This window comes from Tursiops truncatus, chromosome 2, assembly GCF_011762595.2.
Source record: "Tursiops truncatus isolate mTurTru1 chromosome 2, mTurTru1.mat.Y, whole genome shotgun sequence".
In the NCBI taxonomy this organism is placed as follows: Eukaryota; Metazoa; Chordata; class Mammalia; order Artiodactyla; family Delphinidae; genus Tursiops; species Tursiops truncatus.
The window spans coordinates 89,005,027-89,077,115 of NC_047035.1; positions in this window are offsets into that span (position 1 = coordinate 89,005,027).

Consider the following 72,089-nt stretch of genomic DNA (forward strand, 5'->3'; position numbering starts at 1 on the left):
CCACTGGACATATACAATGAGAAAACCATAATTCAAAAAGAGTCATGTACCACAATGTTCATTCCAGCACTATTTAGAATAGCCAGGACATGGAAGCAACCTAAGTGTCCATCAACAGATGAATGGATAAAGAAGATGTGGCACATATATACAATGGGATATTACTCAGCCGTAAAAAGAAACAAAACTGAGTTATTTGTAGTGAGGTGGATGGACCTAGAGTCTGTCATACAGAGTGAAGTAAGTCAGAAAGAGGAAAACAAATACCATATGATAACACATATATATTGAATCTAAAAAAAATAAAACTGGTTCTGTTGAGCCTAGGGGCAGGACAGGTATAAAGAGAGAATGGACTTGAGGACACAGGGAGGGGGAAGGGTAAGCTAGGACTTGTAGAGAATGGACTTGAGGACACAGGGAGGGGGAAGGGTAAGCTAGGACGAAGTGAGAGAGTAGCATTGACATATATACACTACCAAATGTAAAATAGTTAGCTAGTGGGAAGCAGTTGCATAGCACAGGAAGATCAGCTCGGTGCTTTGTGACCACCTAGAGGGATGGGATAGGGAGGGTGGGAGGGAGATGCAAGAGGGAGGGGATATGGGGATATATGTATACATATAGACAATTCACTTTGTTATACAGCAGAAACTCACACAACATTTTAAAGCAATTATACTCCAATAAAAATGTTAAATTAAAAAAAAAAAGATGTGGCACACTTATACAATGGAATATTACTCAGCCATAGAAAAGAACGAAATTGGGTCATTTGTAGACACGTGGATGGACCTAGAGACTGTCATACAGAGTGAAGTAAGTTAGAAAGAGAAAAATGAATATTGTATATTAACACATATATGTGGAATATAGAAAAATGATACGGATGAACCGGTTTGCAAGACAGAAATAAAGACACAGATATAGAGAACAAAACATGTGGACACCAAGGGAGGAAAGTGGGGGCCAGGGGTGGTGTTGTTGGGATGAATTGGGAGATTGTGATTGACATATATACACTAATATGTATAAAACAGCTAACTAATAAGAACCTGCTATATAAAAAAATGAAATTAAAGAAAAAAAAAACACGTATAACCCCAGACTAACCATGAGAAGGACATCAGACAAATACCAGTTGAGACTCACTCTATAAAATATTTGACCAGTGCTCTGCAAACTGTCAAGGCCATCATATATAAGGAATGTGTGACAAACTGCCACAGCCGCTAGAGGCCAAAGAGCCATGACCCCAAAATGTAGTGTGGGGTGCTGGATGGGATTCTGCAACAGGAAATGGACAGTGGGTAAAAACTGAAAAGATGGGAATCAGGTATGAACTTTCAATAATGTATCCATATTGATTCACTAATTGTTATAAACATACCATAGTAATGTAAAGTGTCTGTAACAGGGGAAACTGGGTGTGGGTATATGAGAACTCTCTGTACTATCGTCATATTTTTTTCTGTAAATCTTAAGTTTTTAAAAAATAAAATTAAAAAAAAAATAAAGGTTATTCTACAGCCCCTCACTTTCTAAAACAGAATGTACTGAACAGATTCCCCCCCCACCATCAGTGACACTACCTGAAGAACATCAATGATTTTGCTGTGCTCTATAAACTGATGCCTTTATAGGCTCTTGATGCATATGAGATTTCTTTCCTCTTCACTAAATGGCCTCAAGCAGTTCTGATTCTGCTTTTAAGTTTCTCTGGTTCCTCCCCTGTGGATAGGCTGTTTTCAGTTGAGACTTCTTACCAGAGTGCCTGCTGAAAGTACTGTCTTCCCATCCTTCTTTCTTTTCCTTTCCTTCCCTTCCACCATCTCTTCCAAATTAATGTTTCTAATTTGTTTAAGGCTGGAAGACAAGTATTCATATATACAATAGCAATAAATGTTTTGTAAGATTCCGTCAATTTCCTACTGATGGTCAGTGGCTTTTCTAGTGAGTAAAGTAGCAGGTTTAGGGAGCTGGTTCTGTGATACTCTGTCTCCTGGCATTTTTCTCTCTCTTCTTTCTGTGTTCTAAGCTGTGCTTTACAGGACTGAGGAAACCCACCACGACTTCTGGTTAGGTGTCATAGTTTTGTAGTTTATGAAAAGCAATTAAAAAAATATCTGTATCCCTTTATAAAATTTCAAATATAAAATGAAAAATCAGCACTAACAGAAAATGCACATAAACACATGCTCTTAACCACATGATTTCTGCAATTATAAATTTCCTTGGCATTTGTTTCAGTTCATGTTTCCTATTATTGGCGTCAGATCCATTTCACTTAGGAATGCTAGGTGAGCAAAATTCTATAGTATGAAACTCTTTCTTCCTTGTGTTTTTATTCATGACACACAGTATTTTTTAAGTCTGAGGAATCACTGCAGCAAGTTGTAAATGATGTATGGAGTGGCAAGTCTTTTTCTACTGCATGAAAAGAGAAACTGTGCTGAGTAATGACTGCTGAGATGCACTGTTTCTTGTAATATTTAGTTTATACAAAGCTTTGGAAACCCAGCAGGCTCCAAACCTTCTGCACAGTAAGACAAAACCTTTTTTCTTTCTTTTCAATACATTTCCAGTTGAGCAATCAGTTTCATGCCCCAGGGTGCATTGCATGCCTACAGCCCTAACTATGCAAAGTGCTGGGATTAGGATTGGATCAGGAGGTGGAAATAGGAATTGCAGCCTTTTGGCCTCTCTCTGCAAAACCCTACCATCAGCGAGGGAAATTCACCCACAAGGAAATTCTGTGTGTGTGTTAGGGATGGAGGGAGGGTGTGCATGTCATGCCCATACTCTTATGCTCTTTGCTCTTAAGTGGAAAAAACATGTAGTTGGTCTCAGTCACTAAGTCAACCTCATCCTGGGTGCCCAGTCTTCTGCTGGGCAGAGAGGAAGTGCTTATATTCTGGACCAATGGGCTGTTCACCAAGACAGCACCCCTTCTGGGGCATGCTTGGAAGGGGACAGGGATGATATCAAACACAGAGAAAGGCTTGATAATACACATATCTAGAGGGAGGCTCTCCTGAGAGTGAGTAAATGGAAGTTAACTTTCTTTTTTTTCACTGACTTCAAACTGCCAAGGACATTATTTTAACTTAGAAGTACTCACATATGCATCTGCATTACAGTTCCTTTGTAGGAAAACTTTGGTATGAAATTTCCTGAGATACAGTTGGTGAAAAATGTCTTTTTCCTTTACTTGGAACTGTGAATCCAAGTGACCCCTTCTTGTTATGTGGAACAAATACAGAAACACCAACAACTCACATATGATCTACCACCATCTCAGGTCAGCATCTCACAGCTTGAGTAGCTTGACTTGGAACTAAATGTTCTTTTCCTGCAGTATTTGCTTATTAGCAGTTCACACTATTTTTTGGAGAGAGGATGCGTTTGGAGTTAGTGGAAGAAAGGATAATGTTCATGTGCATGACCGTTGTAGAATATTTGGTCCTGTCCAAAATGTCCACAAGACATTTGGCCCATGCCAAAAGGCCCTTGAAATTTGATCCATGCCAAAATGTGTATGAGCATATTTAGTCCATGCAAAATGGTTTTTGACAGGACCAAATAAATATCAAGGATCTTTTGGTGTGGACCAAGCATCTCCATCAATGTTTTGAATAGGATCAAATATGATCAAATATCAAAAATGTTTTGCACTAAATTTCTTTTGATGATTTGGACTAGGCCAAATATCAAGGACCTTTTGGCATGGGCCAAATGTCTTATGGATGTTTTGGACAAAACAAAATGTCTGCTAACCACACATGACATGTTCCCATTAGATGGATAGAAGCATTAAATGGATAAGCTAGTTTTGGGGTTCTTTGAAATTCACTGTAAGTCTTCTATAGCTCTACCTCATTTTCCTCCCATTCATCCATGACAGACCCATATGCAGCAGCACAATTTAAGAACGAGTGAGCAGCCCTTGATATCTTTTTATCTGTTGCTCAGAGATGTGCTCAGAGATGGGCACTGCATAGATGAAATTGTTCTGAGGAGTACTAATGATCATCAAGGATATATGTGGTCATTAGGGGAAAAGTGGTGGACATTGATTTCATGGCCCAGGCAACTGGAGTTAAGGTATATCTATGTGGGTGTGAATTGTGTGAATTACTGGTCTGGACTAGGACCCAGGACACCTAATCTAGCCTCTAAACACATATGAATCCAGCTTATCTTCAGCCTTTTCAGCCCTTACTTCCAGATATAAGAATTAAAGACATATTTCTATGTTCATTAACTAATTAAAATTATTCCTAAGAATACTTCACTTGCATGATAGTTTTGAATTTGAAAACAAACACCTCAGAGGTATTTGTCCCTGCCATCCACTTAAGCTGCCAGCAGGTAAATGATGATACCAGGGTTATGGTATCAGCTCTATATTGGAATTAATTTTAAAAATTAGATTCATAATTTTCTCTGTATAGTTATACTTTTCAGTAAAAATTAAATACCTACATTTAAGCATCTAAAAATAATAAAGTATATATATATATATAAATGGAGAATTTTAAAAGGATTTTAAAAAGTAAAAATACATGAGGCTTTTAAACTGAAATTTATATCATAATCATATTCATGTCATCTTATAACAATTTCTCCTTTTTTCTCCATTATATTAAGCCCTCTAATGTTTCAAGTTTGAAAGATACTAAAATTCAAGCTAAAATAACTTTTATATTTCTCTCTTTAATAGAATGGCTGTAGGTATTTTCTGATAATTCCATGAAAATTTCAGGTTGACATCCTGGCATTACCAATCAGCCCTCTGAATGATCAGATTTCTGGTAACTTGCCCTTCCACAATTAGATTAAATTAAAATTTAAAGTTTTAGAAAGAGATCAAGATGGAGGAGTAGGAGGATGTAGAGCTCACCTCCCCCCACAAACACATCAAAAATACATCTATACGTGGAACAATTCTCACAGAAAACCAACCGAAAACTATCAGAAAGATCTTTTATACAACCAAAGTTATAAGAAAGATTCCACGTAACCAGGTAGGACAAAAAACCAACAAAGTCATCAGGACATGACCGGTAACCCTGGGAAGTAGCTGTGAAAGAGGGAAGGTCCACATGGGTGGCTCCTTATCCTGCGAAACCCCCTTGCCTTCTGGGAGGTCTACCAGGACAGACAGAGGGACTGGTGCGGTCTGAACTCTGCTCGTGAGGAATGTGCACATGCTGGCTTCCTAGCAATCAGGGCAGAGAGAGACCAGCACTGATGTTTGCCACCTTGCAGTGCTTCCCAGACCAAACATGCCCTGAGAAGGGCTGCCAGTACGTGCAGCAGCTAGTGCTGAAACTTGGGCTTCAGGGGACAGACCCTGGAAGAGGACTCCGTCTAGCTGTGTGAGACATCTCAGAGGCCTTGGAATGTAGTGAGGGCTTAACCTCAGAGCCCACTGTTAGTGCACATAGGGTGGTGTGTGGGCCCCCTGTAGGAGCCCCACTGTCAGCATGCTCACGTGTGGTCATGGCTCCAGCAGCAGTGAGTTGTGTAAGGGTGCACAAGGCATGTGGGGGCAAGGCTGACATCAGAGCCCATTGTCAGTACTCCCACAGCAGTGGCGGGTTTGGGAGCAGCAGACTTTGTTGGCAAGCAAACCATGTGGCAGGCAACATCACAGAATTGCATATCTCCAACACAGAGCCCCTGGAAAGGAGTATGCAGTGGTTCCTTTCCCAGCAGGAGCATTCAAGTTCCATCTCACAATGCAGCTTGGAGTGGGATCTGGGGCAGAGAGGCCCTAGGAGAGCCCTACCATAGAGACAGGCTAAGTCTCAGATGGCAGCACAACCATCTCAATTCCTGTAGCCATAATGCCCTGGTCCCCAGCAACAGCCTAGTACTAAGTCTGGGATGAACACAATGCAGAAAGGGACGTGACTTTTTGCCACTTCTGGGGAGAACCACAGACACCTGTATGGGCACCGCATAGGTTCACTGTGATCACACGGGCCTCACTTGCTTCAGCTGTCACCTCCTTCAGGACAGAGCACACACTTAAGGGCAACAGCCTTATCGAACCTGACCTTCAGGGCTTCTACTCCAACAACTGGGGTGTCACCCCAACAGAGTGACAGCCATGAAGAGAAGAGGAGGCCTCTAAACATCTAGTGCAGGCTCTGGTCACCACAACACCAATCACACCCTTATCAAAGGGATAATGGCCAGCATACCCTGAGGAAAGACATAGCAGGCATCCATACCAAAACCAGCCCTGGCACCAAAAATGTGGGACTCAAACAGTACACAGGGATGATCCCACATAAAAACAGCACTTCAAGACCACAGCAGATAACTGTTTCTCCTAAAGTCATAGAGTCGGAGATATTTAAGTAAGATGAAAAAGCAGAGGAACTACTCCCAATTAAAAGAACAAGAGAAATCCCATAAAAGAACAAACAATGAAACAGACCTCTCCAGTCTACTAGACCCTGAGTTCAAAAAGGAGGTAATAAAAATGCTAAAGGAATTAAGAAAGATTATCAGTAGAAATGCAGATCACTTTAACAAGGAACTAAAAACTATAAAGAGGAACCAATCAAAATTAGACAACTCAATTGCCAAGGTAAAATCCCATTTAAAAGGAAATAAACAGCAGACTAAATAATGCAGAAGAATGAATAAGTCATCTAGAAGATAGAATAATAGAAATTACCCAAGCAGAAGAGTGGGCAGAAAGACAAATAATAATTAAAAAAAAAGGAAAGCAACATACAAGATCTATGGGATAATATAAAGTGTGCCAACTTGTGCATAATAGGGGTTCCAGAAGGAGAAGAAAGAGAGAACGGGATCAAAAACGTATTTGAAAAAATAATGGCTGAAAACTTCCCAAACCTAAAGAAGGAGACAGATATCCAGGAATGGGAAGAATAGAAGATCCCAAACAAGATGAACCCAAACAGACCTACACTAAGACATATCATAATTAAAATGGCAAAAGTTAAAGGCAGCAAGAGAAAAACAAAGAGTCAGTAACAAGGGAACCCCCATAAGGCCATCAACTGATTTCTCTACAGAAACTTTGCAGGCCAGAAAGCAGTGGTATGATATATTCAAAATTATCAGTAGAAATGAAAGAAAGAAAAAACCTGCAACCTAGGATACTCTAACCAGGAAGATTATCATTTAGAATAGAAGAAGAGACAATCTCAGAAAACAAAAACTAAAAGAATATAGCAATACTAAAGCTAACCTAACAGAAATATTGAAAGGTCTTCTCTAAATAGAAAAGAAGCAAGAATCTATAGGAAGGGGAAACACACAATAGGAAAGGCAAATATATAAAAGGAACGAAGATCACTTAAATAAGCCAGTACATAGATTAAAAAATTGTTTTGTGAAAGTAATCATAACTATAATTAACAGCAAAAGGATATACATGAAGACGTAAAATAGGACATCAAAATCACAAAATGTCAGGGAGGGAAGTAAAAAATGTAGATCTTTTAGAAAGTGTTTAAACTTACATGACCATCAGTCTAAAGCAAGTAGATATAGTTATGGTTTAACATACTTGAAAACCAGGGTAACCACAAATCAAAAACACACATTCACAAAAACCAAAAAGAAAGTGATTTAAGGATAATACAAAAGAAAAGCATCACACCACAAAAGTAAAAACAAAAAGAAAAAAGTAAAAAAGAACTATAAAATCAACTGGAAAACAAGGTTTATAATGGCAATAAATATATACTTAATTAATTTTAATGTCAATGGACTAAATGCTTTGATCAAAGGCATAGAGTGGCAGATTGGATTAAAAAACAAGAGCCTATAATATGCTGTCAACAAGAGACTCACTTTAGGGCAAAAGATACACATAAATTGAAAGTGAGGGAATGGAAAAAGGTATTTTCTACAAATGGAAATGACAAGAAAGCAGGGGTAGCAAAACTCATAGAGATAAAATAGACTTTAAAACAAATTCCATAAAGAAAGACAAATAAGGACACTATAATGATAAAGGGATCAATCAAGAGAAGGATATTATACTCATTAACATATATCCACTCAATGTAGGAGCACATAAACATATAAAACAAATAATAAAAAACATAAAGTCATAAATTGACATGAATACAATAATAGTAGAAGACTTTAACACCCACTGATATCAATAGACAGATCTTCCAGACAGAAAATCAATGAGGCAACAGAGATTCTAAATGACACAATGGACCAGTCATACTTAACTGATATCTACAGGATGCTACATCCAAAATACCCAGAATACACATTCTTTTCAAGCACACATGGAACATTCTTTAGGACAGACCAAAAACCAGGTCATAAAACAAGATTCAACATACTTAAGAGGACAAGATTATTTCAAGCATCTTTTCTGACCACAATGATATGAAACTAGAGATCAACCACAGAAAGAAAAACAGGAAAAAGAATTACATAGAGACTTAACAACATGCTACTAAAAAAAAAAAAAAAACCAATGGGTCAGTGATGAAATCAGAGGGAATCTGAAAATACCTCAAGACAAACAACAATGAAAACACAACCTTCCAAAATCTACAGGGTGCAGCAAAAGCAGTTCTAAGAGGGAAGTTCATAGCAATACAGGCCTTCCTCAAGAAACAAGAAAAATCTCAAATAAACAACCTAACCTACCACCTAAAAGAATTAGAAAAAGAAGAACAAAATCCAAAGTCAGAAGGAAGGAAATAATAAAGATTAGAGAGGAGAGAAATAAAATAGAGATTAAAAAATAGAATAAAACCAAAAGCTGTTTTTTTTTTGAAATGGTAAACAAAATTGACAAGCCAGGCTCACCAAGAAGGAGAGAGGACCCAAATAAAACAAGAAATGAAAGAGGACAAAAAACAACCAATTACTGCAGGAAATCAAATAATCATAAAAATATACCATGAGCAGTTATATGCCAACAAATTGGACAACCTAGAAGTAATGTACAAGTTTCTAGAAACATACAGACTGCCAAAATTGAATCAAGAAGAAACAGATAATTTGAACAGACCAATCACTAAAAGTGAAATAGAATCTGTAATAAAAAATAATAAAATAAATTTCAAGAAATAAATAATTAAAAATTTTTTAAAAATTAAAAATAAACAAACAACAAATGAAAAAACCTCCCTGCAAATAAAAGTCCAGGACTGGATGGCTTCACTGGGGAATTCTACCAAACCTACAAAGAAGAACTAATATCACTCCTTTTCAAACTCTTTCAAAAGATTAAAGAGGAGGGAATACTCCCAAAGTCATTCTATGAAGCCACCATCACCCTTATATCAAAACCAGACAAAGACATTAAAAAAAAAAAAAGAAAATTACAGGCCAATATCTTTGATGACTATAGATACAAAAATCCTCAACAAAATATTAGCAAACTGAATACAACAATACATTCCAGTGTTGCAAGGATGATTCAACATATGGAAAATCAATCAGTGGGATATACCACATTAACAAATGGAAAGACAAAAAACGTATGATGATCTCAACAGATGCAGAAAAAGCACCTGATAAAATTCAACATCCATTCATAATAAAAACTCTCACCGAAGTGGGTACAGAGGGAACATTTTTTAACATTATAAAAGCCATTTAGGACAAACCCACAACAAACATAATAATGGTGAAAAGCTGAAAGCCTTCCCACTAAATTCTGGAACAAACAAGGATGTCTATTCTCACCACTTCTATTCAACACAGTATTGGAAGTCCTAGCCATAGCCATCAGACACGATAAAGAAAAAAAAAAGGTATCCAAACTGGAAGGGAAGGGGTAAATTTGTCATTATATGCAGATGACATGATACTCTACATAGATAACCCTAAAGACTCCACACAAAAAATATTAGAACCATAAGTGAATTTAGCAAGGTAACAGGATACAAGATTAACATATAGAACTCTGTTGCATTTCTTTACACAAACAATGAAATATCAGAAATTAAAAAAAAAATCCTTTTTAATATTGCATCATAAAACATACCTAGGAATAAACCTAACCAAGGAAGTTAAAGACCTATAAGCTGAAAACTATAAAACATTGATAAAGGAAACTGAGGTTGATTCAAATAAATGGAAAGATATCCCATGCTCTTGGACTGGAAGAATTAATACTTTGAAAATGGCCAGGCTACCCAAAGCAATCTACAAATGAAATGTGATCCCTATTAAATTACCCATGACATATTTCACAGAACTAGACCAAATAATCCTAAAATTTATATGGAATGACAAAAGACCCAGAATTGCCAAAGTAATCCTGAGGAAAAAGAACAAAACTGGAGTCATAACTAACTCAGACTTTAGACAATACTACAAAGCTACAGTAATCAAGACAGTGTAATATTGGCACAAAAACAGACATATAGATCAATGGAACAAAATAGCAAGAAATAAACTCACACACCTATGGTCAATCAATCTATGACAATGGAGACAAGAATATACAATATACACAGTCTCTTCAGCAAGTGGTGTTGGGAATGTTGGACAGCCTCAGGTAAATCAATGAAATTATAATACTCCCTCACATCATGTAAGAAAATAAATTCAAAATAGCTTGAAGACCCAAATATAAGACATGACACCATAAAACTCCTAAAAGAGAACATAGGCAAAACATTTTCAGATATAAATTGCAAAATAGCAATACTTTCTTAGATTAGTCTCCCAAGGCAAAAGAAATAAAAGTAAAAATAAGCAAATGTGACCTAATCAAACTTAAAAGCTTTTGCACAGCAAAGGAAACCATCAACAAAACAAGAAGACAACCTATGGGATGGGAGAAATATCTGCAAACAATACGACCAACAAAGGCTTATTTTCTGAAATATACAAACAGTTCATACAACTCAATAACTAAAACACAAACAACCCAATCAAAATATGGGCAGAAGACCTAAATAGACATTTCTCCAAAGAAGACATACAGATGGCCAACAGGTACGTGAAAAGATGCTGAGCATCGCTAATTAATAGAGAAATGCAAATGAAGACCACAATGAAGTATCACCTTACACTGGTCAGAATGGCTGTCATCAAAATTTCTCCAAAAAATAAATACCCCAGAGGGTGTGGAGAAAAGGGAATCCTATTACACTCTTTGCTGGTGGGAATGCAAGTTGGTGAAGCCACTATGGAAAACAGTATGAGTCCCTTAAAAAAGTCAAAATAGAGTTAACCTATTATCCAGCAATCCCACTCCTAGGCATATATCCAGAAAAAATGAAAATTCTAATTTGAAAAGATACATGCACCCTGATGTTCACAGCAGCACTATTTACAATAACCAAGATATGGAAATAACCCAAATATCCATCAACACGATTGGTTTGATTTAAGAAGATGGGTAGTATAATATATATATTACTCAGCCATAACAAATAATGAAATATCACCCATTTGCAGCAACATGGATGAGCCTAGAGAATATCATACTAAGTGGGGTAAGTCAGACAAATATTATATGATACCACTTACATGTGGAATCTAAAAAATAATACAAATGAATCTATATAAAGAAACAGACTCACAGACATAGAAAACAAATTTATGGTTACCAAAGGTGAAAGGGAGGGTGGAGGGATAAATTAGGAGTATGGGATTAACAGATGAAAACTACTATACATAAAATAGATAAGCAACAAGGATTTACTGCATAACACAGGGAATAATATTCAATATCTTGTAATAACCTATAATGAAAAATGATCTGAAAAAAATATATATATAACTGAATCACTTCGCTGTACACCTGAAACTAACACAGTATTATAATAAACTATACTTCAACAAAAATCAATCCATCTTCTTGCTCTTCCATGCCTGTTATGACTGCCTTTTTATGATTAAATAACATTTTTTCCTACCTCATTGCCTCTCATTATTTGACTTTTTTGTTCAACTTTGGTGATTTTTCTCCTTTGATCTAGGTTTGACTTTGGTAATCTTATTGCTCCCTTTGCTTTAAATAGTCACCTATTAAACATCTCTAAGTGAAGACGAAGTACTTAGGCCATCTATGAAATTGTTTTTTCTCTGCTTTACAAAAGTCTAGTTGATGCAAATACTGACCCAAATTTTGAAAAAAAAATTTTTTTTATAGGCCCACAGTCCTAATTACAACTTTTGTCACCTGGATCCTGAATCCTCCCAACCCACCTCTGTCTTGAACTGTGATGATGATGGTGATGATGATGATGATGACTTATGATTATATGTATCTAGGACTTACTATGTGCCAGACACTGTTCTAAGTGCTGTATACATCTTAATCCATTTGTCACAAAACCATTTGAAACTAGATAGATTACTATCTCATTCCTCATTTCACAGATGAGGAATCTAAAGCCGAAGAGGCTTAGAAAGCTGGCCAAGACTATGACAATATTAAAGTCTGAAACAATTTCAGACCTCTTGTTTTAGCCACTCATTAATCCAGTTATAGAGTTCCTGAAGAATTTATTCACACTAATTAGGAAAAAATGTAGACTTTTCTGACAATTTTGACATGGAGACAGAGAAGGGCTTACACTATGTACCAATAGTTAAAAAAAAAAAAAAGATCTAAAAACACGAATTGCATATTTTATTCTCTGAAATTCCTTCTTGGCAATGCCATCCCCTATAGGACATTTCTGTGTGTTGGCCCCACTCCCATGCAGCTATCCTCTGGCAACTGTCTGCAGCTTCTGATTTTCCCTGCAAACTTCTGGTTCTCGCTCCTCAATTGCACAGAACATTCAGGTCCTTTCATCCCTTACTCCCCCACTGAGCTACAAAACCATCCAAGTATTCAGCTACAACCTGCCATCCCCAGAATAAACTCCACATCCTCAGAAAGCAATAAGAGTATATAGTGATGAAACATTGTGATTCTATTAGAACTTGTTTCTATTAGCTACACAGCCCTTGTAATTATCATTTTAATGGCTCATTAAATCATCTCCTGGCTGATGTTCCATAATTAATAAACTACTCTTTTATTGTTGAATATTTTGGTGGTTTTTAGTGTTTTGTTGTTTTGTTTTATAAACCACCACAATAAACATTTTTATTCATTTGTACTTAGCACCTGTTATTATTCTTTATTATTCTGAATTATTTCTTTAGGATAAATTACAAGAGAGATTACTGGGTCAAAGGATAGGATTATCTTTATGTTGCATTATTTTCCAAATAGGTTGTATCAGTTAACAGAGCTGTCAGTTGTGTATAAGTTAAAAGTCATAGGAAAACTCTGTCAACATTATTTCTATTTTCCTACTATGCAGAAGGATGAAAATACTTTCCTCATACATTGTTTTCTATTTGTATTTTCTCTAGTGTGATTGCTTTGTCCACATTCTTGGATCATTGCCTACATGGTGAATATTTTTCTTTGTTGCATTTTTTTTTGAATTTTAAAATTTTATTTATTTTTTTATACAGCAGGTTCATATTAGTTATCCATTTTATTCATAGTGTATATATGTCAATCCCGATCTACGAATTTGTTTCCTTTTTAGACTTGAATACCATTTGCACTCAAAGCCCACTAAATTTTTGTCTGCTCTACTGGTAGCAAGTAATTTAACTTTTTATATTTTTCATTTTAGTAAAGTTTTGTATTCCAAGGATATTTTAAATATACTTTGGTCTTTCCCTATGTGATTGCTCTTTTTGCTTCAAAGGCAAGAAATCCATCTCTTCCAGAGATCAGATAACAATTTTATTTTCCCCTTTAAAGCAATAGTTTTTTCTCTCTATCATAGATTTGGAATATATTTTGGAGTCTAATCTGATATTCATTGTTGAAAATAGGATTTTGTTTTTCCAAATTCTCAAAAACACTGTTTTGTCAAGGGCAAATTTTATTTTCATGACAGGAGTTACTTGAAGGATTTGGTGATCGGAAGAGTCTGAATATTGGTTTCTGTGCAGGATGAGGCCAAGAAGAGAGGAGTGGTGAAAGGAAGAGCACAAAAGGGGCTACTGGAAATATGGAAGGCAAAGTATCTATTTTACAGTATAGGCTTTGGCAGTCCCTGTGCTGGAATTTTCAATCAGGCATGAGACCTTGTGTTACTCCCTGTGGTGTAAGAACAAGATTGATGGGTTAAACTGCTTCGAGGTAGCTTAGAACAGTAGCCTGAGGACCTATCTTTTACTCCAGTATGAAGATTTTTGGAATAATTTTTTTTTTAAAAGAAATTTTATAGATTTATTTTTATTTATTTATCTTTGGCTGCGTTGGGTCTTCATTACTGCACGCAGGCTTTCTCTAGTTGCGGTGAGTGGAGGCTACTCTTCGTTCTGGTGCGGGGGCTTCTCATTGCAGTGGCTTTTCTTGTTGTGGAGCACAGGCTCTAGGCGCATGAACTTTAGCAGTTGTGGCTCGTGGACTCTAGAGCACAGGCTCAGTAGTTGCACCGCGGCATGTGGGATCTTCCCAGACCAGGGCTTGCACCCGTGTCCCCTGCATTGGCTGGATTCTTAACCACTGTGCCACCAGGGAAGTCCCAAAAGAAAGTTTTATTTAAACTTTTTTTTAAAGAAAAGGGAATTTGAGTTTTTTCTTTTATCCACTGAGGACATTAAAACAAAAATTTTAACTTTGTTAAAATTAAAATAAACCTCTGTAAAATTAAAAGATCCTCATAGTTTTCTGCCACCTTTCCCTAAAGACATCTTTGATAACAAGGCTGGTCAAGTCTCATTCACATTTGGGAGCTCAGAGAGGCAATGAGGGCCAAAATTCCATGAGGGTCATGGTTCTTTTCTAGACTCAAGAATAACCCAACCCCTGTATTCCATGTGCTGAACCAGGAGTAAAAGGGTCACATTGACCAGAAGACAGTGATAGTCACTGGGCATATAGCTCAGAATTTTTCTCCTTTCTGAGCGGCTCCCCCACTTTTCTTTTTCTTGTGTTAGCTTCATACAGCTATCCTGCTTGGTTTTATCTAAAGCCAGAATTTTTCTACAAAGTAGAAAATACAGGTACCTGAAGAAAGCTAAGCTCTATGTGATAATTCAGATATTTTACACAGCTGTAGTCCTTTAATTTCCTTTATATTCACAAATTCACAGACTATAAATACCGATCTAAAACACAAATATATTTCTTTAATAGCTTGACTCCTCAGTAAACAGGGATCCTTCTGTTACGAAAGAATCCTCCTTTGAAGAATTAGGTCTACAGTCAGAAAGCCAGCTTATTAGTACACAGAGTGTGTCTCTCTGGCTTGGGCGCGGGAAGGGTAAGCAAAGGGAGAGGGATAGGACACATACCAGGAGTTTACTTCTCAAGAGCGTTCTCTGTACCATCAATGACTGCTCTGATGTCAGAGGAAAAGTTTTCATTCCCCTCCACCAAAGCTAATCCCTTCGTCTCTCTTGATCCCATCCCATTCTGACTTTTCTCCATTGACCAACCTATTTTGTTCATATAATCTCATATTTCTTCTCTTTGCCTTAAACACAAGTTTCAGGGGCTGAGAGGGAAGCAAGAAATGATAAGAAATAGAGAGAAAGAAATAATACTTATTGAGTACATGTTTTAGACCAAGCAATTTATGTATGTTTTCTTATTTCAACATCTCTCAAAATTACAAACCTTCACATGTGTTGTTCACCATTTCTAATTCATTTTTCAGATCAAAAAACCAAGACTCCAGGAATTTAAGTAACTTGATGAGATTACACTGCTAATATGCTGCACTGTTGGTATTTAAAGACAGATCTGTTTCACTCCAAAGCCTGTACTCTGTGTACCACTTAGCCTTGCTGAGATGCAAATCCCCTGTCATAAAAAAAAAAAAAAAAAAAAAAACCTTTTGACTCTGCTACCCTTCCAGCTTCTGTCTGCTTCGTCTAAATGTCTTCTGGCAACTCCAGTTGCCCCACCAGCCAGCAGAGGGCCCTGCTTTCTTGCCATCCCTATAGCTCTCTGTCCATAATTCTGTTAGAGCCGTTGCTGTGTAAGCCTGTCTCCTTTTCTGGGTTCCAGCATATCGAACCATTTAAGATGATGGATTCAGGTGCTAGACTGATTGAGATTTATATTCAGTCTTATATTCAGTCAGACTGACTACCTGAGTGAACTTGGGAAGGTTAACCTCTTTTATACTTCAACCCCTATAAAAATATGAAAAGTAAAAATATTTACCTCATAGGGTTGTTATAGGTAAAATAATATTAACTGTCATACAGTAAGAGCTCAATAAACATTGACCACTCTTCTAGGCTAATAAACTACAAGGCAGCAATTGTGTGATAATCATGCCTCAATTGTGCCTAGCATGGTGTTATAATAAGAATAGAATTTTGTTGAATAAATGAGTATAGTTAAGGGGAATCTATATGCATTACTTTTAACTTTTCTTTAAATCCTGACTTCCATTACCACCAATCCATGAAAACTGTTATTATCAAAGTCATTAGTAACATTTTAATTGTTAAATCCAATAGTCCTCGCTCCTTAATTTCTATAATATTGGACAGCGGTGCCAATTCCCTACTTCCTAAAACTCTTGCTGCTCCTTACTAGTGGTGTGGCACCCAAGTGGGTCTATATATCCTTCATGGATATCTGTTGATTTTACCTCCTACAAAGTCTTTGCAGACTAATTCCCTCTACTCATATGCACTGCTATGCATCTAATCCTAGTTTTTATAACTCCCTACTGAGACTACAAGAATGGCTCTGAATTAGTCATCTTGTACACACTCTTTCCCCAATCTCACCTTTTTATTACACGTTGGCTAGAGTTCTCTTTTCAAAATACAAATCTGATTATATCACTCATGCATGAAACCCACCAATGTCTTCCCTTTGCTCTTAGAAGAAAAACATCCCTAACATAGCTGGCCAGGGCAAATATAACCTGACTCTTCCTTCACTGTTATACTCTCACACCCAGCAGGTTTCCTTTTGCTTCCTGAGCTCCAGATACACTAACTTTCTTTATGCTCATTTACAATGCCACTCTCCTCACTGGCCATGGGGTAAGTGGAGAGTCCCTCTGCACAATTTTACCCTCATCCTAGCCTTGTTAACGCCTACTTTGCCTTCCTGTTTTAGTCATCAGTTTTCCAGGACAGTCTTCCCTGACTTCCCTGACCAGGTCAATTGCCCTCATTAAATACTATTAGAGGATGCCATTTCCCTCCTTCAGAGAATTTCACAGTTCTAATTTCATATGTTTCACAGATTATTTTTTTAACATCTTTATTGGAGTATAACTGCTTTACAATGGTGTATTAGTTTCTGCTTTATAACAAAGTGAATCAGCTATACATGTACATATATCCCCATATCTCCTCCCTCTTGCATCTCCCTCCCACCCTCCCTTTCCCACCGCTCTAGGTGGTCACAAAGCACCAAGCTGATCTCCCTGTGCTATGAGACTGCTTCCCACTAGCTAAAGACGCAGACACAGAGAATGGACTTGCGGACACGGGGAGGGGGAAGGGTAAGCTGGGATGAAGTGAGAGTGGCATGGATATATATACACTACCAAATGTAAAAGAGATAGCTAGTGGGAAGCAGCCGCATAGCACAGGCAGATCAGCCCGGTGCTTTGTGATCACAGATTATTTGATTAATGTCTGTCTCCCCTACTAACCCGTAAGTTCCATGAGTGTGGTGGTGGGTCTAATTTGTCTCACTTTTGTCCACCTAGCACTCATCCCCGTGACTGGCACACTGAATAAACTTAAAATATTTTGTTAATTGAATGGGTGAATGAATGAATCAATTTATCCGTCAATGAGCGTGCAGTTTGACCTCTCCACCTTTGAGTATTCTTTCTATATCATTTTGCTACCTTTTTCTCCTCACACCTCAAATGTAGGCATTCCTTAGGCTGTTTACACAGTCATTATCTTTTGTCTCTTTGTAATTCCTCCCTTAGTAATATCACCCTTTTCCATAACTTTAACCATCACACCTGTGTGAATGACTCCCTGACTGTAGGCTCCAGCCTGTACAGTCAACTCTTCTGAGCTCCAGGCTCCCATACACAGCCATTTGCTTACCTGCAGTAACTAGCTCAAAACTTTCCAAACAAAATTTCTCATTTTTCCCCTTGATCTTGCTTCTTTTAACTTTTTAATTCTGAAAGTGTAATTACTATTCTACTTTGCCAGTTTCAAAGCTTTAAAAACTTATGACTCCTCTTCTCCATGACTTCCCACATCTAGTCAATAGTTCCTATCAATACCTCCATGATATCACTCCTATTTTTTTAATTCTTTTTCACTACCATGCTGAAGGATGCTATGTGTAGGGATTAAGTATCAGAAATCAGTGATTTAAAAGATAAGTAGCTTAGAATCAGTAATGTGCAAGTGAAAGAATTAAGTGGAACAAAACAAGAAACCCAAACGTCATCTCTGAGTAATGAGGAGGACCTTAAAATTTAGGCATCCTTTTAATTCATCTAGGAAATTCTACATGTTTCCCAGTAAGGCAAGTACCGTTTCCACGTGTGGCTTCAGGAAGGGAGGCAGACGTATATCAGACCATGCACAGCAACACTGGTGCATGAAGATGCAGTAAACAGTGGTGCTTCCAATGGGCAGTTCCTTCCAGGGATCAGTCAGTCCCAAAGCCTCCCCCACACAGGATTATGTGTTTGATGGTAATCACAAAAAACATGATGCTACCTGTTCTGCAGCTCTGTTTCAGAAGCTCATTCTTTATAATTTCCAGGCTGTGAAATTATCCATCTAAATGTTCTTCACACAAATGCTGCTTGATGAAGAAAAGTACAGTGCAGATTATGTCCCTTAATGTTACTGCTAATCTGTAATAATTGTGGGTGATGATTACTCTTTATGTTATTCAAGGTAAAAATGGATTTGTGTGTGTGTGTGTGTGTGTGTGTGTGTGTGTTTGGTGTGCGCGTGATTTTGATTCGGAAGGAGAAAAAAAGAAATGGGACAGCTTAGTCAGAGGCTAGACTGAAAATATGGATTAGCACTGATTATTTCTGATGATTTCAATCCTCTACATGCGGTAAAAGCATTAGAAAACCATGTGATTTTTATATTTTAATATTTGATTTCTGAATCACTGCAAGTGATAAGTAATAGAAAAGTGCAGCAGCAGACGTTATTTTAGGTTCTGTTTATGAAGCGGAGACAATTCCAAAGAGTACAGGGATTACTGACATAAAAGCACATGTTAAGTTCCAGTTTCTGTTTCAGGTCTCTACCTCCCAGGTAGCAGAAACAGAATTATCATCTTCAGACATTTCCAACCATTATCTCTGTTTCCAGAACTTGACTATGCCCACCCAATTCCCCGCCCACTTCTGTTTCTGTTAACTTGGATGCTAATATAAAATTCATGTGGATAGTTGAGATATAAACAATGGATTAATGGTTTGTGGACCAAGAACTGTCGCTGTTTCTTGCTGTTGGCAGTAGGGCAACACCTGGGAAACAGGAACAGGAAGGATTTCTTATCTGAAAAGTTTACTCTGGAGTCCATATATACTAAATCTCTCTATCATAGCTACCCAAGTGTGGCTCATGCCAGCAGCCATTTAAAAGTGACATTTGCTTTGTAAAAAATGAGGGAGAAAGTCCATGTAGAATAGATGCAATAATTTTTTTTGTACTTTATTTTGATGTATTCATTTATTTAGTGTCTCAGTTGAACTCAGATAAAATCTTTATTCTTCTTTTACAAGCTTTGATCTTTTTTTCCTTAATATTTAGTCTTTTTGGTCACTGTTTTTTGTTTGTTTGTTTTTGTTTTTAACCAAAACTGGTTTTTCTTTCTGTCTCTATAACTATTGGTTTTATATTATGACTATTTCCCTTTAAGCCATTTAAAAAGAGCATTTCATCTAGGAGATTCTATATGCCTCCTGTTAAGGCAGATTTCAGTCTCCTTATGTGGCTCCAAGAGTACATAAATATATGTCTACATACTTGACGAAAGTGGTAAATAAAGGAACCGGAGGAAGAACAGCTTCCAGAAGGCACTTCCTCTCAGGAGTTGGTCTCAAAGTCCCCCTGTAAAGGACTGCATGTGTTCATGATGATCATAAACATGGGCTTTGCTTGACTATATTCCCTGACACATCTTGACTGAGTAGCTGTCCTTTCTGGGCACACAGCTTGCCTGTCTTTAGCATATATGACCACACCTCCCTATCTTTTTTTTTTTTAACATCTTTATTGGAGTATAACTGCTTTACAATGGTGTATTAGTTTCTGCTTTATAACAAAGTGAATCAGCTATACATACACATATATCCCCATATCTCCTCCCTCTTGCATCTCCCTCCCACCCTCCCTTTCCCACCGCTCTAGGTGGTCACAAAGCACCAAGCTGATCTCCCTGTGCTATGTGACTGCTTCCCACTAGCTAAAGATGCAGACCTAGAGAATGGACTTGAGGACACGGGGAGGGGGAAGGGTAAGCTGGGACGAAGTGAGAGATTGGCATGGACTTACATAACTCTTTCTTAGGGTGTTTTTCAGTTTCTGGTTGTAGGCTACTCACTGCTGTCTCATTACATGTTGCACAACTGAGCTCGATGAATTCATGTTCTCACTGCCATTGAAGCTCCTGACTGATTACCTGTGGTGTAGACTACCCCAAAGAGGCGGTCTTAAATAACTAAAATCCACCACAAGGAGAAAAAAACTTCAAAACCCTTTAATACTCATACTTCCTTCTTTTCTCTATCTTCTGTCACACCATCTAATGAATTCAGAGTGAAGGAAATACTGAAAATGCACATACTTTGCTTGGATTCTATCTTCCTAGATCCCAATTTTAGATATCTCTGATCTTGGTTTTCTTAGAAGTGCTGGGATTCATGAGACCATTGTCTGTCAGAGTGAAACCATAGAATAAAGCTCTCTGGTTCAGTTGAGTGCAACAAAGACAGTGTATATTGGGGTTAGCCAGGAAGTTATATATTATAGAAATCCACAAATCCAGCTAATTACCAGGTGCCAAACTACCTTTGCAGTGCTATCGTTGTAAGGACATTAAAACCAAAACCTCAGCTGGCATGAGGCATCTATAGCTCATCTGGACCAGTGGATTGTATATGTGTGTGTGTGTGACAGAGAGAGACAGAGACAGAGAGAGGAAGGAAGGGAGGGAGGGAAAGAGAGAGAGAGTGCATTAGTGAGAACAGGTGGAATTTCAGAGGCAAAGTAAGTGTATTTATAAAACGGGAGACATAAATAGAATTGGGTCGGTGTTTCCATCTCTTTACCAGTGGTACATGTCTGTCAAAACGTATTTTCTTAAGCTTCTCAATTTTCCTTAATTCACATGACTTACGCAGACCTTAAAACGGATAACCATGGATCATAATGAGAGACAGAAGGAGAGTCAGACAGGGAAGCAGCTGGAGATGAGAAGTGATGGAAGGGCACCAATCCTCAAAGTGCTGAGGCATTTTAATCACCTCAGACTTGCCCTCAAGTGCTAGCACCTTCGGAGACTAATAACTGTGATCCTTAGCAAAAGAAAATTGGGCTTGTGACATCTTGAATAGGGAAAAAATGACACTTCTTGTTTTTAGGTACAAATGAGACACTTAGGCAGTCTAGAGCAAGATAGCCCTGTAGGAATTTCCTCAGGGGGTAGGTAATAGATCAATTTACTTTATCACTGACTAGGTCCTAAAACTAGTCTCCTTTTGCCACATAAAGAACTCATGAGGAGAGCAGTGCCTGAAAATACCATTTGGTATAACTGAAATTGAAGTTTTCTAGCTAAAAATCATTTAATAAGATTTCCTCATAGCCCTTTTAAATTTCAAATGTTAAAAGGAAGGAAAAAGAAAGGTACATTTGGTAATTCAGTGATACCATGTCATCTAAAACATTCACTTTTCACATATGACCAAAGCCATAGATTCTACCATTTTTTGTTCTCTCCATGTGAAATGGAAAATCAGAGTCCAGCAGCCTTTTGGGCTATCCATTTTCTTTCTCTGTTCTTGATCATCATGCTGAGTAACTGCCTGCTTAGAGGATGAATCACTTTGGCAATTGAGGTAAGTGCACATGTGAATGTTGTAAATTTACATGATTCTTCCAGGAAACCTAATACTAAAGCATACTTAATCTCAATTTAATAACATGAGATTTTTCTTTACTCTGTAACTTAGAACGTGGTGTGCTAACCTCACTTTATCAAACAATTTCATGGATGAAATGAGTGTGCATGTAATACGGTTTAATTGCTCCAGGTGTGTGTGAGAGAGAAAGAGAGAGAGAGGGAGAGTGTGAGTGTGTGTGTATGATGCAAAGTGAATGACTGAAAATACACAGTAATTCTGGAGAGCAGGCCAAAAGAGTAAACCGAAGGCCCTTCATATTGGAGACACAAGGAATGCAGTGCCTAGGAGTTAACTAGAAGATACATGAAATAATAAAGGACAGAGATATTCAGCCTGGTACTATTTCTCTGTTTCCACAATCTAATAATAACTATCGATTTCAATATAGCAAGCTTTCTGGGAGCGGCTCTCCCAAGACGAATGCTGTTGAGCAGACACTCTCGGTACAACCCTCACCCCCACTCATTTTACTGCTGGGACAGGTTTTGCTGCTAACCGATCACACCTGCAACTTTCTCCAGAAGATCGTCCTTGGGTAATGGGCTGTGCTTCACCCAGAGGCAGCCTGGAACCAATGACTGACTGAGTGCCATGAATATGTGAGTTGGTGGGAGGTGGCGGTCATAAAAGCTCCACCACCTTGTTGCCAAAAGGCAGGCAGACAGTGCAAACATTTATGTGGTATCAGGCTGAAGCTAGATGTCATCTGAAATGTCTTTACTTAGTTTCTCCCTGCCCTATCCTAATTTCCTCACTTCCTTTGAGGTTCCTCCTAAGAGCACCCTCTAAATAAATCATTTACATAAGAATCATGTCTCAGGCTCTGCTTCTAAGGGAGCCAGACCTAAGACAGTTACAAATGATGTTCAAAAATGTGCCTAAATGCCATGTTCCTAAATGCCGTTTCATGTTCTAAATGTGGACGTTTTGTTCATCCATCATTGAACAAGCATATAAGAATCTTATCCAGGTGCTTCCAGACAGCAAACTTGGATATTAATACTACTTTTCTTGGTACAGCCTAGTTTTTGCAATTATTTGAACACTGTATTGCTCTTCACCCATACAATTTTATGAGAATAGGAAATTGAAAATTAAAGTGCACATAATAAAGACAGGGAATGCAGTTCTAGAACAAAAGAAATGGAAGCAAAGATGAAAATCATTAGAGCTGTACTGAAATGGTGAGTCTTCAGCCTCATTCAGACTAAATCAACGTAAGGTAGCAAAATGTGATTGACTGTGAAGGAAACAGACAAAATTAAAAAACATTTACAGAAGCCTGGGTGTACAGCATTGGGTATTTTGTCTAAAGGAGAAAAGGATTACAGCAAGTCTTTTCCTAAACCTTTTAAAAAATTTTTGTGTTTGTTCTAGGAGTACATCATATATGAATGCAGATAACTGCATAGGAATAGGCAATTAAATTTTTAAGAATGGGAAGGCAAGAAATCCAGTGGAAAGGGAAGGGGAATGAAGAATGTGGCAGACCTGGATGCACTACCCAGATCTCCCTTCAAGTACCTGCTACAGGGCATATTGGCAGGTAGCCTCTCTCTGCCCCACCTTTGGCTCTACCCTAGCTTTCGTGCCTAGGGCACGCCCCCACTGGGCTGTTCCCTGTTAGAGACTGAGCACAGCAGAGGCACCAGGGTTTGGTCATTTCTTCCCAATGCAGGGCTCCTTTAACAGACAACCCTCGATCTAGGGATTCCCATCAGCCTGGCTGAGGCTTTCTCAGGAAAGCATTGCAGTCAGAAGCTCCTCCTACCCAAGTTTTTTTCCTTTCCTCTCTCATTTCACAAATGTCAAACCTGATCATATTTTGAAGGTTCCCTCAGCCTTCTCATGCTCCTTCCTTCTTTATCCTTTACAGTCTCTTCCAATAAGTTTCTCACGCATCTAATCTTTCTTGACAAATTCTTCTCTAAAGCCCCAAACTGATACAAAGAGGTGTAATTTAGGAATAAAAATATGCATTATTCATTCACTGGGTCCTCTCAAAGAAATGCTTCCAAAGTACTTATGCAGTGTAGACGGTGGGCTTTGTAGTTTTCTGCCATCAAACTATAAAGCTAACAATTTAAGCAAACAGGACCACCTGAAAAATGTCTTAATTGGCTATCTGGTGTACATCTTCATAACCAGCTTAAATTTTAGAACACAAAAGCCAGCCTTCAAGAATGGGCAAAATCCAGAACACTGACAACACTAAATGCTGTGGAGCAAAAGGAACTCTCATTCATTGCTGATGGGAATGCAAAACGGTAAGATTCAGCTGTTCCCTGGTATTTATCCAAAGGAGTTGAAAACTCATGTCCACACAAAGGCCTGCACATGGATGTTTCTATCACCTTTATTTATAATTGCCAAATTTGGAAGCGATCAAGATGTCCTACAGTAGGTGAATGAGTAAATATAATGTGGTACATCCAGACAATGGGACATTATTCAGCACTATAAGAAATGAGCTATCAAGCCAGGAAAAGGCATATAAATACTGTTATATTACTAAGTAAAAGAAATCCATCTGAAAAGGCTACATACAGTATGACTCCAGCTATATGACATTCTGGAAAAGGCAAAACTATGGAGACAGTAGAAAGATCAGTGGTTGCGAGGGTTTAGGAAGAAAAAGGGATGAATAGGCAGTTCACAGAGGATTTTAGGGCAGTGAAACTACTCTGTTATGATACTATAATGGTGAATATGTGTCATTATAAATTTGTCCAAAGTCATAGAATGTACAATACCAGAAGTGAACTGTAACATTAACTACGGACTTTAGGTAATTATGCGGGGTCAATGTAGATCTATTAATTCTAACAAATGCACCACTTTGATTGGGATGTTGATAATGGGGGAGGTTATGCATGTGTATGGGCAGGGGTTATAAAAGAACTCTCTGAACTTTCCACTCAATTATCCTGTGAACCTAAAACTACTCCAAAAATTAAATTTTATTAAAACTGGGAAGGAAAAAAAAAAATTCAGGCCTCAGACCACAAAAGAAAGAGCCCTAAGGTGGTAAGAACTAATATTTAAATTCCATGTGTTTTGGGCAATCCATTTTATCCCACTGGGCTTGAGTTCTCTTAATTATAAAATCAGATATAACAGTGTTTATACTGCAAATATATTGTAAAGATAAAATAAAAAGACTTAGTGTATGGGGGAACGTCTAATAAAGAATCAATAAATGATAATTTTCTCCTAGCTAAACACTTGACTATCCAACCTTATGAACAGAAAATCTGAAGGTCATTGTATGTACTTCACAATTAATGGATGTAGGAGAATAGGGGAAAAAAAGGAAAAGAAAGAGAGAAAGAGTGAGAGAAAAAAAGAAAGACAGACATATGATGGAATGAATTGGGAGACTGGGATTGACATATATACACTAATATGTATAAAATAGATAACTAATAAGAACCTGCTGTATAAAAAAAAAGAAAGACATGAACATATAGAAAAAATATTTTCCTGTGTTACCACAACCAATGCTTTCCTCCCCCATCTCTGAATCCAAGCGATCAGGCTGCAAAAGTGAATATATATTTTGTGTTTTCTTTCTAATTTTCAGACTGGGAAAGATGAGAGATTACAAAAAGAAAAAATTCTTCCTTAAGCTAAGCTATAAATGAAAAAGCAGGAATGATAAGTTCTAATACTAATCCTTCCATAGATTTATCACATTTCCTTAAGGTATTGAAACCCCTAAACCTGGCAGAGAAGTGTCAATGATTCGTTGTGACATTCTGGGCTTAAATATTTTAAAAGGCAATGGTCCATGTAGCAGAGCCTCAGGGAAATGTGGAGACCTCACAGAGGAGATTGGAAGTCCTTAAGGCAGGGCCACGGAGAAGGAAATTAAAAAGGAGGTGGAAGCTTTTAGAACAATAGATTAGAGGGTAAGAAACGCAAGACTTTCGAGGGCAATGATAATAAACAGTGTAGGGCACCAGATCTTGCCTCCAGCTGAAGTTTCATTACCCAGTTGGTGGTGGCCCACAACTCTTAGCTGAGACAGCCACTCCACCCAAGATCAGGCCTTCTCTCTAAGAGTCAATACAGGATACCAAATGCCCGCCTAACTTGACTTCACCTGGGGTGAATCTGAAGGGCTAACCCAGCTTCAGAGCTCTCCCAGGGATTGTTGAGGTCTTGGTCATACCCGCATTGCAGTTCAACCTCTCCTTCTGCTTATTCCTACTTCCATACGCCCACAGAGGTGTTGATCTTAAGAGTGTTTCCCAATAAACTTGCTGCATGCAAATCTCTGTCTTCGTCCCTGCTTCCAGGAAACCTGACCTGAGACATTAGCTGTGTCGAAAAGCATCAAAAGATGGAATGAATGAATTCAATTGATTGTCACATCTTGACAGGCTCCAAGAATATGTATAAGAGAAAATAGGTTTAATCAGATTTACTGCAGCAGAAGACGGCAGCCACTAGTGCATTAGTAGTTGAGCCCCTATAAGGATGCATATTTTAATTTGAAGCAGAAATACATCCTGGGGCCTACATAAAATTTTTTTCCTTTATTCAGATCAATGGCACTGAATACAGAACTTGCCATAGTCTTGAAAATGAATATAAACAACATAATTTAATGAAAAAAAATCACCAAATAAACTGAATAACAATATAAAAATATACTTAAGAGAAAGGTTGAGTCCTAGACCCTGTCATGAAAGGCAGACTCAATGCTTATTGGCCAGTCAAAATGGGACAAAATTACCCTGGACAGTTGGAAGCCACTAGAATAAACACTTTCTGTTCTGTTTATAAACACTGTGTTTATTCCAGTGTCTTCCAATTGTCCAGGGTAATTTTTCTAATTTATAAGTTTGCACACTATTTAGCAACAACTCAGTTTTCTGGGTTGCAGATGCAACATTTATGTTCTTCCTTCCCTATGTTATATTATCTTAAAACTTCATTTAATTCCCCCAGCTGATCCTTCTTCCTGCTCCTCTATTAAAAACAATTAGAACAACATTTAACCTTAACTGCCCTTAGCCAATTTCTGCTGACAATTTCTATTTTTCCTTCGGTTATACAGAGCATGCTTAAAATAAGGATATAGAATGCCCCTTCAGATTTGATCCTCTATGTTCATCTTCTATTTTTATTAAAGTTTGTTAATACTTTAATTCTAATGGAATTCCCATACTGTGATATCAGGGGCCTAAAGCAATGAAAGTGTGGTATGTTAAAGACTTGCTGCCTTCTCTCCAAGAAAATCATAATAATTAGTAAATCATGAATAAAACTATGCACGACAACATCAGATGTGATACTCTATATTCTATGCTTTTGAAAATTTCAACTTTGAAATTTCAATTTCACCAGTCTCAGCACAGATCTTGGGTCTGTCATAGGCTTCAGCTGACAATTATTATTTCTCCATTTCTCTCATATTAGGCTAATGCCCCTCCTACTTTCAGAATGGTCCTTTGGCTGATTGATGTCATTTCATAACATTCGAAAACAAAAGAGATATCTGTTGAGTATCCTTTTTCCTAGAATTCAAACTCATCAAAAATAGCAAAAGTAAGCAAAATGATGTTCAAGGGAGTGGAAGGAGGAGGGGTTGGAGAAGGCAATGAAACCAATGCTAAAATTAATTATGTCATTGGATGTCATCAATTTTTAAATGCAATTTTTACCACATATAACATACATTCATATTACATATGAGTCCAAAATATGGACTATGAGGGTATCTTGTATATAACTTTTCTTCCAAAAGGTGTGTTGCTGGCAGTAAGTAAAAGAAATTTTGAAAAGCTGCATAAATTTTAGGGATTAGTGGCCCCTCTCTGCAGTAACGGCCATAAGAGCAAATGCCTATCCCTTGTCACTCATAGCTAGTCTAGCAGCTTCTTAAAAGTGTCTTATACATTTTCAGACACAGAAGACCTTCTTTAACAAGGAGAAGCAACATCAGGAAGTGAATTTGGCCTATGGGAGAGATGTGGCCTTGTTTGCTTGGACAAATGCAGCATACGCTTATATTTATTGGGTACTTTTATGTGTATTAATTCATTTGATCCTCCTAACCACCCTATGAGGAATGTACCATTATTTCCCTATTATATAAAAGAGGAATCAGATACTTGGAGGTATGACATAACCTGCCCAAAGTCACAGAGTTGTTAATTGTCAGATCTGACATTTACACTCAGGCTGTCCGACTCTAGAGCCCCTTCTTTAAAAATAATATACTGCAAAGGCAAAGGTGGGGGGAAGAGCAGAAACACAGGCCGTATCAAACAGAAGGTCAGGGGGCAGCCAGCACATTCACTAACCTGAGTTCTCGTTTGTAATAGGGGAAAAATCAATAGATATTGCTTTATTATCTAGTCTCTTATAGCTCCCAAAGGTTGTAAGCTGAATTAAACAGGAAATCATATTTAGCTGTTACCCTCACAGAGCTTGGAACATGAGAAATACTCAATACACATATATCTGATGAATGAATAAACTGGATAAAAGAGAAATACTAGTATAAAATCCTGAAATTTTATCCTTTGCCTCCTATTCTTATACTTTTGTGTATAACACTCCCCCTATTTTTTCAGAAGTATGTATTATCTCAGGAACAATTCTGATTATAAACATGAATGCCAAAAGGAGTCGATGTTCCTCTTAAGACTTCCAAATGAGGCCCCTGAAACCCAAAATTAAAATATGAGCCTTGAGAGAAAAGTATTTTTTGAGGCTTGAAAGATAAAGTCCTAGCATAATCAATTTTCCCGTAACACTGAGAGCCCTTTCAAGGTTGAGTTGTGTGGAAAATCTTCTGAACTTGAATAAGACACAAAAAGAAGAAAACAAGAATATAAAAGGAGGTTAAAATATATAGAGGGTAGACTAAAGAGTTTCAATAAATGTATAATTAAAATCCCAGCCTAAAATAATGAAAAAGAAAGGAAGGAAGGGAGGGAGGGAAGGAGGAAGGGAGGGAGGGAGGAAGGAAGGAACATGATATTCAAAGATATGATGGCTGAGATGTTTCCTGTACAGATCAGAAACACCAATACTTACATACGAGAAGACAAAATAAAACCCCATCTATGCTAAACTGAAAAAGAAGCCTCACTTAGATACATAATAGAGAAACTAAAGAACATCAAACACAGATGGGAAAATCCTACAAGCAGCCAATATGAAAATATCAGTTATCTCTAGAGAAAAACTATTAAACTGACAGCTGATATCACCACAGCAACATTGGAAACCAGGAAAAAAAAAAGGAATGACATTTTCAATATGTTAAGAGAAAATAACTGTCAAGTTAGAATTCTAAATTCACCAAACTAACTTTCAACAAGAAGGCCAAAATTGCATTTTTTTTCTACCACCAAACATACACCGTAATACAATCTGGGGAGCCAAGAAAATGGTAAACAAGTGGATCAGTCTAAACACACCAGAACAGTATAAAATAATCACAGTTTGAGAGCCTTAATGTCAATCTGAAGCTTCAAAATCATATTTTAAATTGATTTGGTCTTGTCATAGGTGTATTAGTTTCCCATTACCACAGATTTAGTGGTTTAAAACAACACAAATTTATTATATTGCAGTTCTGTTGGTCTTGGGCTAAAATCAGAGTGTGGGCAGGTCTGTGCTCTTGCTGGAAGCTCTAGGGCAGCTCTAGGGAATAATTCATTACCTTGCTTTTCCTACCTAGAAGCCCTCTTGACGTCTAGGGCTCACCTACCTTTCTTGGCTTCTGGTATCTTCATTCCTGCACTCAAAACCAGCAAGGTCGGGCTTCCCTCATGGCTCAAAGGTTGAGAGTCCGACGCCTGCTGATGCAGGGGACACAGGCTCGTGCCCCGGTCCGGCAATATCCCACATACAGCGGAGCGTCTAGTCCCGTGAGCCATGGCCGCTGAGCCTGCGCGTCCGGAGCCTGTGCTCCCCAACGGGAGAGATCACAACAGTGAGAGGCCCGCGTACCACATAAAAAAACAAAAAACAAAAAAAACAGCAAGGTCGGGATGAGGTTTTTCCTCACACCATCTCACTGGTTCTCCCTCTTCTGCCTCCCTCTTCCACTTATAAGGGCTCTTGTGATTACATTGGGCCCAGCTGGATAATCCAGAATAATCGTCCCATTTTAAGGTCAGCTGATTAGCAAGATTAATTCCATCTGCAACCTGAATTCCTCTTCCATGTAAGATATATTCACAGGTTCTAGGGATTAGGACGTGAACTTCCTTAGGGGGTCATTTTTTTTTTTTTTTTTTTTTGCGGTACGCGGGCCTCTCACTGTCGTGGCCTCTCCCGTTGCGGAGCACAGGCTCGGGACGCGCAGGCTCAGCGGCCATGGCTCACGGGCCCAGCCGCTCCGCGGCATGTGGGATCTTCCCGGACCGGGACACGAACCCGTGTCCCCTGCATCGGAAGGCGGACTCTCAACCACCACTGCACCACCAGGGAAGCCCAGGGGGCCATTATTATGCCACTACATTAGGCTTCTAATTATCTTTGTCAGTTTTTAATATACAGTAAACCATGTCCAATCATGTAGAATTTACATATTAAGGTAAACTGCTTATAAACTAATTTTTAAAATCACAGAAGCACTACTGACACAGTAATCAATACACAGAAAAGCAGACTAATAGGTTTGGAGATTGTTTGGTAGCTTCTTATGAACATAAAAATATATCTACTCTGTGACTCAGTAATTCCGGTCCTAGGTACTTCCCCAAGAGAAATGAAAATATATGTTCACAGAAAGACTTGTACATGAATGTTCATAGCAGCCTTATTTATAATAGCCAAAAGCTGGAAACAACCCAAATGTTCATGAACAGAAATATAGACAAATCGTGGTTATACTCAGAAAAAGGAATAAATTACTCATGTACACAATATGGATGAATCACAAAATCATTGTGTTGAATGAAAGAAGCCACATACTTAGACCCAAAGGAATCCATACTATAGGATTCATTTACATCAAGTCCTAGAAGAGGTGTAATAACACATAATAGAAGTCAGAAGGTGTCAGTCCTAGGGCAAAGTGGGAAAGTGACTGAAAAGGGGCAAGGGGGAACTTTTTTGAGTGTCTGGGTGGTGGTTACACAGGCATATACAATTATCATAACTCACTGAACTTAAGAACTGTGCAACTCCAATAACTTATCAAAGCTCCCTGGTAACTCTTCAGATATCATCTAAGTAACTTCAAACTCCACCTGTCTGGTGCTGGTGGCTTTTAGTTCCTTTGCTGTTAAGTTTATTCTCAGACATTTTCACTCTTGTTAAAATTACTTTTAGGGCATCATTAAAAAGCTTCATGTATTTTTGGATCTAATTAAAGTAACCAAACACATATATGGTCCAAATTTAAACATTTTCCCATAAGCATAACAGTTTTCTGGGTACAAATATGCTTGCCTTTCTCTCATGGGCTGATGTTTTATGTATTTCTTTTCCAAATTTATAATCCACAATGACTACATTCAATACCATAAGAGAGGAGTATATTATTGCAGGCTCATTTCCTTCAAAAAGGTATGTAGCTATTTCTCATTAATTAGAATGAAGTAAGATCGAATAATAATAGCCCAATTCATGATAATTTCTTTTCTTGTAATTGATATCATCAAACAAATGAATTCAAGAACAATCAATATTTCCAGTTGGACTTTTTTCAGTCTTATTTACATTCAATTTTCCCTTATAAAATTTTAAATTCAATCAATTTTTATTTATTGAAAGTATATCTGTAAGCTCGTACTAATTAGATCTGAAGTACAAAATTTAATTATATAAAGTAGGTCAGGTTAAACTCATCTGTCAAACTTCAAGTTATAAGTAACTTTCAGATAGTTTATTGTCATACACTTGTACTTTTTGCATCAAAATCCTTTGTATAAGTGACTTTTAATAAACTAAGTGCCTTAAATGTCACATTTTCTTAACCTTATCAATACCTGGAACACAATACCTGGAACACATCTCACTTATTTTGTTCATAACTAAGGGTGACATGCTAATTCTCTCTCCTAATGGTAAGAATAGTACCTTTCCAAATAAAAAAAAATTCCAAATAAATGCTAATTTTTCCAACTTTAACTTATTTTTCTATTTCATTTCATTTTTCAGAACATTTAATATTATCTGGAGTCATATATTTAGTTTTTAACTTTGAAATTAATTTAGAAAGACCTAAGGTCCTCAATTTACCAATGAACTCTTATTAAAGAAACAAACACTCATTTTTTTAAGGTCAAATTCATTCCCCATAAGCATACACACAATTAAACAAATTAAAGAGTGAGTATATACACGTATTGACAAAATAGATGTTTTGTTGCTTCAGGTCCATGACAAAACTTGTCTTAAAATGATATATACTTGTATGTGGCTATACTATCTTTCCACATAAAACATACTTTGTACACAGTAAGAGTTCAGTGATGTTTGCTGAATTGAGCTGCTTTCACATTACTACCCACACACGTATATATCCTAGATGATACTGAATTCAAAAACATTAAAAAGTCTTCTTAAGATTGAGGGATTACTTATTTGCCAGAGGAAGGATTCTGAGTCTCTCAGAGAAATATAAACTCACAAGTCTGTTTTTCTTTGCTACCCAATATGGTATTTTCTACAATATTTTCTAGATCTGTACAAATCTTGGTCAGTAGACTTAGACTCAACTATTATTAGGAAGGATTCATCCTCTGTCTGGGGAAAATCAGTTTATATTTGTATATAATAGGAGAGCTTTTCTAGCTGATTCAACTGTTAGCACAAGTTTCTACAGGATTCAAAAAAGTTAAAAAAAATTACCTCATGGACACTATATGTTCTACTTTGTTAATTAACTTTCTTTTAAGTCATACTTAACTCCTTTCTATCATTGTGAATATTTATTTAATTTTATTTAAATAAACTGGATTTATTTACTCCTAAAGAAATTCAATCTTAATTCCTTTAGTTATCCTGTCACTACTGAGAATCAAAATAGTTGCAATTATACTCTCTGTTCAAGGGCCATACCACCTTGACTTAATGTTTGCATGCGTCTCTATCCCTGCCCTGGAAATAGATTCATCGGCACCATTTTTCTAGATTCCACATATATGCGTTAATATACAATATTTGTTTTTCTCTTTCTGATTTACTTCACTCTGTATGATAGCCTCTAGGTCCATCCACATCTCTACAAATGACCCAATTTCATTCCTTTTTATGGTTGAGTAATATTCCATTGTATATTACCATGTTTAAAATAGATAGCTGGTGGGAACCTGCTATAAAGCACAGGAAGCTCAGCTTGGTGCTCTGTGATGACCTAGATGGGTGGGATGGGGGGCGGTGGGAGGGAGGTCAAAGAGGGAGGGGATATATGTATACATACAGCTGATTCACTTCGTTGTGCAGTGGAAACTAACACAACATTTTAAAGCAATTATACTCCAATAAAAAAAATGTTTGCATGCAAAAACAAAAGTGCAAAAACACTTGTTATACCTTGTCTTCTTGACAATAGACATTCTGACACGTGTGAGGTGATATCTCATTGTGGTTTTGATTTGTATTTCCCTGATGATTAGTGATATTGAGTACCTTTTCATGTACCTGTTGGTAATTTGTATGTCTTCTTTGGAAAAATATCTGTTCAGGTCCTTTGCCCAATTTTAAATTGGATTATTTGTTCTTTTTGCTATTGAGTTATATGAGTTCCTTATATATTTTAGATATTAACCCCTTAACAGATATATGATTTGCAAATGTTTTCTTCCACTCTATAGGTTGCCTTTTCACTCTTGATATTTTCCACTGTGCTGTAGAAGCTTTTTAGTTCGATGCAATCCCACTTTATTTTTGCTTTTGTTACTTGTGCTTTTGGTGTCTTTTCCAAAAAATCATTGCCAAGACCAATGTTAAGAAGTTTTCCCCTGTGTTTTCTTCTAGTGCTTTTATAATTTCAGGTCTTACATTAAGTATTTAATCCATTTTGAGCCAATTTTTAAATATATGAGATAAGGGCCCAGTTTCCTCCTTCTGTATGTGGGTATCCAGTTTTTCTAACACCATTTATTAGGATATTATCATTTCCCTATTTTCTGTTCCTGGCAACCTAGTCAAAGATCAGTTGACCATAAATGCATGGACTTATTTCTTAAACAGCTCTTTAAATATTCCTTTTTAAGTACTATTAAAGAGAAGTACTTGAAACTGAACACAGCCAACAATTCCTGAAAGTATTTCAGGACTAAAAATGGGCAGAAAGGTAAAACAAACAAAACAAAAAACTTTCAGAGAATTACACCTAAACAAGGCTTATTTTTGTAGGTATGCCACAATTATCTAAATTAATTTTCTAAAAAACATACAGAAAACTATTGTTCACTGTTCCTTGTTTTTTTTTTTTTTTTAACTGTCTTGGGTGAAACGTTTAAAGCTTAAATGTTATTGCTTTTCTTAGAAATTTTTTTTTACTGTTGCAACTGATGACAGAAGCACTAACTACCTCAAAAGTGCCTCTCTTTATAATATTTTTCTTCCAATTCTTAATTCCTAAAAGATTTATATGGTTCATTCTGAGTGCCAAAAATATTCCTAAAGGTGACAATAGTTGAAAACAGAAGATTTGTTTTATCTATGTGATTCTAATTTATCTGCCTTTGAAATCACTGAATTTAATTTTTATGTCTTTCTCTATTCTCAATTATCAAGCATAATTTCAAGAGGAGCACTGAAGAATATTTTTCATATTTTAAACTCCTCAGATGGTTTAAAAGAAATACATAATTCCTGAGTGGGTCTTTAAATTAACCACTTTAATTTAATATATAAATTCAACAACCTAACTAGATCAATGAACCTGTATATAGGGTAGGTTATTTTGCCTGAAAATTTCCTTTAAAAATCATGTGCCTGACCATTTGTATCTTTTCCATTCACAGGACCAAATAATCCTTTGCAGGAAAAAATGGCTCATGAAACTTAATGGCAGGTCATCATATATTTATCAAAAATACCAAATTTTCCTGAGAAAAGGGCTATAGAAGTCCAATCTAAATTTTCACTTTTAGAGGGAAAATATGAAAAAAAAATTAGTAACACCTTTATTGTAAGCAGTCTAATAATGTACTTCTTTGAGTACATGGAGATTCTTTAGAACTGGGATATCATCATCCATTCACCCCTCATATTTCAAATGTTTATTGATTGCCAACTGTGAGCAAAATATCATAAATATGTACATGCTCTTTAACCCTTGGAATAACAATTCACAGCAGTAAGTTAGGCAGGAACTGTACTTTTTTTTAAATATAGAATTCTATTTATTATTCGTCCCATCAAACATGAAAAGTATTTACCCCACAGAGTACTACAAGTAAATACTTCCTTGGTTTTAGAAGTCTAAATTCTGGTAGGCAATGCAGAAAATGAAGAAATGTATAGCTTCACTTCATTATACACTATATAAAAATGTGTATAAGTGTATCCTGATAAAGAGATGAGAGCTGGAGTGATGGTATTCAACACAGTTTCCTGTGTGCTTTAAATTGCAACATAAGGGAAATAAATACTGCACACAATTCTTTTGGGAAAAAAGATAAGGGGACTTGATTCCATAATACAGCACTTTTCTTGAAGCTAAATTTAAAAGACCTAAGGTAGACAAAAAGGGAGAGATGTGTAGGGAATATAAACGAAGCAAACCCTGGTTTTGTAAAATGATCTTTAAGTGAGAAAGTGCAGTGCCATGTCCACAGATTCAAGCTAAGAAGCATCTATGCACATTTCCGCCTTTTTTATTTTTCAAAAGAAAGGGTTACATGCCAGGAAGCTGACAACAGAAGAAGTATTTGGAAATTCAGTGCTTTTATCTTGAAAATAACATCTAGGAGAAATGGAAAGACTGCATTTTTTTTTTTATCTGCACAAAAGCAAATTCAAAAGATTACTACTTTTTATTCTCTTGGTGGTATCACCATAGGCTTTAATTAAATATTTTCCCCAAAAAACTCACCCTTTAAATTTGTAACTAAGAGTACTTGAGGAAAGAATGAGAGTCTGAAAGTCCACTGGACAGGTCATGATTTTAAAGTTCCACTGACTCTTATTCATTAACTGTCAAAACTTAAAATCTGGACACGGGGTCTAATCCACAAAAACCCCATAATGCTCACTGCAAGGAAAGAAGGGAACTCAAATTCAGCCACTGTGTTATCAGTATCACTATACCCCAGAGAATAACATCACATTAAAAATCATTTTTCCTTTCCCTTACACTCTAAGAAGTTTACTATGTGATCTTAAAAACAAATATCACTTGGCTAGAAAACAAGCAGCTCATTAAAACAGGATATATAGTCTCCCTCAAGGATAGCGAGATCCCACCAGTGACCTGCAGTGTCTCAGCCTTTTTGTTCATATCTGAGGTCTTTAAAAAATTGTCTTGAAGGGGTCAATTTGCTTTCAAGTGTGTTTCCCCTACACCTAGACATTGATTTGTAAATCAGAGTGTTTAAAGCTTTGAAAGAAGAGAGGACTCTCCTACCATTTTCTTTTCTTTCAATTCTGGCCACAATTCTGCGGGGAAAGTGCTTTTATCCAGTCCTTTGGACTTTTGGAGAATGGAGATTACAAGACAATTAGTTAGGTTGAGGTTTAGTTAAGAATGTGTGTGTGTGTGTGTGTGTGTGTGTGTGTGTGTGTGTGTTGGGGGGGTTGCTGGTTGGAGATGCTCTTTTTAGCACAATTATCTAATAAATCTGACTAATATTTACTATGTTTATTGAATCAACATTTCAGTACATGACATTTGCTGTCCCACCTGACTTTATGCATTTCTTGTCATCCTGTTAGCTCTATAATTATCACTCTTGTGATAATGATAGCCAAAAATTATCTATAACTTTGAGTGTTAGGTAGTGTTTTAAGTACATTATACATTATCTCACTTAAGACCCATAATGGCCCATAAACGATATACTAGTGTTGGTATCCCAATTTCATAAATGAAGAAACTGAAGCATAGAAAAGTTCAATGGCTCCAGGTTTCAAAGTCAGTCAGTAGGTGAAGCCATTATTTCAACCCAGCCAGGGTTTTAACTGTTAAAACATTCTGCTTCTTGATTCCTCCAGTACTTCATATCTACATCTTCAGTGTTGTTTTCTGATTAGTACTGTCTCCCTTTTCCTTCCTTCCTCCCTTCCTTCTCTTTCCACAAATATGTACATATTTATGTGTGTGTATACATATATCTATGTGTGTGTTAATATATTAATAATTGGCAAAGTGTTTACTTAGGAAAAGAAAATTTCTTTGTGTGAATATAGAGTTAGCTTGTAGGCCTGTGCAACATCTGGAAATGAGAATAACTGTTTTTCATAAGAAGGGAAGGAGTCATTAATTGTTCTGAATTGTTTTGACATCAAGCAAAAGGGAAGATGGCAGAAGAGGGAGTTGGAGGATGTGAGCCAGTGAGACTGCGGACTACTAAAGTTCCACAATGTGAATACCATCTCAGGTCCCCTCCAAAATGTTCAATACTACCCCTCCAGAGTTCTGTTCTATGGGGCATCAAACAACAGGACCTGGAGCAAGGAGCTAGAGAAAAGCATGAGACAGTAAGTCTTTAAAGGCATGGAAGTTTGCAGAGGGCTTTTGCTTTTCAAACATCAGTAGAGTAGGGTTTGGGCCAAGTTTAAACACATCTTCAAGGATGGGGTCCAGAATAATATCTTAACATCTTGGTTTCCCTCTCTTCCTCCATTCCTTCCTGCCTACCTTTTTCTCATTCTCCTCACTTTTACCCCTCCTTTTCCTTATTTTCTTTCTTCCTCCCTCTTTCTTCCCACCCTCCCCCTCCCCTGTTCCTCCCTGTCTTTCCTCCTCTCCCCCATCCCCCCTTTTTCATCTTCTACTCTTTCTTTCTCCCTCCTCTATCTAGTTTAACAAATCCTTTCAATTGCTTCCATAAATACATAAAATATAACTAAAATGGCAAATAGACATTTCAAAGCAAAGTTGAGTAAACTCCAGATTAAATAGAAAACAAGACAAAGGTTAATAGTATTCACAGATATGTAGGTTATAGAAAATATTTTTATACAGCTATGCTCAAGTTGTGCTATAAATTTTAACGTGAGCTTCCTCTTGGCTGAAGCAATAAAGGGAAATAAGTGCTTACAAGATGCATATTGAACATAAGCAAATCTATTTCTTGGAATGGATACTTTTTCTGCTATTTTCCCTATAGCTTGTTTGTTTATGGAATGTTACAAAATTTTTCTGTTTGTTCACGTGACATGGTATAAACCTAATGCTTTCCCAGTTTTAAGATGTTTTGCCATGTTGGCCAAGGTGACTAGCCTCTTCCAGCTTTGAGGAAAACTTTCAACCCCATACATGTCATAGTCCATCCCTGATTACAGGGTCAGGAAGGGCAGATACTCTCATTGTTGGCAAACTTTAAGACTTTTAGACAGCTACATTGTTTAGCGTGTTTCCTACAGTGGTTTACTACGGTTTCACCTACTGAGTTTTGGGGATGCAGTGGACTGAAAGTCCATTAATTCCACTAGTAAATCTTGTTGATATTTTTAAGCCAATTCCCTTGTTGGGATTCTTTACTAGAAAATAGTTCTTTCCATATCAAACCTAGCACTGGAAGAGCAAATGTCAGCCTTTTCTTTTATGGTGACTTTCTAGGTCCTCGATCTCCAACTGGAAATAAAAAGCATATTGTTTTAGATATTTAGAGGCAGAAGTAGTCACTGCACAGTGTGAAAGTGCAGTAAGAAATGTATTCCATCAATATATTTTACAAAAGAAACAAAATTTAGAATCTCCAATGAGCTTCCTATAAAACGATTACACTTGAGTGCTAGGTAATATTGCCAGCACAGCACTTTTTGATGGTTTAATGGGAATTCTCTACAATCTTAAATTCTTTCAACTTAAATTGCACTTCAAAGTTTCATTCATATCCTTTAAAAATTATATAGTTAAGTTTTCAACAGGGAATGAATTATTCATTACAGCAGATAATGGTGTTAGGGCGCAACCAGGGAGGTATAACATTAGCATAAAGAATTCCCTGTGCCACCTTAATTGTTAAAATTGAAAACATAGAACACAAAAGATATTGAGTCAGAGATCTTTTTTGTTAAATTAAATAAATGAAAGTCTTTTATGATAACCTTTGTATCATACTTTTAAGCATGCTACCCAGGGGTTTATAAACCATTTGATCTTTCTTATTAATGATATTAGTGCAAGAAATACACTTCTATGTAGGCTTAATGATAGTTTAGGGTGGAGGTTTGGGTTTTTTTTTTTTTTTTTTTGGTCTTATGAAAATTCCACAAATACACTATTTGGAGTAAAAAGTAACCTGTGTATCTGTATATCATTTCATTTATTTTGTCCCCGAAAGATGCTGATTTGTGAGTAGTAGCTTACAAATGCACTGATTGAAATTTATAAGAGAAACAACCTCAAACAGTATTTTATTCAATAAAGGTATCCTGATTGAAGCATATACAATGTATCACTGATTCAAAACATCATGATGTAATAAGTGCCAGATAAAACATTAGACAGTGTGAGAGATAAATATGACATGATTTATGCCCTTAAGAAAACCACTATTTATTGGAGGAGAAAGATTATGAAAGGTAGAGGCAAATTTCAAGGGGATGGATCAGCTTCCGAGCTTAACCACTTGGCTATTGGCAAGTCTCAGAGAAAAAGAGCAAGAAAGAGAGACAGAGAGTGAGAGTGAGAGAGAGAGAGAGAGGAGAGAGGGATCCCAAGATGGAAGCCACAGTCTTTTTATGACAATATTGAAAGCAACATCCTGTAAGTACTACAGTATTCTATTTGTGAGAGGTGAGTCAGTCTAGCCCACACTAATGAGAAAAGGATTACACAAAAGGGTGAATATCTGGAGATAAGGATTGTTGGAAGTCATCTTAGAGGCTATCTCCCCAGGCATATATATTGCGTCAGCTGCTGCAAGTAAGAGTATAACCATGTCAGACTTCCTCAAATACCAAGGGAAAATAAACAGAAGGTGAATGCAAGCAATGCAGTAAGCATAAAAATAAACAAATAAAAACCTGTGGCTCATGAAGTCTCAGGGAAATTCCCATTCTGACCAGCTATTTCAATTCAACCCAAGAGAAGGCATTTTTAACCACTGAAGGAATGTAGTTCCTCTTTGTGAACCAATATGATGCCAGATTATTTTCATTTAATGAAGCAAAGTGGAAAGAGAGAGGTGGTCATAGTTCTAAACTGTTGGGTTATTAGTCCATGTTCTTCTGAAGATTCTTCATCCACCTTGACATTCTGGAATTGTTTTTATTCTGGAAAATCATTTTTCCTTCTAAGAGGACTATTTGATGAAATAGAAAGAGCAGCACAGTTGTATTTAGAAAACGTGGCTTCTAAATCTGGCTCTGCCTCATACCAGCTGTGTGACTTTGGACTACTCATGTGCCATTTCTACATCAAATTTTCTCAATTATAAAATGGATGGGATGCAAAATGATTAAATGCAATGACAGTTGTACATGCCAAAAGCATTGGGAACTCAGAGAGAGGAAGTGAGGATATTGATCACTAGAGTATTGTGGGATGGGTGTGGGGTTCCAGAAGAGTGGGAAAGGCTGAGACCAGGTGCTGTGGGAATGAAATACAGAGCCAACTAGGTATGGGAGAGAATGGATAATGCCCCTGCTAAGGCTGGGTGATATGGATTTGTTGTGGAGCCAAAGAGAACCACTTCTTCTTCTTTTTTTTTTTTAAATGTTGAGCCTTCTTTTAATTAATTAATTTTTATTTTTGGCTGTGTTGGGTCTTCGTTTCTGTGCAAGGGCTTTCTCTAGTTGTGGCAAGCGGGGGCCACTCTTCATCGCTGTGCGCGGGCCTCTCACTGTCGTGGCCTCTCTTGTTGTGGAGCACAGGCTCCGGACGTGCAGGCTCAGTGGACATGGCTCATGGGCCTAGTTGCTCCGCGGCATGTGGGATCTTCCCAGACCAGGGCTCAAACCCGTGTCCCCTGCATTAGCAGGCAGATTCTCAACCACTGCACCACCAGGGAAGCCCGAGAACCACTTCTTGATAGCTTTTGGCAGCTTGTTCAATGGGCTGGAAGCAAGAGTACTGATTGTAAATAGTGAGATTCGCCTAGAGTTGGGATTTGTAAGAAAGGTGCAACTGGAGATCAAGGAAGCATGATAATCTAGGGTGCTATTTAGTGGGAAAAGGTAGTCCTGGAGTAGCCCTTTCCAACTGCTACATTTTGAATAGAGAACTTTCTAAAGCTATTGGGAGACACTGCTCGCAGAGGCCTCTTATGTCAAAAAATATGGTCTATGTGCCAAGACATCTGTTCTCTGTTCCTATTTATGGCTCTAACACATGGCAAATCATTTACACTGATATAGGCAACCTAAGTGGCTGAAAAAGCACTTGGCCAGCTACAGGCAAAATTGGTAATCTTATCTTTAATGTATTATATATATATATATCTTCTGTATACCCTTCACTGTTTCATTGTGGACCCTCAGGCCTTTAGCCCACACGTAACTCTCACAAGTCTCAGGCTGACTTTTTTTTCCTGCTCAGGAAAAATATATATGATTAAAAAAAAGTAGGAACTTCAATTCAGAAATTCAATACCTTTTATGTGTATCACATTTGCCTACAAATATGAAGTTTATTGCACAGATTTTCCAAAAAGGCCTGTCCCAGGTGTACCAAATCTCTATTGGTGAGACTCCAGTCTTAGGCAAGCCTGTCTGAGGCAGAAGAGACTCAATTCCTATTATAAAACTGGCCATGATCAAGATCAGTTCAAAAAAAGTTCTAAAGTTGAAGCCCTTGCTTATTGTAATGTAACGTATTATAACGCAATGTCTCCTCTTTCTCAATGGATGCAAGGCAGGACTAGGGCTATTTTATCTATTAGCCACAAAAATCAGAGTGCTTAGGGACTATAAACTCTTCAAAGACCTATGAAAATGTTTTGAGTTTTTAGAAAAATAGTTCATTTAGTAAAAAATGAAACAAAACTCCAAAATTAAAATTAAGTTTTAACTCTATGTCTGTCACATGTAACATCATTGCAACATCACTGCAACTTCATTAATTTCAATCTTCACAAAACTATGTCCTTGAAAATACTTTGTAGCTTATGTTTTTTAATATGACTGTCAAAAATTACACAATTATTGTAAAAAATCATAAATTATAAATCGAATAATTTACTCATAACTAAATAAGCTTAAAGATATTAGTTTTCATTCATTTACTTATTCATTCATTTCACAAGCAAGCACAATTTGTACTAGGTTAGCAGTGTTCAATCTGAAGTACTAGTATCCTTGGAAAATAAGAAGACTTTACAAGGAGGATGTAGATATTAATGGTTTTAAGTGATTAGTTTACAGATGTTCAACTTCTATGTGTACTCATTACTGGTATTGATTCACCTAAGAACAAGGCTGCTCCTCTGGTTCCATCCTCCCACTGCCTCATTTCTGATCAATCATCTTTCTTCCCGTTGTAGATTAAAAGCATGGACCTCTAGAATACACACACACACACAGACACACACAGACACACACACACACACACACACACACACACAAAGACACACACTCACTCGTAGGGTAGTCTAAATATTACTGTAGATGCTGAAGAACAGAATGCTAAAACAACACATTCTTAAGAAATACCAGTGGCTTTTAAAATTTTTTTTGGCTTTCACCACAATTGAAGTAGGAACAAATTGTATTTCATAAAGTAATTTCTGATGCTAGAAAGAAGTAAGTGACATCACTATAAGAAAACTCCTTCCATTTCTACCTAATTATTTAAGCAAAAAAGTTTTCTCAGTACTTATACTGACAAGAACCAGACACAAAAAATGGAATTGATATAGAAACCTGTCTTCCATCAATAAGCGATAAATTGAAAAGTAAAAGCTCCACCCATATCAGTAACAGATTGACTTCCAATAAATTTGTGTTAGAAATTGATTACCAAAATTTATTTATTTTTTATCAATTCTGTGCAATTTTTTAATCAATTAATGATCATAATAATAATCAATCCAGAGGATATTTTTCAAAGCTTACAATCTCATGATTATAGGTTTTTAAATAAAAATCATTTTTCTCTTTCTCTCTCTCTCTCTCTCTCTCTCTATGGATATATTATAAATATATTTTGGAATAAAGACGCAGACCTACTAGAGAATGGACTTGAGGATATGGGGAGGGGGAAGGGTAAGCTGGGACAAAGTGAGAAAGTGGTATGGACATATATACACTACCAAACGTAAAATAGCTAGTGGGAAGCAGCCGCATAGCACAGGGAGATCAGCTCGGTAGTTTGTGACCACCTAGAGGGGTGGGATAGGGAGGGTGGGAGGGAGGGAGATGCAAGAGGGAAGAGATATGGGGATAAAAAATAAAATAAAATAAAAAAATAAATATATTTTGATTTTTGTTGTAGAGAATATAAGTATAATCAATAAAATATTTTTATAGAAATATATTAGCATAAATTATGTAGGGAATTGCAGAGGAGAGATTTATATTGTTTCAATACAGATTTCAAAAAGCCATGGCATTGTGAGTAATAACAGTGTTGTTTCCTTTTTCCTCACTGAAGATGGGGGTGGGTAATAAGAAAGTAGCGAGGAATGATATATAAAATAGATAATAAGCAAGGACCTACTGTATAGCACAGGGAACTATACTCACTACTCTGTAATAACCAATAATAGAAAAGAATCTGAAAGTGAATAGATACCTGAATATGCATAACTAAATCACTTTGCTGTACACCTGAAACTAACACAACATTGTAAATCAACTATACTCCAGTGTAAGATAAAAAATTAAGAAAAAAGAAAAGAAACTAGCCAGGGATGGCAGGCACATTTGGCAATAAAGAAGGCAAAGAGATGATTCCTGGAACTCAGCAAGATTTGAAGCCTGAACACTTTGTAGATTCTTCACCAATTAATTGGATAATAGTCAAATAATCATGGAACTGTGAAATCTGTAATCCATTTTTAAAATCAAATTGTTTATAGAGACCAGGGCCTCACCAAAAATATTTGGCAAGGACCATACACACCCTAGAAGTGGCCTTTACTGAAAATTATGGGGTTAGGTAGGCCCAGTCATCCCACAAAACTTAGGACAAATATGAAGACCACTCTAGCTTCAGAGCTGTACACAGGATTAGCTGAGACATCCACTAAACTATATCACAGCTACACTTATCCATCTGCCCAAACCTGCTTCCTACTCTACCCTATCCTTCTCTTCCCTTAAACAGGGGTGTTGATCACAGGGCACTCACTGTCCAATAAAACTCCAGCATGCCAATCTGAGTAAGAGTCTGCTTCCTAAGCCACCTAATTTGAGACACATCCTCATATCCTGTTGAATATGAGTTTGTAAGTATACTGACTTTTCGTAATTGGTGAAGGATTTGAACTTAGAACACTTATTTGGATTAGAAATTGTGTGTATATTATTTTTACTTCTGATCCTCTGGTATTTCAGACTGCACTAGTTTATACAGACAGAGAGGCCTTTGACAGTTCACTAAAATGAGTGTTCTTTGTTAAATCTGCTTCCAAGGACCTCCTGAAATGGTATGAAGCAAGAAAAGTTGAAGAAAAAAATAAAATTATAGAACATATAAGAGAGAAAAGAACATGAACTGAATCCAGAAATTATCAAAAGATTAATTCATAGTAATCAAGTTACATTTATTACAGAAATGAAACATTAGATTAATATTTAAAAGCCAATTAATGTAATCCACATTAACAGAAAAAAAGAAATATCATATCATATGACCATCTTAATGGATGTAGAAATACATGTGATGAAATGCAACATCTAATCACAATAAAGATACTTGAAAACTAGGAACAGAAAGGATACGTAACAAAACTCATGGAAAATACCAATTTTAATGGTATATTACTGTAAGTTTTTCTCCCACTATCAGGAAGGAGACAAGGATGTCATTATTACCATTTCTGTTATACACTGTACAGTAGATTAAGGCCAAGGTATCAGAGTTAGAAGAAGGAAAAAACTGTCATTATTCACAAACAGCATAATTATATATGCAGAAGGTCCAAAGAGAGTAAAATAAAATTATTAAAATTGATAAATAACCTTAGTAAAGTTGCTGGATATGAAGCAAATATAAAATAGAAATAAATTGCATTTCTCTCCAGCAGAAGCAAAGGAAATTAAGTATTTTAAATAGATTATTTCAAAGTAGCCTAAAAAATATCAAACATTAATACAAACATTTTGGAAAACTGCTTGGCAAAATCTACCCCCCAAAAATACGTGCATACTCTAGGATTCAGTAATTCCACTTCCAGATATATAACCAACAAAAACTCATACATATGTTCATAATAGCATTATTCATAATGGCCCCAAACTGGAAATCTCCCACATGTCCATCAGTAGTAGAATGGATAAAATAATTGATGTGTTCACAAAATGCAATCTATACAGCAATAAGAATGAGTAAATAAAATATACATAAAATTATGAATAAATTTCATAAATACAATGTTGATCAAAATAAATTAACTACAAAAGAATACTTGTTGAATGATTCAAATTAATTAAAGTTCAAAGTAGATGGAAGAGGATGGAAGAGAGACTTCTGGGATGTTGGTAATTTTCTATTTCTTGATCTGTTGCTAGTTGCAAGAGTACTTTGACTTTGTGAAAATTTATTGAGCTGTTTACCAATAATCTATACGCTTCTGATATTATTCATATATAAGCAATAATAGTAGAAGCATAAAATTTCTTTCAGAAAACTATAAAGCACAAATTTGAAAAAAATCAATGTTATTAAGATGCCAGTTCTCTGAAACTAATGTACAGATTAAATATAATCTCAATTTTGTGGAAATGGACAAGTGATTCTAAAAACTTATGAGGAAGTGCGATGGGTCAAGAATAATAAGGATGATCTTGAGGAACAGAACATGGTATATGATCTTGAGGAACAGAACATGGTATAAGAACTTTAGCCACTGGATGTCAAGATTTACAAAGCTATAGTAATTAAATATTTAAGGTATTTGTTTTTGAATAGTCAAATAAATGAATAGAATAGAATAGAATGGAATAGGATAGCACAGAAACATGACCATGCTATGACACTGTAGAATTATGGGAAAATGATGTTCTTATTAAAAAATATTGCTAGAAAATAAAATATTAATTTGAGAAAAATAAAACAAAAATCCATTCTAGGTGAATTTTAAAACCAAAGATGAAATAAAACCAACAAAATTTATAGAAAATAATATAAAACAATAGTTACATAATCCCATGATATAGAATCACTCTTTAAATATCTACATAAAACTAATTATTAACAAAATTTTAAATATTGGACTATATTAAAATTAAAAATAACAAAAATAGAAATAAAAATGTCCATCAATAAAATGTGCAAAGGAAATACATGGAATTGGAGAAGACACCAGCAACACATCGCTCAATAACAAAGGAATCCTATTAAAAATATATAAAGAAGTCCTAAAAATCAAAAACGAAACTACAGACAACTCAAGAGAAAAATGGGCAAAACACCTGAACATGCATTTCACAAAAGGGGATAACCAAGTGGTCATAGTTGGCTTATATCTTGATTAATCAAATAAATAAAGATGGAAACAGTGGGATATCATTTCATACACAAGAGAACAGCTAAAATAAAAATGATTATCACATGTTGGCAAGAATGTAGACAACTGGAAACTTTCAGACACAGCCTGTAGGAGCATAAATTAATATATCATTTTGGAAAACTACTAAGCATTATAAATTGAATCTGAAGATCTTCCTAGCCTATGATTCAGCAATTCCACTCTTAGGTAAACCCTAAAGAAATGCACTTCTATGTGCTACGAAGAGGTATAGACAAGAATGTGCCTCACCATAAAATTCATATTAACTCCAAAATAAAAGTAATTCAATTTCTGCTAATATTAGAAAGGATAAATAAATGAGGTGTAATCATACAGTGAAACAGTATGCAGCAATGAAAATAAGTGAAAACTAGGTACATGTAGCAGCATGAATGAATCTCACAAACATAATGCTAATGAAAAGAGCTTCACCACAAAAGAATACATATGGTGGAATTTCATTTACATAATAGGTTACAAGAAAAAATGTAGTGTATGATATCCTACTTATTTATTAAAATTACAAAGAAATGCAAGGAAATTATAACCAAAGATATCAGGAGGGTGGCTACCTTTGGCAGGGAGAAAAATTAGTGACTGAGGGGAGGCATGAAGATTTGGAATTGAGTCTTTATGCTGCTAGTAAGATTTTTTTCACTATTTTAAACAATCCCAGTTAAAGATATGTTAACCAGAAAACAGAGTTGTCACATACTGTGCAGTCACTAATAACTCTAAGATACTCTTCAAACAAGCCACACATGCAGGGTGCCTTTTGATGTTCTACAGAAAAATCACCCTGCTAGAAAGTCCAGTTAAACAAAATAAACTTTTCTCTCTTGAATACTGATTTAACCTCACAATTCTCTTTTAACATAGTCCTGGCATGACTAAAATGTTTGTGAGAGCTCAAATTACTTGGGTAGCAATAGATCTCAATAAGATTCTACTCATCACTTTATATTTATTTATATTTTCTATCTTAGAAAAAAAATTGTGATCTCTTAATCCAGTAGCCAAGTAAATGTAAGAGAATTCACAATTTACGTGGCTAATTCTGTGTTGTTTTGACAGTTCTCTCATGTTTCTTACCATGCCCCATGTGGACTTTACAGTATACTGCAAACTTGAGTAGAAGTTTCTTCTCCATGACCACCTAATCTAGGCTTATGACTTGCATTTATTTACCATTTTTTCAACACAGCAAATTTTAAACACACGTCTAAGTTGAAAGGATTTTATATTGAACATTCGTGTACCCACCTTCTATACTCTATCATTAACATTCTATTTAATTTGCTTTATCATTTAGTTATCTAGCTATCTGTCTCTTTATCCAACCATCAATCCACCTAATCAGGTAATTATTTTTCTTTTTTTTTTTTTTTTTTTTTGAGATACGCGGGCCTCTCACTGTTGTGGCCTCTCCCGTTGCAGAGCACAGGCTCCGGACGTGCAGGCTCAGCGGCCATGGCTCACAGGTCTAGCTGTTCTGCGGCATGTGGGATCTTCCCGGACTGGGACACAAACCCGTGTCCCCTGCATCGGCAGGCGGACTCTCAACCACTGCGCCACCAGGGAAGCCCAGGTAATTACTATTTTTAACAGCTCAGGCATTTATGACAAGGTAAACCACAATGAAAGCAGCACTCAAGTCAAGAAACAACATTTTTTCCAAGAACAATTCCTACCCTCCATGTTTTCAGTCCTTGGGAAGGTAAATGATCCTAAAGGGAGAATTTTTTTTTTTTAATAAATGTGGAATTTTAAGGAAATTAGCTCATTTTACCTTCCTTGTTCTCTTTTTTTGGTAGGTTTGTCTACAGGTTGAAAATGAAGAAAGATAGAATTTCACACAAAAAAATTGTACATATAACTGCCTCATAGGTTTCCTAGTATTCTCTAACATATATTAGAATTTCTCAACACTTCCAAAGTCGAGGAGGTTGAATATTTTGTAAATCAACAAATACACCAGACTGAGTCAGTAAACAAGTTAGATATATGTCACATGGGACATTTGCTAATGTAAGTTTCCTAAATATGGGCAGTTTAGAGCTCGTATTTGCCATTATCAGGTAATACAGTTTGCATTGAACTAATACAACCTAATGTTTTTTAATGTATGATCTTTTTTCTGAATTCCCCTTAGACATGATTGCAGCAAACTGCACAGTGAAGAAAGCTTTCCATTTTTCACTATGCAGTGATTTGACTTCTCACATTTCTGTTGGAATGAAAATTAGATTCAAGGACAGCTCTGTACCTGATAACTCTGACAAGGTGTGAAATGCTAAGCTTTATATAGCTGTAATGAACATACGCAAGTTTTTTTTTTTTTTTTCTTTTGTCTCAAGGCTTCAGGCTGTCTATCCTGGAGTAAATAAATTCTTTCTAGTATTGTGGCATCAGCTATCTTGTCTGTACTGTCCATGTTCTCCAAATGCCAGCTGTATGGGGGAAATGCTATTTCATTAAGGGCTTCTTAGGTATTTGATTATACAAGGATTGACAATGTTAATAACTCTCCTGGTTGATTTTCTGAGCTTCTCTTTGCTCACCAGCTGACATCCTTTGGAATCACATTTGAAAGAGAGTAGCAAAACTGTAAACTTCTATAATGAACAGAGGAAAAGTTAGTGTAAAGTAGAAGAACAGGAAGGAAGGATATTTTTGTTAACTTATATGGAAATATTACTATTTTTATATGATTATTGACAGTTTACATACAGAGTACACTAAAATTCAGATCTTGTTAAATATGCTTTTAACTTTTTGGTGAAGTCACAACAGTAAAGTAATGTCTACAGTTCTGTGCATGTGGGAAAAAAATTATGAATATGTGGCCAACGAAGGCTGCTATTAATTCTCAAGGGAAAAATGAAGTCCTGGGGATGCTGGACATGGATAGCTTAGAGATTTGGACGAACAACCTCTGGTTCTTGCACAAGCCCCAAATCAAGAGAATAAATTAAATTTCTATTGTGAGATACAAGATCAATATACAAAAATCAATTTATTTCTATATACTAGCAATGAACAATATGGAAATAAAATTAAGAAAAAATCCCATTTAAAATAGCATCGGGCTTCCCTGGTGGCGCAGTGGTTGAGAGTCCGCCTGCCGATGCAGGGGACACGGGTTCGTGCCCCGGTCCGGGAGGATCCCACATGCCGCGGAGCGGCTGGGCCCGTGAGCCATGGCCGCTGAGCCTGCGCGTCTGGAGCCTGTGCTCTGTAATGGGGGAGGCCACAGCAGTGAGGGGCCTGCGTACCACACAAAAAAATAGCATCAAAAAAAACAAAATACTTAGGAATAAATTTAACCAAAGAAGTATAAGATTTTTACACTGAAAACATTATTGAAATAAAGAAAATGTGAATAAATGCAAAAGCATTCTGTATTCATGCCTTGTAAGACAATATTGTTAACATGGCAATGTTTCAGTTTTCATGTTGCTGCTATAAAAATTTACTTCAACTTCAGTAGTTTAAAACAATACAAATACATTCTCCTGTAGTTCTGGAGGTCATAAGTCCCCCAAAGAACATCAAGAACATAGGTCTAATGGGCTAAAATCAGTATGTTGGCAGAGAGTATGTTGGTTCCTCTGGAGGCTCCTGTGGAAAATCCCTTCCTTGTCTCTTCAAGCTCGTAAGACTGACTGCATTCTTCAGTTTGTGGCCATATCACTTCAATCTCTGCTTCCGTCACTACATTGTCTTCTCCTAGAGTCGTCTCCCTCTGCCTCCCTCTTTTAAGGATACTTAAGATTATATTGAGTTCACCAGGATAAGACAGAAAACTCTTATAATCCTTAACTTAGTCACACCTGCAAAGTCCCTTGGGCCATGTAATATAACAATTCACAGGTTCTGGGGATTCAGATATGGATTTCTTTGGCAGGAGGTGGGGAAACATTATTCATTACCACACTCCCAAACTGATCTACAGAATCTATGCAACCTCTGTCAAAATTCCAGCTGCCTTTGTTGTGAAAATGGAAAAGCTGATTCTAAAACTTATTTGGAAATGCAAGGAACCCAGGATAACCAAAACAATCTTGAAAAAGAACAAATTTCGAGGATGTACATCTCCCAATTTCAGAACTACAAAGCTTCAGTATTCAAGACAGTGTGGTACTGTCATAGACATATAGATCAATGGAATAGAATTAAGATTCCAGAAATAAATCTATACATTAATGGAAACTGAATTCCAACAAAGGTGCCATGACCATTCATTGGGAAAAGGAGAGTCTTTTTAACAAATGATGGGTGGGAATAACTGGATATACACATGCAAAAGAATGAAATTGGATCCCCTATCTCACATGATATTAAAATACTACCTCATAATGGATAAAAAACCAAGATGTAAGAGCTAAAACTATAAAAGTCTGAGAAGAACACATAGGTGCAAATCTTTGTGATTTTGGGCTGGGCAACATTTTCTTAGATATGACACCAAGAGCACAAGCAACCACTGAAAAATTAGTTAAATCTGACTTCATCAAAAATAAAAACTTTTGTGTGTCAATGGACACTACCAGAAAAGTGAAAAGACAAGCCACAGAAAGGGAGAAAATATTTGAAATCATGAGGGTCTGGTATCCAGGATATAAAAGGTACCTAAACAACCCAACAATAAAAAGACAAATAGCTTAACTTAAAAATAGGCGAAGTATTTGAAGAGACATTTCTCTTAAGAAATTGCAGAAACAGCCAAAAAGCACATGAAAATATACTCAATACTATTAGTCATTAGGGACATGCAAATCAAAATCACAATGAGATATCACTTCATACCTACTAGGGTAGCTTTAGTAAAAATTTTAAAAAGGAAAAAAAAAGTGTTGATGAGAATGTGGAGAATTTGGCACCTTCATATATTGCTGGAGGGAGTGTAAAATGGTGCAACTGCTGTGGAAAAGTTACTTCTTAAAAATTTAAACATAGAATTATCATACGACCCAACAATTCCACTCCTAGTTATATACCCAGCAGAACTGAAAACATATGGTCACACAGTATTTATAGCAGAATTATTCATAAGAGCCAAAATATGGAAACAATCTAAATGTCCATCAACTGATGAATATATAAACAAAATGTGGTATATACATGCAATGGAGATATTATTCATCCATAAAAAGGAATAAAGTACTAACACATGCGACAGAATGGATGAACCTTAAAAACATTATGCCAAGTAAAGAAAGCCAAACACAAAAGGCTACATTGTATGATTTCAATCACATAAAATTTCCAGAATTGGTGAATTCATGGAGACAGAAAGTAGATTAGTGGTTGCCAGGAACTGGGGAGAAGGAGGATGGGGAATGACTGATAATGGGTATGGGATTTCTTTTTAGGGTGATGAAAGTATTCTGGAACTAAATAGTGGTGATGGTTGAGCAATGTTGTGATATACTAAAAACTACTGAATTGTTAAAAATTAAAGCATACATTACAGATAGAAGGATAGAGTTTAAAGGTTATCTTGAATTCCAGGAAACAAATAATCTCTCTAGTCTCAAAATTTGAAGAATGTTGATTTTTTGTTGGTTTTTGTTTTATTCTGTATAATTCTTTGAGAATAAAACAGAGACATTGAATATTCAAAGGTTAAAACAATCCATTGTGTGTTCTAGAGTATGGTAAAAGGTATCTTGTGTTTTCATTTCTCTTTAAAAGGATAGGAAATTGATGTCTCAGATATTGAGTCTGTGTGTCCAAACTGAGTGTTGATATGTGACATAGTGGGAAGGGGCATGGAGTGTTGGTACAGAAAGTAAGGTAGTTATATGTTATGGACTGAATGTTTGTTCCTCCTCAAAATTCATATGTTGAAACCCCAATTCCCAATGTGATAGTATTTGGAAGTGGGGCCTTTTGGAAGTAATTAGGTTTAGATAAGGTCTTGAGGATGAAGCCTCTATGACAGAATTAGTATTCTTATAAGAAGAGGAAGAGAGATCACAACTCCCTCTCTCTCTCTCTACCATGTGATGACACAGTGAAAAGGCAGTTGTTTGCAAGCCAGGAAGAAGGCCCTTACCAGGAACTGATGTGCCAACATCTTGTTCTTGGACTTCCCAGCCTCCAGAATGTGAGAAATAAATGTTTGTGTTTAAGTCACTCAGTCCATGGAATTTTGTTATAACAACCTGAGGTGACTAATACATTGTGGAATGAGATAGGAAAAGGAGAATGGGACAAAAGCAGACCAGGGAATAAGAAATACATTTGCTTAATAAAACAGAGACCAGATTGGAGAGAGATTTTAAAAAAGGACTTGTGTAATATCATTTAAGTTCTTTGATTTTTTTTAATTAAAAATACTCCCATGGACCAAAAATAGAATGTAGATGGACCATAATAACATTGCTCTGTTGATCAAAGTCTCTTTAATCTTTTTAAAAAGTGAAACTATAGTAGAATAGATATGCTTATTAGTTTTTATTCATGCAGAAGTCATAGATTGTTTTAATTTTATGTATTGTGGTATAACTATGTGCACACAATTTATAATGTCTTTTAGGAAAATACAGTGAAGCAGGCAAAGAAAAGGATCTGTTGAATTCTTTCAACTTGAAATGGTTGTTTTATTTTTATTTGTTTGTAATGAACTGGGTCATTCAGAATGAGAGTTCAGGGTGAGGAAGAAGTAAAGATTGGTGATTAATGAGGCATAAAATGAAAATACAGGGCAGAACAAGAACCTTGCGCATGGTAAGGAATACAGTCCAGTGTGATAAGATGGGGAATTCACTGTGTACGCTTGAGAACCAAGGCCCCTTCTGTAATGAACCATCCAAATTATCCCCTTATCAGCCATTTAGACGCAGTGTCATTTTGCTGTCCCTGAGGCTCCTTCAGGGACATATCATTGTACGGGCTAGCAAAGAACAGCAACAAACCTGGGGGAGTCAGTAAACAAAATGGACAATAGGTTACGAGGTTTTGCAAATAGTAGAATTTCAAATAGAGATAGAAAAAGTCTTATATGCAGCCTGACTACTTTCTCCAAATATATACTACTTTACCCTCATGCCAACTACATTCTTTTCTGGTCTTCAAAGGGAGCATGTCTTTTCAGCTTTAGTTCCAAGTGATTCTTCCACGAAGCACTGCTTAGGAGTTTGTCCTAGATTTGTCTTTTAAACTCAGCACCAATAGCTATGTGAACTTGGGGTAAGTGATTTATCCTCCTAAGCCTTATTTACGCATCTGTAAAATGTAAATAATAATGTTTGCTTCAGAAGCAAAGACTTGTAAAGATTAAATAATGTCTGTGAAGTGCTTCATACAGTACCTGAAAGAGTAAGTACCCAATTCATATTACACAGCTAGTATTTCTTCAATTCTGAGGTTCCATAACCAGAAATCATATTTCCTTTTCTCTTCTCCTTATGCATTAAACCTAGCTAACTTCTCCATGTTGTTCTCACCAGGCACTTTCATAAATAACTTAAGCCTTTTTCTTTTCCAGTAACACCTGTAATCTCTTGAGCTCTTTCAACTCACCCTCTGAATTATACAACCTCTGCCCTTGAATGGGCACTGATATCTCAATTCCTTCCCTACTTCTAATTCCCTTATATCCAAGTATAATCTTCAGGCTTTATATGTAAGAAGGACTCAAGGATTTGGGCAGATTCTTTGCAAAGTGTAAAAACAAAAAAGCAAAACTAGCCATGCACCTTGCAATCCTTGTGCTTCATTTTTGGGCAGGAGAAACGAAAAGACCAGCAATGAGGCTCTAAGAAGTGCTGAGGAAGGTTTCCACACAGGAACTGTGAAGGCCTGTGCCTCCTCACTGATGTCAGTAATTGCCTGCTCTCACGATCATCCATACCACACACATTACTCCTCAGAAACTGGCTTTTTACCAAATTCTGGTAGTAGGTCAAAGAAATCTGCAAACCACAAATGAGGATCTTAAAATGCACTGAAACGTAGATTCTGTGTCGAATATAAATACTGGTATTATTTACATAGTATTGCTTCCCTAGGGAATTCCTTAAACTTCAGTGCTTAATCACTACCTTAAGTTGTTTATTAAAAAGGCAGATTCCTAGTTCATTCGGTCTGAACATAACCGCAAATGAATTTAATGTAGATAGTTCATGTACCACATTTTGTAAAATGCTGCCTATAAAAATGGAGAGACAGTTCACACCTTAAGGTAAGAAAGCAAAACCCCTGAAGATGCACTTATACATGATAAGCAGAACATACTATATAACCAGTTTATGTACTTACAAAACAAAATACCTTTTGCTCTACCTTAAATAATTTCATTCTGTATCCTGAGCATTAACTTTTCATTTAAATAAGGTAAAACAAAGCAATCCTTCGCTTAACTCAAGGAATGCATCCTTGGCCATGCTCAGAATGAAAGTGCTACAAGTAGAAGTCAATTCCCTGTGAGAAACGATATAAAATCTGGGGATTGCATACTATTTTTTTTTTAATGAATTACAATCCAGTGGTGGCTTTGCTCTTGTTATCCTTAGGAAATGGTTTGCTTTTGCCAAGATTTTCAGAGAAAACTCTGAGAGATCGATTCTCAAGACATCAGAAGAAAATATCATTACCCACTCAGAAACTTCAGGCAATAGGCAAAGGCCACTAAACGGGAAAAGTTTTCCCTAGGAAGAACCTCATTATAGTGTTTCATGTAGGTGCTTCAACGAAGAAACAGCTGGATGGCAAAATGATTTTGATATTATGGAAGTTCATTAAAAAAGGATTCTGTCTGTAATGAGATGCAGGTACATGACCCATGGAAGGACTAGAAGCAGGAGCTGAAGAATAGGTGATGGCAAAGAGGGAAGAAAATAAAAGCAAAACTATGATGATAACCTCAAGCAATCAGTAATGTCTCCTGAAATTGAGAGAATGAGATAATCAGGAAGAATGAGAAAAATATAGGACAAAACATATTAATGGTGGTTTTATTTAACTCCTTTCTCCCCTGCCCTGCCCCCTCACACCCCAGAATAGGTCATGTTTCCATTTAAAGAATTCATTATTTGTTCAGATATACAATCTAATTTTAGACTTTAAAGTTCCTAATTGTATCATATTTTTATTTGTTTTTGTTTTCATGGAAAAGGCATTTTATTTTAAATATAGCAGTGTGTACATAATAAATCAGTTTATTTATTTGTTCTTGATTTTGCTTTAAAATCCAAAGAAGACATACAGATGGCTAAAAAGCACATGAAAAGATGCTCAACATCATTAATTATTAGAGAAATGCAAATCAAAACTACAGTGAGGTATCACCTCATACCAGTCAGAATGGCCATCATCAAAAAGTCTACAAACAATAAATGCTGGAGACAGTGTGGAGAAAAGGAAACCCTCCTGCACTGTTGGTGGGAATGTAAACTGATATAGCCACTATGGAGAACAGTATGGAGGTTCCTTAAAAAACTAACAATAGAGCTACCATATGACCCAGCAATCCCACTACTGGGCATATTCCCTGAGAAAACCATAATTCAAAAAGACACATGCACCCCAATGTTCACTGCAGCACTATTTACAATAGCCAGGTCATGGAAGCTACCTAAATATCCATCAACAGAGAAATGGATAAAAAAGATGTGGTACATATATACATAATGAAATATTACTCAACCATAAAAAAGAACAAAATAATGCCATTTGTAGTAACATGGATGAACCTAGAGATTGTCATACTAAGTGAAGTAAGTCAGATACAGAAAGACAAATATCATATGATATCGCTTATATGTAGAATCTTAAAAAAAGGGTACAAATGAACCTATATACAAAGTAGAAGTAGAGTCACAGATGTAGAAAACAAACTTATGGTTACCAGGGGATAAGAGGGGCAGGGATAAATAGGGAGATTGGAATTGACATATACACACTACTATATATAAAATAGATAATTAATAAGAACCTACTGTATAGCACAGGGAACTCTACTCAACACTCTGTAATGGCCTATATGGGAAAAAAAATCTAAAATAAGAGTGGATATATGTATATGTATAACTGTTTCACTTCGCTGTACACCTGAAACTAACACAATATTGTAAATCTACTATACTCCAATAAAAATTAAAAATAAATAAATAAAATACAACAGAAACCATTGAAAATTAAGTTTTCAAATACTGTTCCTTTTCTATTTCCATATAAAATTTAAAATTTTCAACCTGGCTTTTATTTTCACTTGCCTCTAAAATCTTGCTAATGTTAGCTAATATTTTTTTTCTGGGCAATATTAGCATTTTTATTATTTTTGTAAAGTTCTATCCTTATGTATTTTTAACCAGTATTTCAGAAAGATAACTACATCATTCCTTCTAAAAACTTATATTTAATTTTGGCCTTTTCCATCACTTAGCTTTCTTTTCTTCATTGGAATACTTTGCTCTTTCCTTTCCTTTGCTTTCCTTTTCTTTTCATCTCTTCCCTTTTTCCCTCTGTCCCTCCCTCTGTCCCTCCCTCTCTTCCTTCCTTCCTTCTTTCCCTCCTTCCCTCCCCCTCCCCTTTTTTGTCCATGCTTATCTTTCTTCCCTTTCCCCCCCTTTCCTCTCCTTACCATTTCCCTTTTTCTTTAAGGTTCCCTAGGAGATTTCTATTCATCCCTTTCTGTACCCATGAAGAGCTCAGTTAATTTGCAGGACTTCCTAATATCCATTTCCTACCTTGACACTTTATATTATCTCTAGGCTTGTCATCTTCAGTTTATTTTTTAAAAGATATATTCATTTTCATATCCAATGTCTAAAATGGGTCAAATACAAGTTTATAATCTGTCCATAAAATAATTATAAGATGCCAATTTTTCCCTATGCTGATGTTGGCATCAACATTCCCCAGATTTTAATACCTAAAGTCTTAGTCATCTTTAAATGTTTTCTTTCTTCCATGAAGGAAATATTTCACTAATAAGTATACTGATTTTTTTTTTGAGCATGATTGATATGTCCCTTACTTTTTTCTGTTTTTGTATTTATGACTAAATCTCTAATTCTCATCAACTCATATCTGAACCATTATACGCATTTTTTTCTGATTTCTTTGCATGTAAGAGTGACAAGTCCAGAAACCAACTATCATGAGGACACATGAAAGTAAATGAGACTATCAAAAGAAGAGATGATTAAGGAAAATGGTATTACTTCTCTTTTCCCTCCCAACTCTGGCATTCCATGATATGTACTTTTCTTTCTTAGGTTCATGCTTTTACTATACTTATATTTTTCTCAGTCTTACTTAATTTTCCTAACCTACCAGGAAACAAAAAAGAAGGCCATAGTATTGTCAGATACTGTCAAATGATGGCTTCTCCAAACATCACCAAATCAACCTACTGATTAGACAAAGCTGGGTTTATTGCTTACCTAGGCAGAGAGAGCGCTACCATGACAGTCTTAGTAGTGTCTCAGAGGGAAAGAGCAAAAACTTGGCTTTTTGAAGTCTGGTTTAAGGTGGATCTTCTAATGCAGAAAACTTGGTTAAATTGAGAAGAGATCATAAAATAATAATTTAGGATTGGTAGATAGGGCAAGAAGATAGTTTTGAGTCAAGGAGTTGCAAGAGTTAGGGTATAAACTGTCTTTTGATGCTTTCTATTAAATAATTGATGGCTTTTTCCAAAAGTTCCTTAGAAGAACAATAAGTCATTTGAAGCTTTTATCTTCCAAGGCAAGGGTTTCCTGAGATAATAAGGGTTTGTTGAACTTTTTTCATAAAGAAATTCCATCTCTTCATAGAGAAGATTTTAAAACACATATGGTTTTAAAACATATATTACAAATGCAAAAAGAAAATTTTATAAGAAAAATAGAGGATAAAATCTTTCACTTCCTGAAAACAGGTGCTTTAGTTTTTTTTTTTTCAAAACTCAAGAAACTTGTGTTTTCAATAGTTTTACTTTAGAGAAGAATCACATATCTAAATCAAAAACCACAAGCTCAAATGCCTAGATGGGCCAGGACCAAAACATCAGTGCATCAAGATGTGGGTTCCCAAGGACTGTGGGAACCAAGGGGTTGGTAAGGACTGTGGGAACCAAAGATTTGGAAACTTTCTCCATCTAAAAGCATTCATATCCAAATTAAAACATTTTAAACCATGTCTTAGTTGAACAGAATCTATCTTCAGGTCAGCTTCTACCTGTAGGCCACCATTTCGCAACCTTTTTTCAGTTGGAAAGATTGTGAAGATCTTACAGATGTTTGATGTTGATTATAAAGTCAGGAAAATGCTTGAAAGATTCCCAGTGTTCATCCAGCTGTTTAGCATCAGATACGTGCAGCCCCAAAGTGTAGACAGAGCGCTGTGAGTAACCCCATCCAGTAATGAAAAGGATTAAGTATTACAAAGTTCTACAGTGACATGGAGAAACATAACGCTAATCCCAGATGCTCAGACCAACATGAGAAAATAAAGAGCTACAATTTACTTGGGAACAATTGCAGTTCTTTTAATTACGGAAGACATTCTTTCTTTAGCAAAGCAAACAAAATTTCACAAGTGCTTTTATTTTCATATATCTTCATTTGTTTTTCAACATTGATAAGTATTTAAAAGCATTTGAAAGCCTATGCTTTCTCACAAAATCATCATCTTCACTGTAGATTTGAAAGAAGAAAAGTAACAGAGGGAAAAAATGCTGGTAAACCTTCTCACTAGACTGATGAGGTCAGCTATTACTCTCCAGCATGACTCCTGGCGTGACTGCCTAAATGATCATTTGGTTCTTGGTGTCAACAAGTTTTCAGATCTGGTTCTTTTTGTGTATGCAGCTTCAGGAATTATGTATGACATGTTGATTATATTCTGCAGCAGGAAATGCTGTAGTGATCCGCTTTATCCAAGCTCAGTCTCACTGCCATCAGCAAGAAAATCTCTAAGAGCCTTGAAAAGGACAGGCTGCCAGCTAAAAGCCCAAACAGAATTAAATTGTGGTCTAAAAATATAGTAAACCCAATTATACTGGGATAGTTAGTGGAGGTAATTTGTTAGTCATGTGAACGCCCCTTCTCTCTGGTCCCTCTGTTTGTTTATGGGCTGATCTAGAAAATCATAAAATCCATAGTTCTGTTAAGAAAATCACTGGGCTCCATATGGGTTAAAGTGTTCAATATTCCATTTAAGATAAACCATTTCAGTACAAATCATTCCTGTAGGTCTATCTGTCAACTGAGCAATCTGCATCTTTTGGATGGCACTACCTTAGCATTTGGCACTGGCCTCCCTGAAATGTGGAGAAGGCAAATATTCGCATCCTCAGCAAAAACAATGATGGCCACATAACTGATTCATCACACACTATCCATTTCCAAAAGAAAAGGTAACTCTGTCTCTGAAGTCTAATCACGCAACGAGGGCCAGCCTTCGAGTGTAGAGGGCAGTGGAAAGGTGGGTAAAAGAGGGTTGGTAGCTGTCCTAAGCCAAGGAAAGTCTATTAGAGATGCATGCATTCTTTAATCTGACTGCCTTCAGAAGGCTGCATGATGTCTCCTGAATAATGTACAAAGGAAGCAGAGGCACTGCTGCTTCATGATGTTCCCCTAAATTGACCTGTCATCTGAGGTCACATCACCCTCCTCATACTGTGGCTCTCCTCACCGTGCTGGCTATGGTATCCATAATATGAAGTCACCTCAGTCTTTACAATGTATTCAGATTTACTCTATTGAATACATTCCTCACTTACCTGCTTTTTGGTGATATAAAGTATCCGTATGTTTCAGACAGTTTAGAGCCAGATGGAAGCATTTTATCATTGAAAAGAAATGAGAAGTAAACAAGAGAATCTTGGTTTTCTCCCACTTATGAATAGGTCAGAACAAAAAATGCATACATAATTGACAGGAAACTGAAGGAGATAAATAAGATAACTTTCTGTTATTTTTATTTATTTACATATTTAGATTCTGCTAGATATTTCATTTGGACAATAGTTCTAGACCTAATCTATTTTAGATCTAACCTAGAATAATACAATGTAAGTTTTAGAAGCAAAGTTAGCATCTAATTAACCCATCAATTCATAGATTACATAACACATTAATGTAGGAATCAGATGCTGTAATTCTAGGGAAGTACCAACTAGCCCTGTCCCAGAATCTCCTGCTTGGTCCTTTTACTCCACCATACCTCCCAGACTTCACTATCCTGAAGGCCAGGGATCTCTGTCCTCTCAATGTCAAGCCTAGTGTCTGGCCCAGAGTAGTCTTTCTGAAAGCAGCCAGAGAGGAAAAACTCTTAACTGTAACAAAGATCTTGAAGTTATAATTATGAAAGTGAATTATCAATTTAATCTATGGTTTGACCTAAAACTAAATTCCTATTGAAACAGAAAATGCATAGAAAAATAACTCCTCAATTCAGATATCTCAAAGTATAACTTAGGAATTTTCTGCATCAGACTTCCCTCAGTGCCCCCATTCCAGGCTTACTGAATTGGAACATCTAGGATTGCAGCTCAGGAACTTACACGTTTAATACTTTCACAGATGATTCATATTGTTTCATATTCACACTGAAGTTTGAAAAGCACTTTATTCAGCTGTTAAGCCTCCAGCAAGGATCCTCAAACAACTTCTAATGGGAAGCTTCTTTTATCTTACCTAAATAACTAGATGTATGGGCAGGTGATGGTAATACTGAGTGCCTGTGTAGATGGGGAATTTCAACCAGCCAGAGTCAGGAATTCCCATGGAGGAGAGAACAGAGCAACAGTGACAATGATTTCTGGCTCCAGGGTTGTCTCCTTGCCTGGGCCTAATATTCCAGTGAGCCACAGGGAGTTGGGCATAGCAGCAACCCTCATCCATAAGAATTGCCATCTTCCCTGTTATTTCACACAAAGAGGAGAGGTTTTCCTCATATTGTGAATAAAGATCTCGCAGACGGAGCTATTTTTCCCTTTCTTTCAATCAACAATCAACTTATTTCTTACCGTAGGCTGGACTTTGTATTATAGATTTCAAATTATTTCATAGTCTCTATGTTAGAGGAGTAATTTAAAGTTAAAAAAGAGTCACTCTAAAGGTAATCCTGTACAAAGTTTGGACATATATAGTGTTTTAACAAATTATAGTGTTTATTCATTTAGTCGCACGTACTTTTCTAACGTATTTTTAGGTTTCATTGAGCATGATTGACATACAATAAACTGCACATAGACAAGTACACAATTTGATAAGTTTTGACATCACTATACAACCATGAAACCATCACCACAATCAAGACAGTGAATACAGCCATCAACTTGCAAATTTTTCTTGTATCTTTCTGTAATTCTTCCCTCCTCTTCACATTCCGCCTACCTCCCCTTCCATGACTTCACTCACTCATAAGCTTTCTGTCACTAGGGATTAGTTTGTTTTATCTAAAGTTTTTCATCAATGAAATCTTACAGTATGTCCCCTTTACTGACTAGGCTTCTTTCACTTGGCATAGTTATTTTTATATTCATCCACTATATATCAATGGTTTTTTCCTTTTTGCGAATAAGTAGTTATCTCATGGTATGGATGTACCACCGTTTGCTTAAGCTTTCATCTCTTGATACATCTGGTTTGTTTTCAGTCTTTCTTTGGCTATTATAAATAAAGCTGTTATGAACATTTATGTACGTCTTTAAGTGGCTATATTGTTTCTTTTCTCTTGGGTAAACTCCTAGCCTGGATCAAATGGTAGATGTGTATTTACTATTATAAGAAGATGACAAATTGTTTTTTCAAAGTGAGTGTATGAGAGCACTGTATGAGTTTTACTTCTCCCACATCCTCATCAACATTTGAAATAATCTGTCTTTCAATTTTAGTTACTTTAATAGTTGTATAGCATATCATATTACAGTTTTCACTTGTACTTCCTTCATTATTAATGATATTGAGCATCTTTTCATTTGCTTATTTCTTATCTATGTATCGTCTTTGGTAAAGTAACTGTTAGACTCTTTTGTCTGTTTATTTACTGGGTGTCTCATTTTCCTATTATTAAGATTTGAGAACTTAGTATACATTTTGGATAAAATCCTTTATCAGATATGTGCCTGAAAAACATTTCTCCTACATTGTAGCTGTCTCTTCCTGGTCCTAACAGTATTATTTGGACAGCAAAAATTTTACTTTTGATGACATCCTATTTATCAATATTTTCGCTTTGGTGTCATGCTTTTGCTATTGTATGGTCTCTAAGAAATTATTTGCCTTGCCAAAGGTCACCTAGATTTCCTCCTTTGTTTTCCTCTAGAAGTTTTATATTTTTTGGTTTTATGTTTATGTCTATAATTCTTTTTGAGGGTGTCTGTTTTTGTTTGTTTGTTTTGGTATACCATATGAGGTATGGATCAAAAGACAAATGACTTCTTCAGAGTGCTGTCTCAATGTCCACATTATCTAATCAGGACTGGTGGTATTGTTACGATGAAGGATGTAAACAGAAATCTGTATGTAGTGACACAGGCTGAATCCAAACCACAACCATGGCATTTATGAAGGCAGGAACACAGGAACATAGGCTGACAGCTGTATAAGTTCTTTCAAGTTATAGTTTCTCCCTCTTTGACATTCCTACTGAAAGAGAGACTTGCTACATTTCTCTTGCCCTGACCCTATGGAAGTATTTGGAGAAAGCTGAGAACCAGGATTGGAAAGAATGGTGCATAGCATTGCTCCTTGGTACTCATTATTAATACACATTTTCTATCTTCTACACTTTTGAAACAGAAGCAGGTCCCTATTCTTACCTCTTGTCCTTTATCTCCTCAGTCTGCTAACCTACACATTGAGAAACCATGGGGAAAAAGGCAGGTATCCAGGGCCAGGGACATTAGTGAATGTGTCTGTGATGTGAAATGAAGAGACAGCATGAAATATTTCCTACTACAATTATGAAAACATAAACCTAGCAAGCTATAAATTATTTCTGAATTTATTTTAAAATATTTAACTTTGCACAAGTATTCAGCTGCAGTTTCTATACATAAACATTCAGCCAAAATAGCATTTTCATTAACAAGATTGACTGCTAATGGGAATATGTTCACACCATATCATGAGATAAAAAATTCAGGTACAAAACTTATGTAGAGTTATGAGACTGCTCTGTTAAAAAGATTCTATGCATATTAAAGGACTGAAAATAAATATACAGAAAAGATAAAAATACATCTGCTGGTGGTAAGAAAGTGATTTTCAAAAAATAGTTCTTTGTGTTCTCCTGTTATTGAAACATATTTTTATAACAAATATTTTCTTTCATAAAATTATTTTATATGAAGTAACTAAATAGCCTTAAAAATCATACTGGTAAAACACGGGCATTTATATGACTAGAGGTTTGTGCAAACCTGTTAAGCTAAGAATTTTCTCTAATAAAATGAATGCTACTCATATCAGCAAAGTAGTACAACTGTGGGCTAGTAACAATGACATGAAAAACAGAATGCTAAAAATATATCCATTAAAACATTAAATTCTATAACGGATAGATTCAACCTTTATCGCTTGTTATGTGGATTGCTCAGCTCACTTTAGCCCCTTTTTAGAATTCCAAAGGATTTGCTGCAGGAGGACAAGTCCTCCTGCATCATTATTTAATACTTCTCTGTGTCTTCACATGTTTGAGTCTGTAAAACAATTCTGTTCTAAGATATTGAAGATGAACTCCTGAGGTTGAACAGAAAGATTCACTTGTCTCACCAAAATTCAAAGTCATTATGAAACAGAAATCCCGCTTCCCCTCAGTAATAGAGTAGTCATGAATCACAGCATCACTCTGGCTCTCACAATCTGACACTTCATGCCTCAGACAATAACCTGATTTGTCCAGAGAATATCCCTGTGAGGGCTGCCAATAGTATCGATGCCCATCGAAGAGGACATAATTAAGCCCTTGGTGAGCTAATTTCATTTTCTTTTTTAACAACATGGGGTGCATAAGAGTGAAATATAAAGTAGAAAAAAATAAGCTTCTAAGAAACCTTTCTTTGCCCAAATCTGGTGCAGGGTCTCACCTCTCTTTGATCTGATAAAGGATGTTTAGAGACATTCAAAACAGCCTTCCCTCAAATACCTGACATTTACAGCATATGTGTTTGTTTCTACCAACTAAGCACCATTAGGCTTTCTCCAGGGATAAAAGTTTCTTCCAAATTAACTTCAGAAAAGCTCAGTGCTTCATGTTTGTTATCTGCTTCTATTATGGCTTAAGGATTGAGAAATTGATTCTGATTCACTTTACCACTTGCTGTGAGCAGTTTGGAGTAAAGGTATTTGTCGATTAGGGTAATTTCTTAGAAGCTTGTTATTTGCTTGGGAATATGTCCATTAGCCAACAGCTGGAAACATAAGGAGCTGAAACAGCCACGTTTTTAGTTAAAATAAGAATTTTATGTTGAGACAGATAAGTAGCAGATTAATAGTAATCTTAATCATTCCTATATTGTGAGTTTATATTGTGATAAACTCTGAAGTTGCACAAGGAAGTTCTACTATGACAAAGAAATAATCTCCACATCAAAAATTCTCTTCATCTTTGACCTTTATCCACCTTTCATATCTAAATATTAATTCCTTTCAAAATACAGGGAGGGCTTCCCTGGTGGCGCAGTGGTTGAGAGTCCGCCTGCCGATGCAGGGGATGCAGGTTCGCGCCCCGGTCCGGGAAGATCCCACATGCCGCGGAGCGGCTGGGCCCGTGAGCCATGGCCGCTGAGCCTGCGCGTCTGGAGCCTGTGCTCCACAAGGGGAGAGGCCACAACAGTGAGAGGCCCACGTACCGCAAAAAAAAAAAACAACAACAAAAAAAACAAAAAAAAAAAACTACAGGGTAAGGAGCTCATTATGCATGTGTTACATGTCTTGGTCAAAGACATTATATTTACCCGTCTTGGTCAAAGGCATTATATTAGTTGGGCAATTAAGAGGGCTACAAAAATTATCTTGAGTTCTGTCCCAAACTGATAACCAGCAAGATAAGCATGCTGATTTACTGATTTGTACCTCTCTAAATCCTGGGCCCATCCCTGGTGGAATGTACAGGCTGCACCTCATGTCAGAGCCTGTATCAAGAGTAGGGTAGAGAGTAGCCCCGGCATAGAAGCCCTGGCAACGTGTCAGGTAAAGCTGTACTGGTTAATAGGTAGGAAAAGAAAGAGAGTTATTGAAATGTGTTTTAAAATTGTCACCTTATGATGAGAGCCTAACCAGATGGTCATTTTTTCCACTTTCAGGGACCAAAGGTTCCAACTAGTCAGGGCTGGTAAGAAGAACCAAACAAGGCTGAATTTGTTCATAAGACAGAGCAATACACATTGAATTTAATGTACAGGTCCTCACTTGCCCTTGCTGGCTATTTTTTGTCTTTTTGCCCTGTCTTCCCACATTCCCAAATTCCTAGAGTTTTTAAACTATGAGGTTCTCTCATTACAAGAGGAAATATTGTCCTATAATCCACTACCATTTATGTGCATGTGTTTGATATATTTTGTCCTAGAATCATTGAAATTTTCCAAAGTAACAAATGGAGAAAATATTGATACAAACAAAGATGAATTCAGACTTGTAGCACCTGGGTATGGGAGACATTTGGAGGCAAAGGATTCTTCCCAAACTTCCTCACTCAGGATACAAGGGGACTTTTCTTGTCCCCACATGCATGAGGTCAGCTGTGATGCCCTCATTGACACCCAGGTGGTGTTTTATTCTAAAAGCTAAGTCAAGATTTGGGATACCAGGCATGCAGAGAGAAAAATGAGTTAGTGGTTTTCTCTGTCATTGGTCCAGAGTGTCTGAATAAATTGGGAATCCTTTCAAAGATTCCTTGCAAGTAACAGAATGCCAGACTAATAGTGTTTCAAGCAAATAGTGATTTGTTTCTCTAACATAACAAGTTCAGAGGCAGTTGCTGGCATTATTCAAGAGGTCAAATCCACATATCGGTAGACCTTTCATTGTTATCTTTCTTTTTCTAACTTCACCTTTGTTATCACAGACCATTCCCTGAGGCTCATAAATTAGCCCTAACCATTTTCCACATTTTTATATTTGTCTATCTCTCCCTGTATCATCAAGAAACTAATCAATAATGCTAGATTTTTTTCTCTGAGGGAGGAACAAAGTGAATAGGAAGGAGAAGCAGTGGTTAATCTTGATTGACTGAAAATGGACTGCTTCTCATGGCAGCTGGGGCTCCTTGGTCAGTGTTTATTGTCGGGAACGGGTTAATGGAGTCCACAGCATCTTCTTAGGTAAACTGTAAACGGAGCATTGTTATTATTCTATCCCAGTGGATCCCTTTGGCCACTCTTATTTAGCAGAGTGAAGAATAGTATATATATTGGCTCATCCCCTAGAACTTCCTTAGTCTTGCCTTGCACGAACCCAAGTTTTACAAGATGCTTCACCTGATGAACTATCTCCAAGTGTGAAACCTTCAAAATGAAAAAAAAAAAAAAAAAAAATCTGTTCAGGAAATGTATCCAGACTGACTTAAAGAGGAAGGCACAGGGCTTCCCTGGTGGCGCAGTGGTTGAGAGTCCGCCTGCCGATGCAGGGGACACGGGTTCGTGCCCTGGTCTGGGAGGATCCCACGTGCCGCGGAGCGGCTGGGCCTGTGAGCCATGGCCGCTGGGCCTGCGCGTCCGGAGCCTGTGCTCCGCAACGGGAGAGGCCACAACAGTGAGAGGCCCGCATACCGCAAAAAAAAAAAAAAGAGGAAGGCACATCATCTTTATCTGGGCAATTCCTTCCACTGGCTTTGGACCTGGACTGTTGTCGTTTCTGTATTTCTCAGGCTTATCTCACTTGGAATTTTTTTTTACTTGTTTGTGATCCCAGCATTAGACACTCTTCCTCACAAACTACTTTCCATTCCTTATAGCAACTAAATTTGCATAAGTTTTGAAGGTTTAGAATTTTGAAGCTTTAAAAAGCATTACCTTTTTACTGTTTCCATGACAGCTCACCCCAGCTCTGCTATGCTTCCTGAGGTTTTGAGTCTCCATGCCCTTAAATGTTGGTTTTATCAGAGATCTCTCTCTTTTTCTTATTCAACCTTATGCATATGCTGACTTTCTTTTCAAATTATCTTGTCCCATCCAACCACTAACTCCCTGCTGGTCCACTGCATCCAAATTTGTATCTATAGCCAACTCTATTCTCCTGATACTGGGAAAGCTATTTATAATTGCCTTGTCTACATCCCAGCCCAAAAGGTCCATAAGCACCTTGCTTTCAAAGTTTCAAAATGTATTTGATGGCAATCTACATTAAAAATGTGTTCAACATAATTAGCCATTACGTACGTGCACATTAAAAACACAAAGAGTTATCACTACACACTTATCAGAAAGGCTTGAGGAAAAAATAAATGCTGGTGAGAATGTGGAGAAACTGGATCATTCACACATTGCTGGTGGGAATGTAAAATGGCGCATCCACTCTGGGAAATGGTTTGACAATTTTTTTAAAACATGCAAATACCATATCACCCTGATTGCACTCTTGGACATTTATCCCAGAAAAATGAAAAATTACATTCACACAAAAACTTATAGATGGATGTTCATAGCAGCTTTACTCATAATAGCCACAAACTGAAAATGACCCAGATGACCTTTAACAGGTGAATAGTACTTAGCAATAAAAAAGTATGAACTGTTGACATATGCAGCAACTTGGACAAATTTCCAGGAAATTAGTTATGCTGAGTGAAAAATGGCAATCCCAAAAGGTATGACTCCATTTATATAACATTCTTGAAATAACAAAATTGTAGAAATGGAGAATATATTAGCGGTTCCCAGAGGTTGGGAGCTGGGTGAGGTGGGGAGAGGGAGGTGGGTGTGGCTTAGGAAAATGGCCAGATGAGGAATATTTTGGGGATTGGAAACATTCTACATCTTGACTGTATCAGTGTCAATATCCTGGTCGTGATAGTGTAGTTTTTGCAAGTTGTAACTGTTGGGTCAAACTTGGTAAAGGATATGTGGGATGACTGAATTATTTCTTGCAACTACATGTGAATCTACAATCATCTCAAAATGTAAAATGTAATGAAAATTTTAATCACACTTGTTTTGGGTAGTACTGAATAAGTTAGAAAAGACAAGTAAAAAGAAACTTAAGTTCCTAGAATTAGAAAATTGCTCTTAAAAATTAACTTGCATAGTGTAACTGCACCCTTTCTTCTAAATTATTTAATCATACTTTGCATTAACCAATTTCTAAAAAACTTAATTTTCTCCACCTTGATAAGCCAAAATTTGTATGACTCTCTACTTTCCTATCAGAAATTCTACACAGAATCAATTCATTTGGGATATCTTTGGGAGAAATCATGTCTTTTAAACCATAAAGCAAAAAACTTATAAGGACATGTTTTTAAAAGCCATTTTAAATGTTTCAAACATGTCTGATTCTAACAGATACCATTTAATTTGTATTTTTACCAACTTCATACAGATAAATGTACTACTTTGAAAAACATTGCTTTTTTGATTAGATACTAAAGAATATTTATGATTAAGAAAGGGACAAAGCCATTGACAGAATCCTAGAAAGTACCAAAAATTAAGAAACTGGAAGAATCCAGTGAAAGGGGGAAGGCGGAAGAACTGAGAAAGATTACTACAAAGTGCAAGGGGGAACGTATCCTGCATTCAACATAATTTCTTCAAATTTGTTCTCCATTTAACTGATTCTCTCTTCAACCCTATTTCCATTGCTCTTAAAATTATTCATTGAGCTTATTTTAAAATTATTTTTAAGTAAATATATTATATAGACAAGTATACAAATTCCAAGCATATGGCTCAATGAATTTTCATCAAGTGAGCCAAGCCACCACCCAAAACAAGAAATATATCACCAGAACCCCAGAGAACTTCATTGTGCTCTGCCCCAGTCACCAACCATGCTCTTCCCAAGGGTAACTAAAATTCTAAGCTTTATGACCATAGATTGTTTGTGCTTGTTTTTGTACATTATATAAATGGAATTTTAAAGTATTTTAAAATAAAATAACATTATCTTCCCCACAATACACCTTCCTCCTTAAGTGTTGCCTATTTTGGCTTCCTAAATTAGAATGCTTAAGGTCATCTTCACGTTCTCCCTCTCCTGCTTCCAACATGATCTTTCTAAAATATAAACATTATCCATCATTCATGAGAGCAAGTCAAATCTGTGTGTCATCTTCAGGAAAAAAAAAAAAAAATTCCAATCATTTTAACTGGGTTACAAACCCTTTGAAGATCTGCCTCTGGAATATTTTTCCATGTTTACTCTGCCTACAAGTCCCAGCGTGCATTATACTCCAATTGTATGGTATTATTTGCAGTTTCCAAAACATACTCTTTCACACAACTCTAAGTATTTTCATATGCTCTGATTTCTTTCCAGGATGCTTTCCTACCTCTTTATCTGCCTAGTGAAGAGCCTATTTAACCACCAAAACTTAATTAAAATATCCTCACTATCCCTCATTTCACCATCAGAAACAATTAGTAACCGTATGACATTACTTTCAGTATAATCTACAACTACTTGTACATAACACTTTTAACATAATGTACAATTATTTCTTGGCATGTCTCTCCGTTCCATCAATTGAGGGTTTCTTCTACTTTTCCCTATATTCCCCATGTTTAGAAAAATATACATTAAAATAGTTGGTTTATTTGAATGACAAACAGTAAACAAATAAAAAAAGAAAAAGAAGTGACAAACAAAAGTGAAGTAATTAATATTCTCTAGATGCATCAAAGAAGGCAGGAAATGTCCTTATACAAAAGGGGCATTTAAGTTCAGTGTAAAATAATGTGTAGAATTTAGGTAGGCTAAGAATGAGGCAGACATTGATCTCTCATTATTCACAAGCAGTAACACGTCTTTGGGAAAGGTGTACCTGGTGGATCCCAGGCACTTAGAAAGGGCTCTTCTTCAGAGAACTTCAGAAAATAAACTACTTCATTGGGCCTGACCAAGACCCAGACCCTCAGACAGCATCTCAGCCACCTGACTCAGACACAGGCCCTGTCTCCTGGAGGTATTTTGAAAGACTAGAAATCATAAAACAAGCATTGCCCTAGGTCCATATCCCTGCGGCTTGTAGAATTTGTTGTTTGGTCCTTTATAGGACTTCCCACACATTATCTGTATCATGGGGATAACATGTTCTTTTTCAAGTGGGTTAATGTAAGCATCAAATGAACTAATGTTCATGAAGTACCTGGCACAATGCTTGAAAAATAGTCAGTGTCCTGGAATTGTTAATTCCCTTTTTTGTTCCCCCAATGCATGCTTGTGATGTTTTCCTTTTTATACATTAACTGTATATTGCATGCTGTACATTGTACCAGGATGAGGAGATGAGAGGGTAGAGGTGAAATACTGTGTGCATTAACTATGTAGCAGACTGTGTGGAGGATACTGTAACCCCAGCCAGGGCCGAGCATCAACAGTAAATCCTGCCATGTGAAGTGTGTTCTGCTGACCTCTGAGATTCCCTGGAAGCCCAATGTGGCCTGGATTGCTGACATAGGCATGATGAGAACTGTGCTGCTCAGTGCAAAACAGCTAGCTTACTTCACCTGATTTTGCACAGATTCAGAGCACAACACTCATTTCATCTGATTTGTGCTTAGACGAAGCAAAGGGAAACAAATGTCTGAAAACAAAACCCACATGCTAAGTCAGCAAGTTTTGAAGCTCTAGTCAAGATTGAACATAAATGAATCCATTCTTGCCTAGATAATTTCTGTTCCTGTGCCTTTCAGCAATACTGTGTAAGCACTAGTGTAGAGACAGCTATATCTGACACTGTGAGGACAGAGGGACTCACAAAAGCAACGGAATAACCATGATTTAGCTGCTTAATACATCTGCTGCTTGAAAAAAAAAAATTAGCTTAGCCACTACATGTTTTTCTCTGTATAATACCACTTACATCCACATATTTGACACATACTTTTTAAGCATCTACTATGTGCTAGGCACAGTGTTTGCTGTATGCTAAAGATTCAGTGGGAAACAACACGGATGAGGTCTGTGATCACAAAGCTTAGTGCTGATCAACAACTAATTTGAGAAAGTTCCCTGTTCACGCAACCAGTAGGGTGTGCAGAAAGACCAAAGGACATAGAAAACATAATTATTTAGCAAGATATTTGTTGAGCATATAGAAAATG